This window comes from Olea europaea, unplaced genomic scaffold (genome assembly GCF_002742605.1).
Source record: "Olea europaea var. sylvestris unplaced genomic scaffold, O_europaea_v1 scaffold890, whole genome shotgun sequence".
In the NCBI taxonomy this organism is placed as follows: Eukaryota; Viridiplantae; Streptophyta; class Magnoliopsida; order Lamiales; family Oleaceae; genus Olea; species Olea europaea.
The window spans coordinates 173453-245541 of NW_019267368.1; the positions used below are offsets into that span (position 1 = coordinate 173453).

General features: G+C 34.3%; 2 protein-coding genes across 5 annotated transcripts; one reads left to right on the plus strand and one right to left on the minus strand.

Annotated features, from left to right (window-relative positions):
• Positions 1-10188: 10188 nt before the first annotated feature.
• Positions 10189-10740, plus strand: LOC111392145 (major allergen Pru ar 1-like). The gene is made up of 2 exons (XM_023017409.1): positions 10189-10375; positions 10559-10740. Exons 1-2 carry the CDS (start codon positions 10189-10191, stop codon positions 10738-10740), a joined length of 369 nt encoding a protein of 122 aa, XP_022873177.1.
• A 3354-nt stretch (positions 10741-14094) lies between these two features.
• On the minus strand, positions 14095-21065 carry LOC111392146 (putative G3BP-like protein). Of its 4 annotated transcripts, XM_023017412.1 has the most exons (10): positions 20658-21065; positions 20499-20533; positions 18787-18921; positions 17540-17846; positions 16764-17029; positions 16489-16675; positions 15375-15496; positions 15223-15288; positions 14934-15015; positions 14095-14523 (listed from the first exon to the last, which is right to left on the minus strand). In XM_023017412.1, exons 3-10 carry the CDS (start codon positions 18832-18834, stop codon positions 14336-14338), a joined length of 1266 nt encoding a protein of 421 aa, XP_022873180.1. In that variant the 5' UTR covers positions 18835-18921; positions 20499-20533; positions 20658-21065; the 3' UTR covers positions 14095-14335. The 4 variants fall into 4 exon arrangements, with proteins under 4 accessions (XP_022873180.1, XP_022873179.1, XP_022873178.1 ...); XM_023017411.1 differs by lacking the exon at positions 20499-20533 and having other exon boundaries at positions 16489-16669; positions 20658-21064; XM_023017410.1 differs by lacking the exon at positions 20499-20533 and having other exon boundaries at positions 20658-21064.
• Positions 21066-72089: the final 51024 nt, after the last annotated feature.

The following is a 72089-nucleotide window of genomic DNA, read 5'->3' on the forward strand; positions in this document are numbered from 1 at the left end:
CTCAACCACCGCTTAGAATATTTAGATTTCAAGGCTTCATGATAGGAACTAGGTTCAGATTCAATTTCTTCTTGGTAAGTGAACAAAGACACAAAGTCATCACTATTAAACCTAGCAGGTGGTCTAATTTGCCTTCTATCCCTATCTCTAGTGAGCTGGTACTCATTTAGGGGTGGAATTAAGTCATCACCTTGATTAGATTCAGTCAAATCAAGCTCATTCTCATTCTGGTCAGCCTCTATACATTCAGTTTCTAGAGGGACAGAACTAATATCATTAATTTTAGTAGGCTCCACCTCAATTTGGACATCATTTTCAGTTAAGTTCCCTTTCTTCCCTTCCAAACATGGCATACATGATTCATTAAAGACCACATCCCTCCTTATTATTACTTTATAACCCTTTTCCCCATATACCCACAGCCTATATCCTTTAACATTTTCAGCATAGCCCAAAAACACACACTTTACAGATCTAGGTTCAAGTTTCCCTATGTTTTGATGAGCAAATGCAGCACAACCAAATGTTTTCAAGTAAGAATAAGTAACAGGCTTTTGTGTCCACACAGATTCAAGCACATCATAGTTTAAAGCACTTACAGGACTTCGATTAATCAAATATGCAGCAGTTTTTACAGCCTCACCCCAAAATAATTTGGGCAGGCCTGAACTTAAAAGCACACATCTAACCTTATTTAATATAGTCATATTCATCCTTTCTGCAATGCCATTTTGTTGGGGTGTGCAAGTTACAGTTTTGTGTCTTAAAATGTCATGCTCTTTATAGAAATTATCAAACTCATAGTTGCAAAATTCTAGACCATTGTCTGTTATCAAAGTCTTGATTTTCAAGTCAGTTTGATTTTCAATTTGAGTTTTCCAATCTTTGAAAATAGTAAAAGTTTCATCTTTGGTTTTTAATAGAAAAAACCCAAATTTTCCTTGAAAAATCATCAACAATCAACAAGTAATATTTATAACCAGACAATATAGGGGTAGATGAAGGACCCCACAAATCAGCATGTAAATAATCTAGAATTTGCTTTGATTTATGAGTACTCGTGGGAAAAGGTAACTTAACTTGTTTTCCTACCAAACATTGTTCACAATTAGACAAGTCACCAATGTTTAGTTTTCCAAATACATCTTTATTATGTAAAACATTTAACCCTTTCAACCCAATGTGACCAAGTCTACAATGCCATAATTTTGCAAGATTATTTTTATCATCTAAAATTGTTGCTGAAAATCCAAGTAAAGGTTTTGCATTTAGAAAATATAAACCATGTCTCTTTGGGATAGAAGTGATTAAATCACTATCCCTAAAGATTTTTATCTGTTCTTGACTCAATTTTATGTCAAACTCCATGTCATCCAACATTCCTAGAGATACTAGGTTTTTTTCTAATTCAGGAACAAATCTGGTACCCTTTAAAAGTAAAATTCTGCCATTTTCCAGAAGTAGTTTTATTGTTCCAATACCCTTTACTTTGCAAGTCATGTTATTTCCCATGATAACTTGGCCACCTTTAGTTTGTTCGAGATCCAAAAAATAGTTTTTGTTAGGGCACATGTAGAAAGAGCAACCTGAATCAAGAATCCATTCTTGATTTAGGTTCCTTTTAACATTTACAAGAACCAGGCCATAGTTCACATTTTGTTTATCATAGGATATAACGTTGTTACCTTCACTTATCTTTTCTTTCAAATCATTTTGCTTTTTATAACAGTCTTTAGCAAAGTGACCCAACTTACCACAGTAGTAACATTTCTTTCCCTTTGCCTTATATTTAGATTTCATTTTGTCAAATTTCATTTTTCTAGGGTTATTTTGAAACTTTGAATGAAAATTAGATGTACCAACATTCTTGCCCTTTGGTTAATAGAATCTGATTTTAATTCAAGAACCCTATTTCTTAAGACATTTGTTATGATGTCTGTGGTAAGATTTTCTCTACCATATTCCAAGGCATTCTTTAGATCTCTATGCGTATCACTAATGGAGTTCAACAAGACCACAGCCAACTGATCTTGTGATAATTTTTCATCACAATTGGCTAGATCCTGGGTCAACTTTGTAAGCCTATTCAAGTTTTCTTCTAAGTCAACAGATGGATCCATTTTGAAAGAAAAGAATTGTTTTAGCAAAAAACATTTGTTTGGAACAGTTTTTGGTTCATATTGTGCTTTCAATTTATTTCACAATTCAGAAGCAGTTTTAGTTTCTCCTATGGTTCTGATCACATTGTCTGAAAGATATAAGAAAATGCTACTCCAAGCAGTTTCTTCTAACTCAGTTTTTCTACCAGGAGGTAACTCAGCAGGCTAATAATTATCTAGGGCTCTAGCACACCTTTGTTGCATCAAAATAGCTTTCATTTTCTGACTCCACACACTAAAATCCCCCCTTCCATCAAACATACTCATTTCAAACTTAGCAGTGGCCGCCATTGCCAGAAATACCAAGTTAATACACAGCACACAAGTTTGATCTCAAGAACACACAGCACTCAGTAAAGAAGCAGGGATATCAAACAGAGTTCACAATTCCTATGTATTTCAAAACTGAATTTCTCCAGCAGGACCTTCCAATTGCACACCTTACTGCGTTGTTATCTCAGATTCCTATGACTTCAAGAGCCTTAGGACAAAGACCAAGCACAGTAGGTTTTATAATGCAAGGTAAGTCGAGGGAAATATTCAGAAAATTCTACAGTAAATATTACCAGCAGAGTAATATAGGAAAGATCTCACCAAATGAGTTCGAAGAACTCAAATTCCTGCAGCCAGTGCTCACTGCAATTTGGAGCAGGTTTCAAGAATCCGGTTCCTTCAAGAATCAGGTGTCCTCAATATTCCAAGAAGCTCTGATACCACTAAAATGTCAAGACACTCAAGATTAACCAACACTCATAGAAACCGAACCAAGAAATGCAGAAAATAAAAGTGCAAAAATAATGAACACGATGATTTTTTCGGCCGAAGCCCTAGAGGTTCAGCACAAGTGCCTAATCCCCTGTTGAGCATCCACTATCAATAGATTCAGCTCGATTGCACTATAAGGCCCCCAAAATCAGGCAGTAAGTATACAATGTTTCTAGAATATTATAATATACAAGTCACAAAAACTTATCTCATAAAGATTCACCAAGGTAGACCACCGTTCACGAAGAAACCACAAACAGATTACTCAGACACTTAAGTCACAGGTACTGCCATCCAAGAATCACATGACTTAATGAGTCATTATACAATATGTAAGCTATTCCACACAAGAAACACAAGAAATCACCAAGATTTCATCAAATCCGACTGCACATCACATGAAACCACTTAGGTTTCCATAAACTCAACACGGCAGTTCAGTAGCTTAGAGATCTATAACATATTCTGGATTAACTCAAGAAAGAGTTCTGAAAATCACTCAAGAACAAAGCCGAAATGAGAGATTCATCGAGAGAGAAAGAGAGGCGACTCAAAAAAACCCTCGAACTCGAGAAGCCGAATGGAGTAAAAAATAAAAAGCCAACAGCCACCCAAACCATTTAGGGTTAAATACATAGAATGATCTAGAATCAGATCCAACGGCCAAGAGATCAGCACGTGTCACAATCCAGTTGACTCCTTCCATTAGTAAAGTGTCACTTTACAAAACACGCTTTTAGTTAAAATTGTGGAAGCACAATTTAAATCAAAGTGATCAGCAGTTTGACTCCCAACAGAAAGCTCCCTACTTTTCATGAATGCTTGGAGCCTTTTCGTACTGTGTTAATGGAAAACTATAATTAGGAGATACTGTCATTTCTAAACACAAGAAATCATAACTCATTTCATATTTGAAAGTGTTTTTTTCCAAATTCTTACATACATATTCAAACCCTTTTTGTGTTCTTCAAGTTTTGGAAGAAAAGCACACGTGCTTAAATGTTTTTTTCTTTAAGACTTGTTCGATCCTACAAATCATTTGTTGTAAGCCCATTTAAGTACTCAGTCAATCCTATAGGGTGCAAATATTGTTTGAGGACAGCTATTAAGCATACAAGTCTCATTTACATTTTTCCGGTGTTCTTGCTGATTTTGTTCTCGTCTCCCATTCTTTCTAAAATTTTGACCAACATAGACCACAAGTTGAGTGTCAAGGAGTATTTGAAATCATTTGCCGTAAGCCCCTTTAAGTACTCAATCAATCCTATAGGGTGCAAATATTGTTTGAGGACAGCTGTTAAGCATACAAGTCTCATTTACATTTTCCCGGCGTTCTTGCTGATTTTGTTCTCGTCTCCCATTCTTTCTGAAATTTTGACCAACATAGACCACAAGTTGAGTGTCAAGGAGTATTTGAAATCATTTGCCGTAAGCCCCTTTAAGTACTCAATCAATCCTATAGGGTGCAAATATTGTTTGAGGACAGCTGTTAAGCATACAAGTCTCATTTACATTTTCCCGGCGTTCTTGCTGATTTTGTTCTCGTCTCCCATTCTTTCTGAAATTTTGACCAACATAGACCACAAGTTGAGTGTCAAGGAGTATTTGAAATCTAAATGCTTTAGGTTAAGTAAAGCTAGAAATGCATGCGATGTGCCTACCAAGTCAAAAAGACAAAATTTCCATATTAATTAAACCAGTTATATATGCTAGGTATCGCGTCTGGACCATTTAAAGGACAAAATATCTATAAGACGAATTTAGCCTATGAAAAGGGAACGCTATAATACCAAGTGGACATAATACCAATATACGAATAAAACAGTTGGAAGAGGGATAAATATACCAAAATTAATATATTCTTTGGGCTTCTAGTAGTTGAATAGAAACAAAAGTTTCAAAAGTATTCGTGTAGCCATCCCTGATGTCTAATGCTGTCTAAACTTCTCATTGTCTATCAGGATGATATCTTGAGATTAATAACTCAGGCATTTCAATAATAATCATTCTCAGTATTCAATCTAATCTTAGTTTCAATATAATGAACTAAAATTTCTTCTTTCCTTGTACTCCTTGATGAGGACATCGGATGACGTTTACTTATTTTATTTAAGTTTTATTTATTTTCTTGGATTATTATTTAAATTTGGACTTGTATGGGCTCAGACCCAAGCTCGTTAGAGTTGCTTTACTATTTAAACCTATTTTGCATTGTAATTTGGAGACGATGATGAGTTAGAATTGAAATATTGTTTGGCTTGCAGCCGTTTTCTCCCTCCCCTCTCTTCCCCTCGTTTCTTCTCCTCTTCTCCCTTCTCTCTGTTTCTCCTCCCCGTTCCTTCTTCTTTCTTTCTTATTCATCCTACATCAAAGTGGTATCAGGGCCGAATCTTGGGTACTTTCTTTTTACAATCCAAAATCTCTTCTTTTTCTCCAAAATCTTGTTGGAACAGCACAATTGAAAGAGGTTTAGCGTAAGAAACAGCAAATTTTTTTTTTCATTTTGTTCTCTGCCCTTGTTGGAAAAAAAAAGAGGTTACTGTTCGGGTTACTGTTCATGCCTAATTTCAGTTTTTTTCCCTTCAATTTTCTATCGTAGTTGCCACAAAAAAAAAAAAATTAATGTTCACGTTACTGTTCACAGCGCGGAAATTTCAGTTTAGGGTTTTTCTGCAATTTCATTTTCCCCCTCACTAAAAAAAAAAAAAAAAAAATCGTCACTCAAGCACCAGGCGAGTGATATGGGTGTTCCTTGAGCAATACGCGGGCAATGACACGGGTACTGTTCACACCCGAAATTTTTTATTTTTTATTTTTTATTTATCATTTTCTGCAGTTCCCAAAAAAAAAGTGAAAAAAAGAAAAAAAAAAAAGAAGAGAAGAAACGTCTTTTCTATTATTTACAGGTACATCTTTTATTCTGGTTGATCTGGCTTGACTACTTCGACGAACGAAATAGAAGTTCTTGCTTTTATTTATTGTTGGTTTATATTACTGTTTCATTTTGAAATTGCATCAATTAAATTTTTGTGCTGCTGCTGATCTATTTTTATCTAAACTCACGTAATTGGATCCATTGACCTCGTTAAATCTCACTTTAACTTGCTTATTTTATGTGATTAGGTTTTAACTAGTATTTGACCATTGCTTTATTATTTTACATATACCAGCAGTACTAGCTTGTTGTATATAATTTTAGTTCCAAAATTTAAATTTAAAAAATAATAATAATAACTCAAATTTTCATTTTCCATTACTTACACTTTTTGTTCGTTGATCTCTCTATTGCATGTCATTAAGTTGCTATTACAGTGCATGTAGTTACATATTGATCATCTTGTCACTTCTAGCTCTAGTACCTTAAACATGAACCCCTCACAATTCGATGCACTCACCCGACAAATAGCGACTATTCAAACTCAAATGACCGCTACTCTTGAAGAGAGTAAGGCCCTATCTATTAGTTTGAAAAATTTTAAACACATCCCTCGTTCGATTGATGTTGATAATTCTAAGGTGTCCCATAATAGACAACATCGTCAACAAGGCAATCAAAAATACATTCGACCCGATCGTAAGGATAGGGATAGGAATAGGGATCAAATTCGTGAGCGAGAATGAGATAATTTTGAAATTCTTACTCAATGGAATGCCCTTAAACAAGGAAATCAATTAGTGACTGAGTATATCGCGCAATTTGAGGAATTTCGAACCAAATGTCATTTAATTGAGGATGAGAGCATGAGTTTGAGTAGGTTTAGCCAAGGTCTGAGAGATGATCTTAAGCGAGAGCTTTTCCTTCGAGGTGTCACTACTCTTGATCACGCTTATTCTTTAGCTCGAGATTATGAGTTGATTATTAGTACTCCATATGAAAAGCGTGTTCATCGTCGTTCACCCATTTCATTAGCGTCGCCTCATCATAAGTCTATCATAAAACCGTCTCCGTCTAATGTTCCTCCTATTTGGAAAAATAATTGTAAAGGTCGTGATAGTCCAAGATCTTCTTCTCCATGTAGAAAGCATATTGACAATCATCCTTCGGTGTCATTGGCTCCACTTCCTCCCGTTAAGTCCCTTCTAGGACCTCCCCCGCCTGATATTCCTCCAATTTTGAAAAATAAGGGTAAAATTTTTTATAATCATCATTTGGTTTCATTGGTTCCACCTTCTCCCGTTAAGTCCCTTCTAAGACCTCCCCCTTCTAATGGTTCTTCAATCTTGGAAAATCAGGGTAGAATTTCTGAAACTCCAAGGTCTTCTTCTCACTCGTTGTGCATCAACTGTAAAGACTTTGGTCACATTTCTTCTAAATATCCTCATCGAACCCTAGTCATGGAAGAACGAAAGAATGTAATAGAGGAGCCGTTAGAAGATCTAGTCTATGAACCTAAACTTGAAGATTTTGATGATTTGGATGATAGTGAGGACACTTCCTTATGTGGAATCCAGACTCTTCCCGAGACTTTGGATACTATACCCCTTATCTCCGACAATTCTCGATCACATGTTATATGTAATACCTTTACCCAAGTTAAAGAGCTTGACGATGTCACCAGTCACCCTTGGAAAATCCAGTCGCCTGTGGTTAACACTAAGGCAAAATTATCCACCACTGACCAACCTCAAATTGATGGTTAAAACAAAAGTGCTAACCAAAATCCTGACAATTTATTACAGTCTCTAATCCAGAAAAATCTAGGGAATTGGGACTTGATCCCTCCAACTGTTCAAATTGCATATAACGATCCTATGAACTGGTCTTTAGATCTAAAACCCTTTGAAGTTATTCTTGGTTGTGAACCTTTGAAATCTCTAAACCTTATTCTCATGCACCCACATGCTTGTGTGTCTACGTTAGTTGAGATAGTTGTATCACATTTTCATAGCTTGCATATTGAGATCAACAAACAATTTGAAGCAAGTAAAGCATTATATAAACCTCAAGTTGATTGGCATAAACAATACTTTGAATTTAATATTGGGGATTATGTTATATTGCAAGCGTGTAATGCTGGTCTTTTTAAAATTTCAAAGCATGTTGGTCAAAATGCCTATGTCAATGATCTTTTATCACATTATGACCATCACCCTATTTTATTTGTTAAAGACTTCGATACTTACAATGGCTATTTTAACACTTTTGTTGATCCTTTTCTATCTCTACTTGAGAACTCCCACATCGAATCTTTTGCTATGTCTATTCGAATCCACATGTCGTAGCACACAAAGACAAAATTGATGTAATTTTAGATGAACTGGTTGTGTTAACCATTGATGGAGAGAATCGGTGCTTCTTTAATTGTTGGGTAGATCAACGTTCTTATTGTACTCCACATTATACGCAATCATGTGAAGATTTTGGAGATGAGTTGTAGGAGTACTTGTTATTTGGAGTCCAATGTCGGTACTTGATTAAAATGAGGGATCGTCCGCCTTGGTCGGATCATATTCTTGAGGACAAGTTGCCATTTGCATTGCTCTCAACCGTGGAGTTCAGATATTTGGTTCTTCAAAAAGATCGTCCCCCGTGGCTTGACTTGAAGCATTGGGAGTATCAGATTGATTGCAGCCTATACTATCTATTCACTCGACATGGTCGAATTTTCTCCCACCCCGGGAGAGTTGATGAGGATATCGAATGACGTTTACTTATTTTATTTAAGCTTTATTTATTTTCTTGGACTATTATTTAAATTTGGACTTGTATGGGCTCAGACCCAAGCTCGTTAGAGTTGCTTTACTATTTAAACCTATTTTGCATTGTAATTGGAGACGATAATGAATTAGAATTGAAATATTGTTTGGCTTGCAGCCGTTTTCTCCCTCCCCTCTTTTCCCCTCGTTTCTTTTCCTCTTCTCCCTTCTCTTTGTTTCTCCTCCCCGTTCCTTCTTCTTTCTTTCTTATTCATCCTACATCACTCCCCCTAGTAAATGGGCTTAATATTAATAACCAACAGAATCATCAAACTCTGGATAGAAGCTTGTTTGGTTGTTCGTTTCATAATGCTAAGTAATTTGCTATTTGGTTGACAGTCCAAAGGAGATCTTATAGGAACTGAAGAATTCTACTCACATGCAATACTGGCGGATCCTAATGATGATGAAATAATTTCGCAGTATGCTAACTTGGTGTGGCAGCTTCACCATGACAAAGATCGTGCTGTCTCCTACTTTGAGCGAGCGGTCTGAGCAACTCCAGACGATAGGTAAAGATGAATATGGTTCTTTTTATGAGATCGAGGGATGATTAAAATGAGAATTTTCAGTGCTACTGTACTCTTAGAAGGCCATTACTTATTGAGAAATTTTACCATCCATGCTCTGGAATTATGGCAAACTCTCCACACCTTTCATTATTAACTGACCAGTTTCTGTTCTATTTTTCTTTCACTCTCAGCAATGTTCTTGCATCATATGCTAAATTTCTTTGGAAAATGGAGAACAACGATGTAGAAGATATTGCATAGGAAGCTCATAGTCACTTCCACTCAAAGGAGCGAAATTGCTGCGAATAATGATGTACTTTTGAAATGACTTCTGTTTGCATTTCCTGAGGCTTTAATGAAATTGTTGCTGAACAAGAAATTTGAATAAATAAATGTGTTTTCTCTACCACTTTTAAGTTTTTTTATGAGGTGGTTAAAATATAGGATCATGCTACATGTACAAACTCTTTTTACGAACTCTCTTACTCACTACTCACAATAGAGGTGGAGACCACAAGCCGACATTTTCAAAATTCACGTGGGGTCCACTAATTTTGTGAGAGTGAGTACACCATTTTGTCAACAAGATTTTGTACGAATATCTTTATCCTAAAATATATTAGTTACTGAAGTTTGGAGCTCAAGTATTTTGTACTTTTTCATTCTCCTTATGTTTAAAATAAGCTAGCACTCTTACATTTTTATACCCTCCTTTGTTATTGTTGTTGGATTTTGTCTAATGGAACATAGTGAACTTCACTTGGGACATAATCATTTTTCTTTAGACACAACAAGATATGATGCTGCAAATCTTAGCCCAATTATCATTTCTAGAAATTCTAAACAATCTAAACCTGCTGGACAAGATGCAGGATATATAAGCTATCCAATAGAGGATCGAAAATTTTTTGAAGGAAGTAAAAGGAATTCTTGATTTGTGCTTGATATACACCATTTTCTCATAAGTTGCTCTATGCAAAGAGATTATTCACCTAGTAACATTCTAATTTCTGACTATTCTCGGAGTAGTGTTTCTTGAAAATTCTATTCGGACAATGGGTGTTACCACTTTCGCTGATGAGCAAACTTGTCCAGTCGCCCCATCGAGGATCTTCAAAGCTTCTATTGTTGACTCTCACAACTTGATCCCGAAGCTCATCCCACAAGCTATTAAAAGCATTGAATTCGTCCAAGGCAACAGAGGAACAGGAAGTATCAACCATATCTACTTTGCTGAAGGCAATATTTTTGGAAACTTTTAGTACTCCGAGCTTATGTGGGACTCTGATAATAAATCATCCATTTTTCATGCAGGTAATGGTTTTGGTTTGGTTAGGTATCAAATTGACGAGCTTAAAGACACTGACGGACATGTACACATAGGTTGAAGGAGATGCTTCGATAAGAAGAATATAAAAACATAACTTGAGGTAAAATTTGAGGCATCACCCAATGGGGGCTCTACTACCTCTAAGGTTACAAGCAAGTATTTCACTAAAGGTGATTTTGTGCTTAAAGAAGAGGATATCAATGCAGGAAAAGAAAGGATTGGCATGTACAATGTTGTGGAAGCTCATCTTCTCCAGAACCCAGATGCTTGTGCTTGATTCGAACTTCGATTAAGCTATCTTTTCTTTTTTATGTGTATGTCAGTTAGTCGTCTTTCTATGAGAATAAACAGTTTTGTTATACGAATAAGCTCAATGACAGGGATTTAAATAGATGCAAACTTGTCACATTTTCATTGGCAATTCAAAAATAAAAAAAGGACAGAAATTGCCAACCAGATGGACTGCCATTTCAGCCCCTGGAGATACAGCCCGTCACTGATGCTGTTCAAACGGCATTACTCGAGACTAAAAAATGATGGACGTTGCTGGACGGACAGGGCCACTGTCCGTCCAGGGGGCTGAATTAGGAGGGGGCGTCGAGCCCACTTGGCGCCCTCCAATAGGGGGTGCCAATTAGCCCCCCCTGTTTGGACAGGGCCTACGTGGCCCTATCCAAACAGAGTTATCAAAAAATGATACATGATTGTGACTTTTTCAATTGTAGTCATACATGTCTTTTGAATAAATTGTATTTCTCTACATTTTAAGGATCCATGATCAGAGTATTTACATTGAACTACAATAAATTGTATGGTTGTGCAGTGTTCTTAAGCAGACACCACAATATTCTCTGAAAATTTATACAAATCAACTAGTTAGGAAAAGCCAGCTCTCCACACTAGAAAGAATACTAAAGACATTATACATTTGAGTTCGACTTGATTTGTTTGGGCCGGTGTGATCTCCAACAAAATTTCCCATGGAAATAGAGGATGAGATAGAAGATCCTGCACACGAATGGAGAACTGCATCAATGCTTAGTAGCTTGTTAGTTTTTCTTAGCTTCCGTGACGATACGAAATATATGGTTTTTCTAGATTGGTCATACATTATGCAGTTAAGCTACTCACGAGCATGTTTGAGAAGTGTTTAAGAATAGTTTAAATTATATATAAACAGAAATGACTAATAAATAAGGGAGTGATATTTGTGTGTTTTACGAAATTAATGATAAAAAAGATTCGAGCAAAGCGTATTGGCAATGGTTTAAATCATAAATAAATAAAAATGAGTTATTGATGAGTGGGTAATTCTTGTGGTACCTTAAAATATGCAAATAAAATTTCTTTGAGTGTTTAAAAACATTATAAGATTTTTTCAAAATCATTTTCAATCACATTTTATAGGATCCGCAACTTTTTCTCACTTTTTAGCATTTAATAAATAAATCAGTTTTTCATATAAAAATTTGTGCTAAGCAAGCTCTTATACTGTATTGGGTCGTATTGAATAATACCATTGACAATATGTTTTCATTTTCTTATTATACCATATTAATAAATCAAATAACAAACTGTCACGTGTGACACGTAGGGCGACTACCGATAGTTTTCACTATGAATATCATTACTTATATGCCAATCATAATATATGTTACAAGTTACTGATGCTAATTATATATTTTGAAGACTATCAGAAGTCAAATTATTTGAGTTGAAACACAAGCTTAGTTGCAACTCCTGACTTGGGTACCTATGTCCTGTCATGATGTGCATACGTTGTTGCCTTTGTGTGCCTACGTCCCCATCATGCCATGCTCACACAATGTTGCCTTCATGTGTGGCATGCAAACAATGCTGCCTTCATGTTTCACGATGTGCCCTGCAGGGCTGCCTTAATTTGTCATGACGTGCCTAAATAAATCTTTAGATATATTTTGTGATGAATGGTTGTCGGGAACCATAAAATGATATATTTTGTGATGAATGGTTGTCGGCATAAAATGATATATTTTGTGATGAATGGTTGTCGGGAACCATAAAATGATCATTTGGGACAAAATTAACATATTTCATGCGTTTGAGGTTGTTTCCACATCATTCAATGTTTTTCCGCCCTCATTCCCATTTTATCATTTTTCTATGTCCCAAAAAGTTAATATTTAAATTTTTCCTGGGAAAATCAAGTGCACGGCAAATATTTCTTATATTAACATCTTTTGAGATTTTTCCGGATTTTTTTCTCCCATTTTTTCACGTTTCTTGAATAAAATTAAGAGTTGTGCTACACTTACAAACATGGTTTACAAAGTAAGTTGACAAAATAACATCCACACCAATCATTTCAAAAACAAGTTTTTAAATCATTTGAAATCAATGGCCTGAAATTTACCAACACATCTTCTGTCAACCAACTTTGTAAGGGAACTGTGTACAAGTAGAATTATTGTAAAATTAATTTCCTGCCATATTTAGTTTTCCAGTCTCCAGGCAGTTTAACCATATTTTCATTTCTAACCAGACGTTCTTATGAAAAGGGGGGCACAATTGGCACTGATGAGCGGCAATGCCCACAAAATGCACGAAAGAAGTCTGTTAAAAGGGATTATTCTTACAAATCCTATATTTTTGTGGCTTATTATAGGTTGCATGTCTGAATCATTGTTGATCCTAGAATTTTTCGAGCCAACAACATAATACTAACATCAGAAACTCAACTTCTGTAACATTATGCCCTTCTTTGTCTGTTGTCATCGGATTTTGTCATAAAGAAGCATGGTGAAGCAAGGACAAAAAGCAGAATATATAGGCTGTCTACTTGATTTTTGCTATGTATGCACCAATGTATCCCCAAGTGGTTCTATGCAAAGAGAGTATTCATATTGAAATTTCCAACTATTCTCCAAGTAGTCTTTATACAGAACTCCATAGGGATAATGGGTGCTACCACTTCACAGATGAGCATGCCTCTTCTATACCCCCATCGAGGATTTTCAAAGCTTCCATCGTGGACTCTCATAACTTGATCCCAGAGCTCGTCACACAAGCTACTGAGAGCATTGAATTCGTCCAAGGGAATGAAGGAGCAGGAAGTATCAAGCAAATCAACTTTGCCAAAGGTGGTGGCTTTGGTTTGGTGAAGTATCATATTGATTAACTTAATGAAGAGACATTAACATACAAATTTTTGTTGGTTGAAGGCAATGCCTTGATAAAAGGGCTCGAGAAAATAACTTACGAGGTCAAGTTTGAGCCATTACCCAGGGGGGGGCTCCATTTCTAAGGTTAGTAGCAACTATTACACCAAAGATGATTTCAAGCTCAAAGAAGAGGATATCAAGGCAGGCAAAGAAAGAGTTGCATGTACAAGGTTGTGGAAGACTACCTCCTCCAGAACCCTCATGCTTATGCTAGATTTGAAGCTTGTGTGCAGGATTTGCAGCAGATGAAGCTGTCTTTCCCTTTTGCGCATTTTTTTACGAAGTCATCTCTGTTTTGACAATAAGCCATGCCCAATGGTAATTTCTTCAGCTGTAATCATATATTCCCTGGAATAAAATGCAATTCTCCTGAATATTTCTATTGCGAACATTTGAACAAAGCCGTAGTAAAAGTTAACCACTATGATCGCTTTCTTAACAAGGCTGTGGCTCTAAAGAGGTCCAGCTCTGGCACAAATTTGCATGAAATTAGTGTATTAATGTAACAAAATTTAATCATAGATAACCCAAACAAAACTATTACAATGACTCTTCCCTGCACATCTGATTGATTTACTTCCATAATATTGGATACAGAAAAATTACGAATATGAATGTAACCTTTGGAAATTACTTGTTGGAAAACTGTCTCCGAGCATTTTGCCTGTTTCTTTATTCTTGTTGGTAGCCAGAGAAAAATCTATCTTGTCGAGGAGCCTTCCTGTGGAAACCATTTCCTCTTGGTCTGTTGAAATCGCGGTCATTTCCATCTTGATTCATTCCCTTGTCGATACCCCGACCACCAAAGCGTCCCGTTATTCCTTCCATCTGGTAGCTAAACCTGCCTCTACCCCTTCCTCCTGTTCACAACAATCCATAAAAAAGAATTATAAACTGTCTGTAGATGGTCATCACAAGCAGATGAATCCCAATCTTTTACAATCAAGGTTAAGTCTAGACTAAATTCTTAGCACAATATTTCAATAGCTGAACTTAATCACCAGGCTTTTCCCCTATTCCTGTCGCACCATCTTTCAATATAGTGGTCTTGCCACTATAGACTTCCATAGTACACGGTAACATTAAAAGCTTATTTAAATTAGCGTTTTGACATTTGTTTCTTTGCAGAGATCATCCAACATTCGTACAAATCTTAATTGGCACAAAAAGAAGGGTAGCTACTACCCTATGACTTGGAATAAAAAGTAATGCACTGAAAATTCAGAGAGAGAATTTCAAATCCAGAATAAATAAATAAAAGAATACGTACTTCCTCCCCGAGTTAAGTTGATTCTATTTGGTCTCCGTCCTTCAATGTGGAGTTGGTGCCCACCAATCTCAACCATAGATGCCTAGAAGGAAACAAATGAAACATTATGGGCTACTTTACGTGCAAATTCATAGCCAAGATATTTTATCTTGCTAGGAATTAAGTAAAGAACACAACCCATGAGTCAGATAGAATATAGAAGTTTGAAGTTTGAAATTTGTATAAACATATGCAACTTACAAAAACATTTGAAAATAAGGATTTATAAATTCTCACAAGGGTATCACACCTTAACTGCATTCTGCACCCCATATATATCTTCAAACTCAACAAATGCATAACACACATCAATATCCTGCATGACTTTTAAAGTGTAAGATTACACCTCAAACTAAGCAAAACCGCTACTATATAAAAAGGGGCAAGCCAAAAAGAACAAACCTTCCGGGTTCTTATGGCGACACCATCAGGCTTGAGTTTACCAAATTTCTTGAATTCCTCCGCAATTTCAGAAGCAGCCATTGTGGTTGGCACATTTCTCACATACACCGACTTTACTTCAACTATACATGATAAAAGTCGGAGGAATATAGAATTGCATCAGTAACTAATATTTCATCCTTAAAACAAACTTCTCTGACTATAATACACATATTGGTTAGATATCCATGATACGATTGACATGTCTATTGATATTTCTGATCTCCAAGGGTATGAATATGGAATGGGGCAATGATATTTTGGTATTCATTTTCAATGTACATCCATATATTCATGATATCTGTTGAACATCACCATTTTTTCCGTAAAAATTGTCAAAAATCCACATTTTTGTGGATATCTCCTCTTCTTGAAAAATATTCAATCATCGAGGATTCTTATCATACAGCATTTTAACGGAGAATCTTCAAGGTTCAAAAAGACATCCTCTGCACTTGAAAGTGCAACATCATGAAAAAATTTAAAGTGTAAATTCCTATTGTATCCACAGGGCATGGGATCCTTGTCATGTCAAGATATGGTCAGTTTGTTCCCTCAGGCCTTCTTAAACAATTGAAAAGTCAAGGACATCCCATGATCATATAGACAACAACTTGAAAAATTATCAAAATCAAAATCTGTGGCTAGAGTATTATAGTTTACTAGAATGGTTTAATCTTGTATGATTTTTGATGCTCTAGACGAGGTTCAACTGGTGATTTTAGACTTAACTCTGAACAATAACTCAGGCTGCATCTGTAAATGGATATTTGCCTATTAGCTTTTAGCTGGATTCAAGAGCTATATCTTACATAATCTGGTCGCTATAAATACGTAGAGGCATTCATGTATATTAACATGATAACCACATGTCATTTGAGTGCTCAAACAAGTTTCACAAAAAATCACCTACACCTGTCAGCAATTTCAACAATTTTGTGCTCATCCCATAAATTTGAATCGATATCAACATAATAGTCGATATTGCCAAATTTGCAAAGCTTTATTTGACAATCGATATAGAGATTCCATAGACAAGGCTAGGATAACAAAAAGAAATATAGAAAATTTTTACCTTCATCTTCCATGGCTGATGCTTCGTCAACTGAGTCCATCCGAGACCTCTCAACTGGGTTTGATGATGCAGCTGACGGCTGGGTGGAGGGTTCAGGTACATGCTGCCACTCCGAAGGAGTAGTAGGCTTGTTAAAAGAAGACTGAGATGGCACAGCTGGAGCAGATTGCCCTTTAGCAACCTGTAACTTCCAATCATAATTTACCCATAATTAATTTGAAAACATATGGGCAAATATTGTCATGACAATGGAAGGTTTAAATGTAATCACATACAATAGATGCGTAAGTATGCTTTTGGGGTTCCACAACAGGTTCTTCGATAGGGGAAGCCAAACGTTCAGGTACAGAATTCATAGTAACCTGAAGTGCACCATTCGGCTGCATAGCAAAATTATCTTCAAGGATCTCTTCAGTTTCAGGGACTTGATTAAGCTGGTCGTCTGGATAGGTATAGCTACTAACGGGACCATTCTCTTCAACCTTAGCTGGAGCCATGAACTCCCTAGGTCGGATATCTCCACCCAGTATGTAACTGGGTACTGCAAAAACAAATGTTGAAATCCAAAAATTAGACACAGTACATTTTGCATACCTACTTGTGAAACAAGTCATGAGAAAAGATACAGTGAACTAGACACAGATAGTAGCATTATCAAGTAGTTCTTTTAGAGAGTTTCTTCCTTCGATGAATAAAAAATTGATATCAATTGTCGTACTCCAGATCTTGATGTCATGTTACAATTGAAGGACCTTAACAAATCGTCGTAGTTTTAAATTGTACTACTTCCATCCTTAAAAACTGTTGTTCAACTTTCTTATATATTACAGTATTTGGCGTAGTTTCTGAAAGCAAAAGAAATCAATACTATATTGTTTTCATGAATTATTGCCCTACCAATTTTATTATTCTGAAAACTAGGAACGCATCTCTCCATTTTATTAAAACCACTAGGCAATTTAAATAAATTATTCCTAACTTCAATACCAAATACAAGAATCACCAAGTACTGTGCGAAATAAATTCTTTCTAAATTCTGCTGACAAAATACCTTGGTCTCGAACTGCAGTTGAAGGATTGAGTTTGAGATCAAGATTGCTCTGAGGTAGATAGCCCAGCGGATGCTGCCGAATCTGTTCTTCCTCAACATAGTGAAAGATATCATTGAGAACAAAGTACCCTTTCTCCTGAGGCGCAAGAAAGAATGTTTGCACAAACTTCCTCCTCCCATTGAAATCCTTAACGAGCACAGAACCTGAAACCATCACTAGAACACCACCATTCCAAGATTCTAACGAATGTGCAGTCTTAATTTCTATACCCGTATAGTTGAGTGACATAACAAGTTGATGGATTTGCTGCAAAAAAGAATTCAAAACATGCATCTTATCAAAATATAAAAACTGAGAAAACAAAATTAAAAGGAAATGATAAACAAACAGAACAAAAGAAAAGGTATAGGTGCGGTGATCCAGGATTAAGCATTTAATGAGAAGTAATTGAAAAAGTAGATGTCAAATACTGCTTTCAATATTCCAATTTTGACAAAGGAAACTACAAACTTTTGTGTGTGTCTATATATATATATATATATATATATATATATAAGGGTAAGGTATGATTGCAGCCAGTTTATCAAATAACCAAAGATAACGAGGTTCACAGCTTCCAACATCAAACCACTGGCGTCAATGTTAATATTTTCATTCTAGTTTGGTCAGTTTTAGTTGTTGAAAACCAAAACTGAACACATAAGTGGTTGGAGGAGAAAGATAAATGTCATGCTCATACACATAATAAATGAACTTTTGTTCCCATTATTCGGATGACTGGATAAATACCATCAATTTACTCCAAAACTACGTCTGGTACAACACACGTCATAATCAGTAACAAGATTAAAATTTATCATTATCTATGCAAAAGTTGGAGGCTTAATAGCCTGTTGAAGTCAAGTAGGCATTCCTTTTTTTTTTTTTTTATTGCAATGATAGTAGGCTAGTAGATATCTCAAACTTCAAGTTTTTATATAAATCCAATGGTTCTAAGCCCTTGTTTAATCCCCATTATTTCCAAAATATACTTTTGTCTTTCTTCTTTTCAACCACACATTCTACAATAAAATATTATTACACGCAAATCCAAAATTTTTCCTTATTTTTTAACCAAGCATTCTCCATCAATCTACTATTTCAAAATACATTATTCAATAAAAATGGGGTTCAAACATGCTCTAAATCTGAACTTCAATTCACAATGAACCCAACCCAACATAAACAAGTAATATATATAAAATACCAGCATAGAAGTTGCTGTCTCTCTGGTGTTGCTATCAATCCGAAGCATGGAGCTGGCATCACTGTAAAATTGGTGCACAAAATCTGGCTGGTTCTGTAGTAGCTGGTAGTACTGACCAACAAAGTATGTCCCCACCTAAACAAAAAAGAGAAACTAAGAACAAACAATGCCCAGTTGCACTCACTAATAAATGCTTACACACACAGGAAGTCCATAAATAATTCTGTGTCAATTTTGTTATTGAAGCAAGAGATGAAAAAATGTAAACGCAGAAAATGCATAAAACCAGAGGAAGTAATACATATAAATGTACACATTCTGGTTATATAAGAGATTTATCACATGTTTATATAAACAAAAGGCAAACATCCACATGTAAATGGATATGTATTCACAGTGACAAAAATTTAGTCATATAAACAAATCATCATATGAAAATGAAATCAATTGAAGCCATTAGCTTGTGTACCACAGGCCTCACAAGTTGTATGTTTCTTTAGAAATAGTATGATCTCAGGCAGTACAATCATTCAAATGTAAATAACAACAGGTGCACATCAAATGTCAATAACAACAGGTGCAGGCGCGCGCGCGCGCACACACACACACACACACACAATGAATGTTAACAGAGGCCTACTTTGGGTGTATATTCCTCAAGATATATGTAGATGCAATGGAGTCTAACTTTGAAGGTAGAAATGAAAAATGGCCTCATTCCGAATTACTTTAGCAGGTCTTTTTTTAAGAATGAAAGAAATGTAAACCCTACCTAGAAAGGCCTTTTTCCGTAAAAGATCTGCTTAGCTTTGAGTTTTCCATTCCAGTTCATGATTACTCCCTTATACAAGTCTTTCAACAAAACTCCCAATAGCGTGCCTCCAAAATATCAATCATGAGAAAAAGGAAAAATCCCACTGTGGAGAATACTCGGGTAGATTTCCAAGTTAACAAGACATAGTCGAGTTATCCTTGCACCCAACAAAAGAAATTATCGGCTCAACTTGACCCTCACGAGTTAACTCAACAACGACGTGCACAACAAAAAGTTGACAGTCAATGGACAAATAGGGTCAACTAGTCTCTATTATTTCAACTAGTCAAGTAGAAGTGAACTACATAAGCAATTCTACGCATTCACTCCTCTCCCAAAATCACTAATCATGGTGAACTGTTTTCCTTCATTTTTTCACTTTTCATCTTCAAATTTTTCTTAGAAGGCTAAGACTGCTCCACCTGCATTGTTGAAGAGTTTGAGTAGTGGTTGAAAACGAGAATTCTTATATGTTTGAACTAGATTGGCATTTTATTTGTCAGAATAGCTTGATTGACTAAGGAAGAGTTTGTTTAGGAGAGTTTCAAAGAACGCATTTTTAATTTCCTCTCTCTATCTACTTTAATCCCCAGATTAATTCCTCCTACGACACTTGTAAGGCATATTTATTTAATATATCTATCTACATACATTCGCATACAAATGGTCCTGGCTTGGGCAGATATACAACATCTTTATCTACATACATTTTTGCAATGCAGTTTGGACTACACGCTTCTTATGTGAATGGTGCAATAATGAATAAATTGACAGATATGCCCAGGTGGTGGCATTAACCTTATTCCAAATACACACATATTCATTAACATGTACATAAAAGCAAATGTATATATACACGTGCAAGCGCACATAATATACATCAACATAAAAATATAACCTTTAATTAAAGCCATCCACATATCAGCTCATAATCTGCACAAATTGAACACCGATACAATTTCACATACACATACAAATCCATGTACATATATAAGACATGAGAATCAAGTCGAGAGAGAGAGAGAGAGAGAGAGAGAGAGAGAGAGAGAGAGTTTACCTGGGCAGCAGTGACAGGCAGAGCGAAAGCGGTAGCCATTGAAGGGAGCTAAAAACCAACCCCACCCCAAAGGGAAAACCTCCAAATCTAACAAACAAATCCCAGATCTGGGAATGTAAAATCCAAGATCTATGGTCAAAAATAAAAGAAATTAATCCAAACCCAGATTCAGCTTCACCATTTTCACATTAGTCCTCATCAATTCAATAGAAATCCACACTATTTCCAGTACTACTTGTAAAATCAATATCTGAGAGAGAAAGTGATATCGAAATGCGATGCCACTGTGTGTACTGTCACTGCCGTATCTCATTTATGAGTTTTGTGTGCAGATTCGTCTCGACATAGAGACCACGAGTTGTGAGGTGTATATAGGTAGGTGATGACCTTTTTTGGCTTTAAGCATAACGATACGTGATGTGAAGTGTATATAACCAATTTGGTGCATTGAGGATTTTCTAATAAACTTGATAAAATAGAAAAAATAAAAGTGCTAAAATAAAACTTTTATTAAGTTCCCATTTGATCCACATTTTTAAAATAAATAAATAAATTTTTAAATAGTATTTTGATATCATTTTAACCACACATTATACAATAAAATAATATTACATGCAAATTCAAAATTCTTTTTTATTTTTTTACCACACGTCTCTCATTAGTATACTATTCAAAAATTCATTCTTATTAAAAGAATGGAGCTCAAACAAGGGTTTAGCCATGTTTCACCCCCCTTCTACAAAACTCGTTTTTTCTCAATAAAATAATTTTACACGTAAATCATAATTTTTTTCTTATTTTTAATCATTCAATCTACAAAAAAAAAAAAAAAGAAAAAAAATAATCTATTTTTATAAAATATATTCTCAAAAGTTTTCTAACAAGAAAGGGTTTAATTATAATGACTTGTCAATTAATCTTGTATTGGACTCACTCTTACAATGTGCAACTACTGAATTTGAATTATCGTTGAACTACTTTGATAAGTATACACAGTCATTAACAAGTAATTATAGCATTTTTCTTTCCTAATCAAAAGCTCGAAATCCTTAATAGTGTGTGTATATGTATATATTGCATCCCTCTGGTGCAGTGCCACGACCACCTTGTCATGAAAACTTTGACAAGCGGCTCCTAGAGCACTTTAAAAATCACTAGGGGCGATTCCTTCTCCTATGCTTATGCCTATTTTTGTAGCACGTAATTCTCAACTATCTTATACTACTAAGAACACTTCAATCCTCGAGGTGGTAGATTCTCGAAAACTGCTCACCTCTTTATTGGAAACGATTGTTCAGAAACTAAAGCTAGATGGTGTTTGAGAGATATTTTTATGTAAAAATGCATTTTTGAATAGTAAATTGATGAGAAATGTGTGGTTGAAGAATAAGAAAAAGTTTTTGATTTACATGTAATATTATTTTAATAAAGAATGTGTGGTTTGAAAAAAAGAGAGAGAAAAAAAATGCATTTTGAAAAAAATGGATACCAAACGGGGCCTACTCTTTCTCTTTCATTACATCAAACATGTTTTCAATAAAATAATTTTGCAAATTAATCATAATATTTCTTACTTTTTAACCACTCATTCTCCAAAAAGAAAAAATAAATAAAATAAAGAAGAAGAAGAAAATCAATTTTCACAAAATATGTTCTCAAGAGCTTTCTACCAAGCAAGGGCTTAATTATAATGACTTACCTATTAGTCCCCATTTGGCCCCTATTTTTTGAAATTAAAATGGGTGGAACATTTTTTTTTTTTTTTTAATGAGTAGTTGAAAAAGAAGAAAAAAATTCAATTTACGTATAATATTATTTTATGAAATATTGTGTGGTTGAAAATAAGAGAGAGAGAAATGAAATCGAATTTAATGGGGGCCAAACGGGGGCTTAATCTTCGTATTATCTTGCATTGGCCTCACTCTTACAATTCCCAACCACTGAATTTGAATTATCATTGCACTACTTTGGTAGATATAGATTCGTTAATAAGTAATTACAACATATTTTCTTTCGGAAGCTCGAAATCACTGACAGTTTATTTTCATTTTTATTTTTTTTAATAAGTAAATTCACAATCATTAATAGTATATTTTCTTTTTCAGATTGGGGATGATAAAAAATCACCATATACCTATACATATCACGCTAACATATTGCTAAGATGATTAACTATAAATGTCGCAGACTTGGCACAACCATTTTCTATTATAATATTTCTGTTAAATTATCTCATTTAAATATATGAAAAATGCATCCATATTTCGATTGAGATGGAGTTTTGTATTGTTAATAAATAGAATAAAAAATAATTCGAAACATTTGATTTTAAAAAAATAATTCGTATAATTTTAATATTTAGCCCCTATCTGTTTCCCATTTTGGCTACATATTTTAGGGGGTGTTTGAGCCACGTTATTTTGGTAATAATGCATTCTTGAATAGTGTATTGATAGGAAATATGTAGTTAAAAAATAAGGAAAAGTTTTTTATTTGCGTATAATATTATTTTATTGAAAAATGTGTGGTTGAAATGATGTCAAATCACTATTTAAAAATATATTTTTTAGGAATAATGTGGCTCAAACAGGCCCTTAATAATTTTTTTGACTGTTGCCAATCACATAGCTCCTTTTTTTTTTTTTTTTTCAACTCCCTCTCTCACACTGGGACCAGCTTGCAGAAATACGACGACCATAAATGTGTTCTCAAATTGAAAAAATGAGAAACAAACAAACGCTTAATAAACTTTAAAAACTTAGTTCCATCTTTACAATTAACATTATCTTCTATCAAATGTCACCAAACTTTCATTTATGAAAGTAATTACAAGAAATCAAATTATATATAATTAATAATTTTTATGGCCTCCTAACCACCACAAATGATTGATCATTCTCATTCTCTTTTTGTTCGTGTCTTTTTTTTTTTTTTAAATAACTTTTTGTCTGTTTGTTTGGTTTGATAAAGGGGAATCAATTGTTTTCTAGTAATCATAATAAAGAAGGAAATAGGATATTTTGTGTAAATGCATCTGTATTTGTTTGATATAATCACTTTCATAGATTTGTTTATTGAATAGTGTTTCCTACCTTTGGGTCATAAGAAAGGGAAATATATGGAAATAACATTTTCAAAAGGGTTATTTTTCCAAAATGATCCTTCGACAATTTACATACCAAAAATGTTCTCCATTTGGATATTACATAACGAGGTATTCTAATATAGAAATTTTCTATTTTAGTCCTTAAAATTAAATATAGGATGAAAATTGATAATTTTTATTTGATTTATTTGATTAATATTTTTATTTGATTTATTTGATTTTTGTTCGCTCTAAGTAGCCCCCTAATTGGTATTAGAGCCATAGAGATCATGGAAATAAAAATAAGAAAAATAGATAATTATTGGTGTTTAGAAGAAGAAAAAGGTAGTTATATATTTTTAAAACATATTCATAATAAATTAAAAATAATGACTTTGACAATAATTAAAGAACTTCCGAAAGAAATAAAGGAGCAAATGCTAGAGAAATTAATAATAGAAAAAATAAAAGATATATATACATATGAAAAAATTATTAATATATATGAAGATGAAGAAAATAATTTATATTATGAAGAAAAATATGAGTACAATTGATAATTTACATCAAAAATTGAATAAATTACTTTTAAAAATGGATAAAATACAAGAAGAAATAAGAAATATAATGTTAGTACAAGAAGGAATGAGAATATCAAATAATAGACAATTAACAAAATTAAAATGTGAAAGACTAAGACTTGAGAGCAAATATTTCACTATAGTAAAAGAAGAATTAGTAGATCCAAAAACAGTTGAGAGAAGATTTAAAAAAATAATAGATAAAAAAGAAGATAAAAGATGCAAATTAATTTATGAGTTAGAAATAAGAAAAAATTAAGATGTCAATAAGTGAATATATGGAAGAATTAAAATCATTAATAAAAATGTTAATAAATGATGTACAAGATTTGAGAAACGAAGTAAAAGAAACAAGAAACGATATAAATATATTAAAAATAGAAATTAGAGAATTAAAAAATAATAATAAGAATAAAAGATAAGAAAATAGATTAAAAAAAAACAACTTATAGAAAAAGAGATGACTCGAATAGAAAAGAAACATATAAAAAAAAGAAAATATAGTAATAGAAACAGGAAGTATGGATGATGAATTTAGAAAGAATATATTACCAAAAATACTAGAAGAGGAAGAAAAATCTAGAAAAAAACCATTAGAAAAATTAAAAGTAGAAGAAAAAAAAGATGAGTGACGAATTAGATTTGCTAATAAAAAATTTTGATCAATTAAACTTAACTGATATAAGCGAACACTAAGTTTTAATGAATACTGGAGGAGGACCTAATCCAGCAGGAACCTCTAAACAAGAATTACATCACACAGATGAAAGTTATGCACCTATATCTAATAAACCATATAGACAATTTTATGATAAAGTAAGAGATAGACAACCACTTAAAGGAAATAAATATAAGGATATGTTTGAATTAAATGATAATTATGATAAACCAATTAATCATGGAGGAACAAAACTAGATTTAAATTACAAAATAGATACTAAAAAAGCCTTATTAACTTGGGCAGATTCAATGATATTATTCTTTTTATATAACAAAGATGACACATGGTAAAATACTCAAAGAAGAATAGATTTCTTAATAACATCTATTGAAGGAGATATTAGAAATTGGTGGGAAGGAATAAGCAATGATACAAAAACATTAATAAAAAGAAATGTACAAACAGAAATAATCAAATCAGATATACAAGGTATAGTAAAATTAGTGGAATATATTTCAGATGAATTTTTAGAAGAAAATTAGATAAGAAATGCTGAAGAAGAATCAATAAAAGAAAAAGATAATGCTATAATAAAATTAATAAACTCAAAAATATGTGATATGTGTAAAATTAAAGAATATACTTTTGAATTTAAAAATTACTATTATGTTCAATTTTATAGTAATAAAAATCAAGAAATAAACCAAGACATATATTATAATCAGTTACCAGGTTCATGGGAAATATATTTTAAAATAGAATTTGAAAAATATGTTAGGGATAATACTGGAATACCTATAACTTTAGGTTCAAGAATAAAATTTTTATTTGAAAGGCTTACATATATATATGTCAACAAAGACAATTAATGAAAAAAATCAGGAAAGTTAACTAAAATATGTTGTGAAGGTATGGAAACCCCTGTACAATGGGAATGTAATCCTGAAAGAATAATTAATAAAAAAAAGTTTAAAAATAAAAAAGTTTAAAAAATTTAGAAATTTTAATAAAAAATATATAAAACATAGAAGAAGATATTACAAAAGAAAAAATAATTCATATAACCAACAGAAAGATAAAAAGAAAAATAAAAGCCAATGTAAATGTTGGAATTGTAGAAAAATATGTCATATAAACCCTGATTGTGATAAAAAGAAAGTTAAAATATTACAAAAATAATATTTAGAAATAAAAGATAAATTAAGTGAAATATCAGATATTGAAAAATACCATGACCAAGAAGTATATATAAGTGAAACAGAAGAAGATGAATCAGGATCTGAATAAAGAAATTGAAGAAATAGAAAGTAATAATATAAATATAAAAGAATATGAAGGAATAGAAGGATATGGATTAAATGTTACTTTTGATAATAACAAGTTTAGAAAATTGCAAAAATTATCATTAGACTTAAAAATAGGAAAAATGGAAGTTTTTGATAGAATTTGGAAAAGAGAAAGAATAGCAATAAATGAATTCACAAAATAGAAAAAAACCATAGATGTAAGAACAACTTATGGACAACATAAATTAAATCTTTTAACAAAAAATACAGTTGATGAATTATTAACAAAGATTAGTAAAAAATAAAGTGAAAAAATCATATATGTTTATTTAGCAGAAATACAAATAATGTTTAAATCACTATTTAGAGAAGGGATAGATTCACCCTTAACTATAACTTTACATGATGGAAGATTAATAAACTTAAAAGAGAGTCATTTAAAAACAATAGAAGGAAATTTAGCATATCAAAAAATTATGTTTACATGTTATCCAAAATATTGTGTATCATTAAAAGATAGAAATTTTAATGAAATTTTAAGCCTACATTTCAAGCTTCATAGATATGATATTATGCAACCAGGTGATCAAATTATGATTATAGAATATAGAGCTTTATACACGTTTACCAATTATAATTATGGGAATATTTATTCCAATAAACCATATATTGAAGTTCATAAAGAATGTAAAGATATTAGCGAAATAATAGAACCAAATAAACAAATAAATTTAATTCCAGAAGAATATGAATTTAGTATAGCAAAAAATAAACCCGAAATAACATAATTAAATGAAGGAGAATGTTCTGATAACATAACATTTAAGGATGAAAAATTAATTAAAATATCAAAAAATTCAAAATAGCTAATAAAAACCAGTTAGAAGAAATCAACAAAATAAAAGAAGTAAAACTGTATAGGAATACTGGAAATATGGAAATAGAAGGAGAATATTATAATGGTAGAGAAAATATATAAATGGACCAAATATATTAATAGATACAGGAGTTAGTGAATGTCATATAGCTTCGATTAGAAATAAAGGACTAATAATTCATAAAACTGAACCATATAAGTATGTAAATTTTGATGGACAAGTACATATAACAGATTTAGAAATTAAGGTGCCAATAAAAATATGAGAAATATATCTTTTAGTACCATGTTATATAGATAAAAGTATGGATATAAATCCTCATATACTTTTAGGAATGAGTTTTCTAAATGGATTAGAAGATTATAGTATAAAAAGAGAAGGATTATATATTGTTCATAATGGACAAATTACATTATGTAAAAAGAATTGGATGAATAATCAGATAAATTTTTCATTAACTGTGTATATACAAATTACTATTATAGAAACAAATATAACAATTTGTGCTTTAATAGATACATGAAGTGATATAACAATATTTAAAAGTTTTTTAATAAATCATGGAATAATAATAATAATATAAAAATAGCTAGTGTTACAGGAGAAAATACTCAAATAATTAATAGTGCCGATAAAATTAATATAAGTCTTGGAAGTAAACAAGTAACAATAAATAAACTTTATAAATATGATAAATTATAATGTGATATATTATTAGGAATTGATTTCATATAACAATTTCAATTTTATAAACAAAATAATTATATGATAATGTTACAAACACCTTGTGGACACTTATTAAAAATTCCTATAGAATTTAAATCTTACAGAGTTCAGCTAACCCAGCGTGGTGATAAATGGGAGAAAAAAAATCAATTCTTAATAATGAAATAAAAAATAAAAGAATATTATATAAAAAATGTCTAAAAACAGGAATAGAAATAAATATTGAAAAAATCATTGAACAATTAGAAAATGTATATGGAGAAAATTCATTATTATTTTGGAAACCACATCACCCAAAAGCCAAAATAGAATTAACAGAAAATGTTATAATAAGAGTAAGACCAATGATGTATACAATAGAAGATACACAAGAATTTAAAAATCAGATAAAAGAATTGTTAGAACAAAAATTTATTAAACCTAATAATGGAACTCTTAGCAGTCCAGTCTTTATGGTTATGAAACACTCAGAACAAGTTAGAGGAAAAGTTAGGATCATCATAAATTATAAAGAATTAAATAAATATACTAAATTTGATGGTTACTTTATACCAAATAAAGAAGTGTTAATAAATTTTGCAAAAAGAAAACATTATTATTCTAAGTTTGATTGTAAATCAGGATTTTGGCAAGTAAAAGTGGAAGAAGATAGTATACAATATACTGCATTTAGCACACCTCAAGGAAAATATGAATAGTTAGTTATGTTATTTGGTTTAAAAAATGCATCACAAATATATCAAAGAAAGATGAATAATATATTTAAAATTTTAATGAATTTCTAATAGTTTATATTGATGATATATTAATATATTCTAATAGTAAAGAAGAGCATAGAAATCATTTAATCCAATTTATTAACGAATGTAAAAAAGATGGAATTGTACTATCTAAAAAGAAATCTATAATAGAAAAACAAGAAATAGACTTTCTCGAATTATCAATAGATAAAAGAGGGATAAAATTACAAACTCATATATCCAAAAAGATAAAAAGTTTTCCAAATAAATTAGAATCTAAGAAACAAATTCAAAATTTTTTAGGATGTTTAAATTATGCAGAAGGATTTATTAAAAATCTTTCTAAGAGAAGACATAAAATCCAAGTTTTACTTAGAAAAATAAATACTAAGTGATGGAATGAAGAACAAATAGAAATAATTAAATCATTAAAAGAAGAATGCAAAAATCTACCAAAATTAAGACTACCAGATGAAAAAGATAATTTGATTGTTAATATTGATATCTCAGATAAATATTGGGCAGCAATATTAAAAACAGATCTTAATGAAATTTGTAGATACTCAAGTGGAACCTTTAACCAAGCAGAAATAAATTATACTACACATGAAAAAGAATTACTAGCAATTATTAGAGGAATAAAAAAGTTCTAATTATTTTTATTATCCAAGAAATTTATTGTTGAAACTGATAATTTTCAAGTTGCAGGATTAGTCAAGAATAAGTTACCTTCAGAACCACAATACAAAAGGCTTCATAGATAACAAGCTTATTTAACATTTTATAATTTTAAAATAGTTCATATTAAAGGAGTTAATAATTTTCTTGCAGATTTTCTCAACAGAAACATAGAATTTGCTGATGGATAAAGTTAAGGTCATGGAGTTATACCAATCAATTATACATATACAAGAAAGGACAAATTTTCTTAAAAAAGAATCTGAAGATATAAGTTCTAGAACAACCTAGATCTCAGAAATGTTCAACTCAAATATGAAAATATTGTTGAATATCACTACTAAGCATCATAAATATGCTATAGAACTCAAAAATTAAATTGATGCTATTGCAGCACAATTAAAAAATATCCTGTTTGAAACAGATATACCAAAAAGCTCAGAAATGAGTTTTCCAAATCAATACCAAACAGGGACAGCTGGAAGCAGCAGTGGACCCAGACGTGACAACATACCAACTGATAATAAAGAAGATTCCATTTATGTATCATCAACCAAGAAAGTTATGATACATGGAGATAAAAGAGATACCAAAACAATCAGTATCATAGACTAAGAAGATAAAATCCCTTTAGATCCAAACGAAGAAAAATATGCCGAAATAGTCAAAATTGCTTATGAAATAAAAATAAGTGATTCATATTTCATTTTTCCGAGAAATAATGTTTACCCCAAAATAACAGCCATAAAAGGAGGTGACCCTTTATTTATAAAAATCATGACAGATTATGGATTCATGGATTTAATTTATGCAGGAAAAGATTTTATTGAGATTTCAAAGTTTGATGACATATTCATTAAGGAAGTATCCAGATTTGCCAAGGGAAGGAAAATATTTTTAAAATTCTATTCAATCAGTCCATAATATGATGGAGTTGTTTACTACCCAGTTGAATACATAATCTCAATTGGATATATTGCGGCCAATTTCCAAATTGATGTTACAGAGAATAATAGAAAGGTCCCAACAGTGACAAAATCATGGATCAAACATAGAAGAGCACTTGGAATTAAAGCCATCTACAATATTGCCAAAAAATTATTTGATAAAAAAATTTCATGCCTGTGCCAATATGAAAATTGGATGTTGGTATCCAATGGAGGATATGCAAAATCAGAAATTTTAAAGACTATATTACAAGATTTGATATACATCAATTTTCAGGATATCCTACCACTATAAAAGAATCCTGACAGCTAAGGGAATGCCCCAGCTGCATGTGAAGAAATAAAAGAAGAAGACAAAGCACCTTTTGACAAAGGTGTATGAAGGACAATAATACTACATGTGAAGACATTGAAGATAAAGAGCAATAATAGAAAAAGATGTTCTTTGGATAGAAAAGTTGAACCAGCATGTGAAGATGTAGGCCCAAGGAAGAAAATAGAAAAGCAAGTGTGCCTTGCTGATGTATTCAATGATGTAATAGAGTTTCAAAAACTTGTATAAATAGAAACATTACTATAGAAGAGTACCATCTCATCCTATCTTAAATTCTCAAGTTGTAAACAATAGCTCATTCTCAGTTTGAAAAACCAGTTTTTCTGGAAATCCCTTCATACCAAATAGAAGTCTTGTATCAATCTTGATAGAAATAAAATTCCAATATTTTGATATCAATATGAGTTTCTAAATTTTTTTCCTATAGATTCTTGAAGGTTCTAATAGAAAGTGTCTTTCTTATTTTAGCAGAAAGAGAGTTTTTCTTTAACAGAAGTCTAGAATTTTATTCTTTAGAAGTTGATACAGTGAGAGCAAGGAGCTGAAATAGTAACAATTCCATGAAGATAGGAGGCCGTTGAAGGAAGCAGTTTACAAATTCAGAGCTCAAAGGTTACTCGATTCTAAGAATACAGGTCTAGATCAAACCTAAGGTAAAACTATTAAACATTTGCTAAAATTAGAATGAATCTTTTTAATATCTTAAAAGAATCGCAGTGACAATTATATGATGATTATTTTTTATAAATGCCAGGATATACAATTGAAGGATTAGATAATTTATTAAAAAGAATGTTAGAAAAAATAAAGAGTATTATATCTCAATTAGAAAATATGAATTTACCATTTGAAGAATATGATATTTTACTTAGAAGATATGATATGTTTCCTATTTATTAGATCATAGAACGATTTTATATTCAAATATCCAAAATAGAGTAAACATAGGATAAAATTTTTAAAAGATTAAGAGATATGTTGCAATATAGAAAGAATCATTTCATTAAGGGTAATATAGACCTTTTCCATAAAAAGGAACAGTAATAGGTCAAATAGAAAAATCTTCCCATAAAAAAGGGTTATTCTGATTGTAACCTTACAGCCCCCTCGCATGAGGGGGCTCCATGATCAGTGGGGCCACCCATGTGAGAGGGATGTGTGTCTTGCTACACAGCCCCATAAAAAAAGATTTGAACTTCTGCTATTTTTATTTATTTTTTTTATATAAAATCTATTCCCTGTTAATACAAATCCTTTAAATTTATTTTCAATCTATATTTTTTAAATAAAATAATTTTACACGAGAAATCATAATGTTTTTCAACCCTTTAACCATGCATCCAAATATAACCATTTTTTTTGGCCCCCCGAGGCATAACTTAGTGGTGCAAAGGATAGGAGTGAGGTTATCTCATGCGTTGCTGGCAGCCGCAATGTGGGGGGTTAGATTCTTGAAATATGGAATTGGACTCCTTGTAGGCGCAGTATACAGGCAACTCTTGTTCCCTGGCTTGCAGAGGCACATCCCGCGATTTACCTCCCTTATAAAGCTCTAGGGACGGGACGGTGGGGGCCTTCAAGATTGGGGTTCAACCTTTATAACCACTTTTACAAAATTTACTCAAAAAGTCTATATCAAGCATGCCCTTGTACATAAGTTTGATTATTCGACCTTGGTATCACAATCAAATCCGACACCATAAAGATGTGTGTAAGTGGATCTTCAAAATTAACAATAGACAACATTTAAATAAATAAATTGCATTATATATTGTTTTTGAAGAAATCCACCTTTAACATTTCTTAGGGTCTGTTAGAAATTCAATTTTATTTTATATGGTCTCAATTTGTTGCAATTCAAAATATAAAAAAAAGGTCATTTTTGTATTAAAAAAAAAAGGCTCTCTCATTTTAATTCACATCACAAAAGCATTGACTCCAAGTAGAGGTGTCAACTAGTGATGCCGAACAAGCTCATAAGATGAAGCTTGCGGCGCAACCATAAAAAAGCTCGATTTTTTCTTTTTTTTTTTTAAATTTTTGGCTAGAGTCGATTTGAGCTAAAGCCGCAACCAAAATTTTGATGCTTAGCTTCACAGAGCTGAGTCGGCTCATGATTTTTCTATTTATTTTAATTCATGAAATTATAAATTCTTTTTAATAATGTAAATTTTGTTCAATTTATACTAATTGTAAATTAAATAAAAATTACAACATTTCTCATTTTTTCAAGCTTAGGACTGGCAACAATCAACTTAGATGGAATTAAAATTGTACACATATTGGGCACAATTTTTTTTAAACCAAATGAATTTTAAAAATTACATAATTAAATAAGCAAATTACATAACTACATAATTAATGCAAAAGGCAAACACAAGCATGGACAAAAAATAGCCTGTGGAGCTCATATTGCTCGATGAGTTGCATTGGTTAACCTAAGCTCGGGCCAAATCCCGAAATTTGAGCTTGGTTAGAACCTTAGCTTGGGTCCATCAAGCCTCGAGCCAAGTAGGCTCTAGCCTATGTCCTAGCTGGCTCGAGACCGTGCCCGAGATGACGGGTCGTCTTGTTATTCTTAACTTTGAGCATTTGAGTCAAAATAGTTAAACTCGGTTAAAAGTTTTTTTTCCCCCTTTTATCCTTTCTTTTTTTGCAAGTTGGCATAATTCAAGTTTACGTCGTTAAAAAAGGTGGCTCAATGAGTTTCATAGAGCCCATATTTGACAACCATTATATCAAAACTCTTTATTCTACATATTCATTTTCAACCACACATTTGTATAATAAAATATTTTGTGTATAAATTCAAATTTTTTTCTACATTTTAACTACACATTTTTCAAAACTTCACTATTCAAAACTTTTTGCCAAATAATAACAATCAAATAGGGTCTAAATTTTGATTACATCCTAATGAAAGAACCCACCTAAAGATAAAAAGATTAGAGCTACTTTGGTTCATATAGACAATCAAGCTCAAAATCGTTGTGTAGACGTCTTTTGTTTTATCAAAATAAAATTAAAAACGTAAAATCGGTTATGGAAGAGAGAAAATATGAGTCAAAGACTTGTATGTATTATAATGAGAACCAAAGCCTTATATTTATATAGAATGATTAGGGATACAATGATAATAATATCTAGGGTTGTAGGGGTACAATTGTCATTCACTAATAAACTTACCATTTACGTCACTTCCACATGAATGACACGTTACAAAATATCAATCTCTTCAAAACCTTGTTTGATAAAAACTCGATAAAATAAAAAACCAAATGAAGGAAAAATATTATAGTTATTTTGGAGTATTAAACATAAATGATGCCTCATTAAAGCCTCATTAGGAAAACTCTATGGGACAAAACCTAGCAAAGGAAAAAAGTAAAATTATTCCCTTAGATGTTGATCGTTGAATTTTTTTTAGTCAATGCATTCCAATCTCGTGAACTAATATCTCAAATGTAGATATTGACATACATTTATGGATGAATCAACGACATTGTCACTTGAGCGAATTTGTTGAACATCGATATTGTCATTCTATTGAAGCTTATATGTGAAAGAATTTTTGGAGAAATGTGCTTTGTCCTGTCACAGTTGATATAGTCTCCTTTGAGCTGCGCATTACAAGCTGCATTGTCTTTATACAAAATGCTTGGAATAACTTTTATTGAAATTAATTCCCATGATTCTTGGATATGATGGTCATGTTCCTCAACCATATACATTTTTGACCTGCTTTATGGATAATAATTTGGAGATGTCGTCAACATTTGCATCACAATTTTTCATGATATAACTGTTCTTCCACGTGTAAACACATATTCTATTTGTGATTTAACTTTATGTGGATTAGAGAGATAACATGCATCTGCATAGCCCATTGACGTAGATCCCGAATTTTGAGAATAAAATAATTCCAAATCAATAGTAACTTTCAAATAACGAAAAGTGCATTTAACACCATTCCAATATTTTTTAGTTATTGTAGAGCTATATCTTGTAAGGAGATTTACAGAAAAAAGTTATGTTGGATCGAGTATAATTTGCATAAGTTAATGCTCCTATTACATTAAGATATGATACTTAAAGACCAAGAACCTGTTCTCCATCTCAAGTGAACGAAATGGTTCTCTTTCCATATCAAGTGATATAACCATATGTGATGTCAATTGATGTGAATTATCCATATAAAAGTGTTTTAAGACCTTTTTTTTTTTTTTTTTTTTTTTTTTTTTTTTTTATATTTGTATATGTTGATTAATGAACAAATAATCTTTTTGGGAAGTGTTTAATCTGCAACCTAAAACAAATTTTGATTTTTCCCATATTTTCATCTCAAATTAATTTTTCAAATAATTTGTTGTTTAATTAAGTTCTTCAGGAGTTCCAACTAAATTTAAACCATCGACATAAACTACCACAATTACAAATACGATATTTGTTTTCGTTATGAAAACACATGGACAGATTGGTTATTTTATAACCCTCATTCAACAAATATTTATTAAGACAATTATATTATTGGTGTTTGGATCGTTTCAATCCATATAATGATCTTTACAATTTAATTGAGATCATATTTCTTAGGCATATATAATTTGTTTTTGGTATTTTAAGCTGCTCAAGAATTTTCATATATATATATATATCACTATGAAGTAAACCATACAAAAAAATAGTTACTACATCCAAAAGGCGAATATTAAGCCTTTTTGATACAGTGAAACTAGTTAATAATCTAAAAGTAATAGTGTCCATTACAGGAAAGTACGTTTCTTTATAATCAATTTCAAGTCTTTGTGAGAAGGCTTAAGCTACGAGTTGGACTCTGTATATTGTAATTTCATTATTTTCATTCTCTTTTCTCCCAAAACCCATTTGTATCCAATATAGACTATATTTTAAGGTATTCAAACTACAAATCTAAACATTTTTTTTTATTTTTCTAAGGAATTCAATTCTGCCTATATAAATTATTTCCATTTTGGCTAACCATTTTCTATGTTGACAATATTTAGCAGACTATAGTTTAAGATCCTCATTTTGCATAACATTAAGAGCCATGTTAAAGATGAAAATATTATCTATAATGATATTATTGTATTCCCAAAATTTATAACATAACATATAATTTATTGAAGTCTCATTATTTTCGGACACTTGTGACTTTTCAGAAACCATATTTTTAATATTTGATTGATCAATTTTTGCTAATGTTACTTCTTCTGAAAATTTTGATTAGTTTTTCTTATATTTTTCTTTTTTTGAGTTATAGTGTCTTTTGAACCAACTGGTTAACCACGTTTATAGTGTATTTGAGATTCATTTGTTATAGTAGATTGTCTTAGAGGGATATCAATTTTTGCTAGAATTATATGACTTTGTCACTCTTTTTGTGTCAATAAATATATCAGGTAATTGATTTGAAACTTTTTGTAAATAAATGATTTTTTTAATCTCTTACTCACATTGATTGCCAAGTGGATCAAAGTGAGATATAATTGTTTCATTCCAAAATTATTTTTACCTATCTTTGAGGATGTGGTCTTTCCCTCCCGAAGTCGGAAATATTATTTCATCAAAATGATGATCTACAAACCATGTAGTAAATAAATCACCCGTTAAAGTTCAAGATACCTAATTCGATGGTGAATCAAAACTTAGATAATTCTCAAGTCTATGTTGTGACTCATTTTAGTACGTTGTGGAAGGGTGAAATAGGAACTTGTAGCACAACAAAAACCTGCAGGCGAGAAATATTAGGTCTATGACCAAATACAAATTGTAAAGGTGAATATTGATAATAAGCTGTTGATCTTAGATGAACTAATGAAGCAACATGTAACTGAATGATTCCAAACAGAAATTATAGATTTTTTTTTATAAGTAATAATCCAACAATAAGTTATAGACATTTAATAAATGAATTCGTCAAACCATTTTGTGTATGAATATGTGCAATCGAATGTTAACAATCCCAATTGACATACAATAATAATCGGGCATTGCTATTTACATCCACAATTATTATATATACATCCACGTTTAAAAAGATAATTGTATTATATTTTTGATCTTATGTAAATTTACCTAAATAAATATATATAAATTAAATAAAAATATATTGTTGTAAATTTATCCACTAATGTTTATTTTCATAAATTCTTTTAAACCGTTTTATATTTTTTTAGAGTTTATATTTAACTAAAATTCTAATAACCATAAAACATCATCTTTAACTAAAATCATAAAAATTTAATCATAAAAAAATCCTCTTCAATGGAAATTTAAAAAAAAAAATCAACACATTATTAGAGTTATAATTTTTTCATAATATGAAAAATGGAATCTTATTTTTTTATGCTTTTTTAAGTATTGGTTTGACTGTAGATGAAAATATAAAAGAAATTTTAAAATAAGTTTCAATACTTGTCCAAATATTCTTATATTATAAAAGGAAACAAACTTAAAATTATCAATTGAAACACAAACAACCAAATTATGAGTTTATAAAAAAAAAAATTAATTAGTATGTGATTTGAGGAGGAATTTGTTTTGTTGCGTGAGCAGTATACTTTTGAGAGAATCCTATAAATTAAAATAAAAAAATACTTGCTAACCTTTATAACAAAATATTAAAGACCGGCGATATAATATAGAAAATAAAAAGTAAGAACCATATTAAATGTTGATGGTGAGTAAATGGATATAGTGATTTTTGAAATTGTATTAGGAATGTATTTATATTGGAATGAATATATAAAATTTTTATGAATATATAATGTTTAAATGAATGAATTTAATAAGGACAATATTGAAATTTGACGTAAATGAAAATAGTAAATTTTAAAATTTTAATAGGAATGTATATAAAGTGGGATGCATATATAAAAATTGTGGATATAAATAACGATTCCCTAATAATCGAATGCTCGTAATCTAAATATACCTACATTATCAATATGAATAGTTTTGATTGAGTAATTGAGAAATTGTGTTCACAGTCTTATGATTTTGGGCAAGTAATCTAGCAAAATCTACATTCCTAGTGAAAAGTAGGCAAACATAGGACCATCTAGTAAAGCAATGATGAGTATATCACTATTGAGCTCGTTTTGTAGTTCTTATTAAATGACGTGTCATGGACTCAAAAAACAGTTATTTTGAATAAGTTAAGAACAAGTTATTAAAGTTGTAAGAATTTAATAATTAAATGAGTCGGTTAAGGATTTAAAAATTTTGGCTGCCCTAAAGATAATTATTTATCATATTTTGATAAGTTTACTTTTAATCTTAATTGGATTATGATAAAGTAATATTAATCCTTGTTCAACTATATCCCTAAGTCATTCTTTATTTATTTATTTTTTATTTTTCCTTCTTCTAAAATTCTATCGGAGGATTTTTTATGAAGCTAATCCAAATTATATTGATAAGTAACGGCAAATCCATTATTGATAATTAATACAATTCTTGTAGTTAATCTCAAATCCAATTTGAGTTGGATAAACTTTAAAACTAAGTCTAAATCAATTAGGATTCAAATGTTGATCCATACTATAAATATGCCATTAGATTAATCAAAGTTTTACATCAAAATTTCCTCCATCATATATTTTCTTTTAGTAAAACAAAATCATACTATTTGTTTATTGTGAAGTCAGAAAATATGAAGATAATTTGCATCCATTAGAAATTATTTTCAAGGCATATACGTACCCATGTTCATCAAGGCGGAGATTTTGAGAAAAAGATTTGGAACATGCAATCATATTTTTCTCTTCTAAAAAATTCATTTGTTCTAATGAGATTGGAGAACGAGGTGCAATTGTTTTTTATCTATTTAAATTATTTTTTTCATGTTGTTGAATTATTATACTTTTGAAAATTAAAAGATATGATATGTATGATATAGTCATGTGGTACTAAAATATGATATGTTTTGAGCTTTTGCTGGTTCGTAAAGATATAATGACAGTATAATATTTTTGACGCAGTAAATATTTTTATTCAGGATTGTATCATTATTTTTGCGTCCTACTAAGTATTCACATATACTTACCATTTTCCTCTACTCTTTATAGGTTAAAACATATCATTGGTTAGCGACGATTAAGTGCAGTCGAGGTGCAAAGATTTATGGAATTCAAATAAAATAATCTAGTGTAATTAAACATTTTATATTTCAGCATTATCTTAATTTATTTCAAAAGGAATTTTATTTAAAAATTAAAGACATGATTTATTGGGTTTTAAATTTTAATTTGTGTCAAGCTACATTAGTGGAATTAACATTTTATTATTTATCAAATGAATGTGATATGCATGATTTTTAGAATATATTTTATTTGGTTATGAGTTTCTTCCATTAATTAAATTGTGCTCATTAATTTTATGTACTTACGCTGTTGAAATACATAAATTTGGTAGCGACTTAAATACTAAAATTTAGGTTGTTACAGGAAGGACTATAGTCCTCTGATGATCAAATCGTTCAGCCAATTTTTTCCAAAGAACCCGTGGATCTTTTTCAGTAAGGTATTCAATTTTCAATCTACCATGAAGATGATGACGAAAGAAGATAAGTGGGTTTCTATGATCCTGGAGAGATTTTTTTCATTCTCTTATTGTTTCTCCCAAATCTTTTGAGACAGGATGATTATCAATATCGAGTATCTATTATAGATACTTTTTTCTAAATATGTCAACTGCAACAAATTCAAGTTTTGTAATGTTAGACATTTGATTAACTACACAATAAAGCAAAAGAAAACATAATTAGTTTAAAAAATATGATTAAAGATCACATAATAGTTAAGCAAATAGTTAATATCAACATGATATAAGTTAAATATTTCCCTTCAAGAATAAACATTAATTTAAAATCATATATTTTTGAAACATGTGCTATTTCAGGAGCACGTTGTATTTTACTATTAATTCTTCAAAAGTAATATGTCAATACTTTTCTGGAATATTGAAAATTATAATTCATGTTCTTCGAGAGTAAGTAATATTTTTATGAAATATCTAAGTAATATTTTTATGAAATATCAATTATAATGTTGTGCTACTTGAGGATTATTTATAAACATCAGCTCTTCGGGAGCAATAACAAACTATTTGTAATGGACAGATCTAAGATTAATACTCTCCTGGAATGTTAATTATGATGTTGTGCTACTCTAGAAGCAACAACATACTATTATTTTTTTTAAAAATTATAAAGCTAAAAAGATAACAAATTTATTCTATAAATTTTTTTTTGGACATGAGTATTTAATGCACACGTTAAATACATTAGATAATCACATAAAATTAGGCTACTATATTATAATCATGCAAGTTGTATAAATAGGGCAATATGCAAATCGTGAGATAAATGTGTGTATGATATAATAACAATATTTTGTAAAAATCAATTGACTATACATGTAATATAAATTAGTGGTGTGTGAGAGAAATCGTGATATAAAATCAAATGAAAGAAGTGTACATTTTAATAATGTATTGTTCTCCCTATTTAAAGTATGTGTTTGAGTTGACATTGTGTAGTAAATCAATAATCATATGTAGTCATTTTATGAGAGAGAGAGAGAGAGAGAGAGAGAGAGAGAGAGCTATTTTATTGCACGCAAAGAGACATGGAGGCACAAATAGATATAAAATTTACACAAATTGACAAGCAAACGGACACAATGATGATGGATACAAACAGGCAACGTGATTTAGTACAATGCAATTGTGAGAATTTAAAGCAAAGCACTTGTGTTGATGCACACAACTGTAGCGGGATTACTGTTAGTGTGGACAGAATTTTTTTTTACACTTATATGAATAAAAAAAATCACATCCAAATTAATTAAAAAAATTACTGCCTTCACTAGACTTTGAAAATTAAACTTTCGTACTGATAACGTATTATGAAAATAGAGAAAAGAAAAAGAGAGAATATGAGTTAGTAGATTGGGGTGTATTATAATGAGAATCAAAGCCCCATATTTTTAGGAAATGATTAGGGATATAATAGTAATAATTTCTAAGGATGCAGAGGTATAATTGTCATTCACTAACAAACTTTCCATTTACAACAAAATTCGCATTTAATAAATGTATGGAATTACAAATCTTGTTTAGTGTCCAACAACGCTAGAAGGAGCTCTTCACAACCCATGTTCTTTCTATGACACAGTAGTTTGACGGACTTACTTGCACTGGAGAGAAATTTTTACGACTGAACTTCTTGTGAACCATTTCAATTATTAGTCGTGATCCCGAAGCATCCCTTTTCTTCTATCAGAATTTGGATAGATCACTTTCTGCAAATTCTTGAGGTATCCACATCCCATCCTAGTTGTATATCAATGGGACCTATTCCAAAATTCAATTCCTATCTCCTAATTCTACCTATGAATTCCTAAATTCATGCAATAATGTATCAACATTAGACTTAAGTGAATGAACCATACAAAGGAAATGCTATAATACGACATAAAACTATGATTTTTCTCCATAAATTTGAGATAAGCTACATAATATTAGTTCACTTTTTTCGTGCTGGTGCTTTTCTAAATCTATAGAAATATCTGAACCGACCAGATTCTTAGAGAATATGACATGCCATATTATATTTGATCCGCTCCTTCTACACTATATGGTTTCTTGCTATGTTGTATTGAATCATGTTAGTCTTATGAACATGAAGCTATGGTGGCATCCAACACAGAATGGGATCACCTCTAAGCTCTAAAAAGGGAATACTTGTACCTAAATTTTGCGTACAAAGTGGTTCTGCAGTAAAATGAAAAATCGAGTATAAGCAAAATAAGATATCAAAAGCGTTCCTGTATCAGCTAGTTGCATATGCTGCAGAGGCAGATCTATGTAATTTTTAGTTTCTTCTAATCGATCACATTCTAGGCCTTCAAAAATTCGCACAAATCTTCTCTTCGTCTTATTGTTTCTTCCCTTGTGCTATTTTAGCACGAATCACACGCCCTTCTAATTCCTGAAGAACCAAGGAATGCGGATATAGTTTAATATCTAAAATAACAAATTGGTGAAATTCTTTTGGCGATAAATAAGTGCATAATGTGTTTTGCAACGGATTTATACCACTCCATTGAGAGATTGGAGTGCAGGGTCCATCTTGGCTTTGGTGTCATAGCATACAAATCCATATCCACGAGACCTTCCAGTTTCCCCATTATATAGAACTCTTGCTCCAACTACATTTCAGTAATCTTGAAATCAAGGCCGGTCCTAAAATTTTGGGAGTCTTAGACCAATTTCAAATATGAGACCATATATATATAATTGTTGCGGAAGCTCTCTTGAAAGATATTCAAATCGGTGATTTTCGGGCTCAGTCCAACGCACATTTTTCAACCAACAACTAGTCCAATCGGCTCCAAACCACAACCAATTGATTCACCTTGGTTGCTATTCAATCTTATCCACGTAGGACACGAAAGGATGATGATTTATGGCCACAAAGGCTAAGAGAAGACACCACAAAGGTATACTATGAAAAAACCACCAATTGCACACGTTATACAAGCGTTCTGGACACTTTTGGACAACTTTTTTCTCACACAAAGGGGGCAGCCGGGATTCACTTTTTCTTCTCTCAAAATCACACAATCATCATTAGAAAGAGGCCAGGGTTATATCCATATATATACTCTAGGTTTAGGCTTTAAATTGGGCCATTAAAGAGGTAAACGGGTCAAGATTCAAGCCATCCATAAGGGAATACAATTGGGTCGGGTGTAGCTCATGGACTTGATTGTTGGACTTATTTCATTCATCGGCTTATGCCTATGAAATAACATTAACCCACGTTAACATCATAGCCCGATATTTATTGGATATCAAAAACCCAACAAATATCCACCTTGATGCCCAATAAATCTGCAAGCAAACAAAACACACAGTTAGCACTTGCATAATCAAGGTAGCCAATAAAATTGGATCACAGAACTTACCTCGTGTTTCCAACCTGAAACACATACCATACCTTCTTCATATACTTACCAGGGCTAAGGTCAAAAAACCCAAGTAGAAGCAAATATTTAACAGTAAACAATTAAGAGCAAATACACGTGTGATGATGATATACTATAGGATAACACACACAGATCTTTTCAGAAACTCGTTCACATAGAACTATAGATTAACACAAAGTCAATCAAAACACGGTCAACCACATATGCAACACATGCATAAATAACCCTAAAAAAAGATCTTACCACACTTATCCTATCCCATTCCGTGTTGCTCACACCTCGAGAACACATATCTCCTTTCATTGCCCACCAAGCTCACTAGATAGATCACTCAACTCATATCTAACTGGTAAGTCACAATAGATCCTAAGTCCATGGGATAATCCTCTATCTTCACATCACTTCTCCCAACCTACGTGGATAATGGGTCTCTACCTAACAGAAGTGATAGAAGTGCCTCTCTCACACTCTACCTAATCAGGGTCTCTTTCCAGATAAAGGATTCTAGACATTTGATCACATCTTCACTCATGATCCAAATGTCACACTCCACATCCCAGGTACAAACCACTATGTACCCCTAGGCATCTATATTCCACTTTACCAAAAGACACACAATACTCTGCTAATGCATCCTAACACACTATGCATGCAAGCAATTACACCAAGTAATCCTAATGTCTCAAATTCATGCAAATGCCCATATCAAACACATTGAGATGTAGCAGATAACCATGCAACAAAATTTAGACAATCACATACATGGAGAAAAGGATCACACACAGATACATGCAGTGACTAGGTTTACACTTAATAAACCTCACTGGGGTCATAACTCGACCCCTCAACCAAATTCGTCTCACCTCTCATCTTACCCTTCAGTTTATCTTTCTTTTTGGGACAGTCCCTAATAAAGTGTCCAGACTTACTATAACTGTAACACATTCTACCACTAGACTTGTCTCATCCCTTACCCTTCTTCTTACTACCCTCATCACTCGAGTCACTACTTGAATCATTACTTTCTTGAGTTTTACCCAAATTCATCTGCTTAAACTTTATTCTACTCCTCATCATATGTAACTCGCCACTCCTCTTATCCTCTTTTTCAGCCTTAATTTCCATCTCTTTACTCCTAAGTGAGTCTATGACAATCTCGGGTGTTAAGGTGTCCCTTCCATACTTAATTGCATTCTTAACTTTCCTATATGAATCAGGCTTGGAATTAAGCAGGATAATAGCTTTATATATTTCAGATACCTCTTCATCACAATTAACGATGTCTTGAACTAACTTGTTAAAGACATCCAGATTGTCATCAAGATCATTTGAAGGATCCATTTTAAAGTTGAAAAAACGTTCAAGCAAGTACAATTTATTAGGAGTTGACTTAAGCACATATAAGTCCTTCAACTTTTTCCCAAGTTGTTTTGTAGAATCCAGTTTTCCTACTTTTCTCAAAACAGTATCAGACAGGTGTAAAATAATTAAGTGTATGCAAGTTCATTATATTCTTCTTTTTGTACTCTGTTAAATTTGCAGAAAATTTGCTATCTATGGCCTTTGAAACTTTTTGTTAGACCAAAATACCCTTCATCTTTTGTTGCCAAATTGAAAAATCTCCTTTCCCATTAAAAATTCCAACTTCAAAGTGTGAAGACATTTAAAAAAAAAAAACTAGAACAACCAAAAGTATAGATAGGTCACACAAAGTTATCCTACAGTCGCAATATACACCGTTCTAAATTTCCAGAGTTTCGTAAGATTCACTATCTTAGATCAAGGGAATTTTTGAACGGGTCAAGTCCAGGTATTCTAACAGGATAATCAAAGCAACATGAAGGTATGTAAACAAAAATTCGAATTTTTACGCAACAAGTCTCACACGGTGACTAAATGACAGGTAAAGCACAAAATCAACTATCAACCTGCAATCAAAACTCAACACTTCAAAAAACAAAGCAAATAATTCCTAAATTTTCTAGCACAAGCAATGGTTACCAAACAATGACAACCCCCAATCTTATTTATCACTCCACACGATGAGCTGTTAGTGCTGAAATTAAAACTGAGATAAGCCAATATACCAGAGCAGACCAATCTGAGTCCGTAAATTATGAGACACGCGAATTTAACACTTTAGGACCACCACTATTCGTCCTAAAGTCTCTGGAAACTGCAGCAACCAAAAAATCACTATCGAGTCCCAAATGCCCGAAGAACAACGCTGTCCAGATTCTTCTGCGTATCCTGAAACAGAAAACTTTCAACACAAAAAATGTCAGAAATAATGTGAGGAACAAACTGCCTGAAAGAGATTGTCGCCAAAAAATTCTTCACGCGCTCGCATGCGCCGGTCGAAGCCTCTGCGCGTGATGTTCACGCGCCTCTGCCACGTGCCGTCACCGTCCACACGCGCTTGACCTCCGTAACCGCCTCCACCTGCACATTATACCAGTGGTCTCCATTTCCACAAACTTCTTATTGATTGGTCAGAAAACACCAAAACAGGGGCTGATTTTTAACAATTTTCTGGATAGTTTTCTGATCTGATTTTTGCTGCGTTTCTGCTGATTTTCTGGATGATTTTTGGTAGATTTCACGAGTTAAAACCTTCAGCTTGAAGCTCTTATACCAATTGTTGCGGAAGTTCTCTTGAAAGATCTTCAAATCGGTGATTTTCGGGCTTAGTCCAACGCACCTTTCTCAACCAACAACTAGTCCAATTGGCTCCAAACCACAACCAATTGATTCACCTTTGTTGCTATTCAATCTTACCCACGTAGGACAAGAAAGAATGATGATTTATGGCCACAAAGGCTAAGAGAAGACACACAAAGGTATACTATGAAAGAACCACCAATTGAATACGTTATACAAGCGTTCTGGACACTGCTGGACACCTTTTTTCTCACACAAAGGGGGGCAGCCGGGATTCACTTTATCTTCTCTCAAAATCACACAATCATCATTAGAAAGAGGCTAGGGTTATATCCATATATATACTCTAGGGTTAGGCTTTAAGTTGGGCCATTAAAGAGGTAAACGGGCCAAGATTCAAGCCATCCATATAGGAATACAATTAGGTCGGGTGTAACTCATGGACTTGATTGTTAGACTTATTTCATTTATTGGCCTATGCCTATGAAATAACATTAACCCATGTTAACATCATAGCTCGAGATTTATTGGGTATCAAAAACCCAACAATATATATATATAAACAAATAATTTTTTTCTGGGGCCCTCATCAAAGTGGGATTTTAGGCAATCGCTTACCTCGCCTATAGTCAGGGTCAGCATTGCTTGAAATGCTCGTGTCAAATTTTCAGATGTGACTCACCAAGCTAGATTTCCCCCAAAAAGTTTTTAATCAGTTTCTGGATATAAGGGCTCTTTTAGTTTAGGCTTGTCCGAGAAATTACCCTTAAGTTTCGACCTCCATATTCCTAGAATGAAATGATAAGATGAAGAGATAATTGGGGAGTGTTGGAATTTCAAAGAATGAACAAGATATGGACAATTCCAATAAGATTTTGTTCTCTATCGAATACCTTTATTTGATTGATTTCATCTATTTAAATCCGCAAAGATTGAGTTTCAACTGTCGAGTAAAGAAGAGATAGATTCTCATTCTTCAATCCAAATTTTCAATGACTGTATGGCAATCGTCAATGCTGCACATAGGCACAAATGCAAATCCTTTGCTTTTTCCAGTATCCCTAATGAACTTAAAATAACTTCTCTATATTAGTGACCAATGAGATTACCTTAGTTTGTGAAGAAATAAAACTTTGTCATGGACAACATAACACGAATACAACTTAATCAGATTCATATTTTTGGGGATTTCAAATGTTAACAGAAGATGTGAAAGTGCACAAGAACATTTTGCATTAAGCCACGAAATGTAAAGTCATCGTATTTTTCAGGACAGTAAAGGGAAAAGAATTAGTTGGCTTCTACACTTGACAACCTTAAAAAAGTATTATGGCTGCATTTCAATCCCAAATTTGTAGTGGTTTATTCATCATTCATACTTTGTTTCTTGCAACTTATTTTTGATAAGTTGACTGCTAGTATTAAAATCGATAGGAATTATAGTAAAATGAACTTTGCCCGGGAACATAGTCAAAATTAAACTGAATGCTTGTGAGTGAATTTTAAGGGTGTTGACCTCGAGAATTGAACTCTCCACGTGGCCAATGAATAGCTACTCCACGTAATCATCCCTGTACATAACAACGCACAGTCAGAAGCATACGACCGGAACCAGCGATGGTGGTGGCGGCCGCTACACTCCGACGGTTAAGTCAGCGTTGGGTGATCGGAACAGTGCTCAAGTTGTGCAAGAGAGTGGGGAGGAGAACATATATTTCTTAGTATGGAGAGCTAAGTTGTGAGTTTCATTACCTTTTTTCTCTTGCCAAACCTTGGGTATTTATAGACGTAGAGCACCGTTAGATGTGGGACACGTGTATGCATCTAACGGCGTGAGGCATCCGCTTATATGCGTCAATCAGCCGTGTCTAGAGTGGGTGGGCATTTAGTTCTTTTGAGTTGAGTTGACATAAAATCGATATGTCACATCAACTAGATCTATGGAGACGTCACATCAATTGATCCTTGGAGGTAGATGGGATCCTGACAGATATCTTTCTGATAGTGGCGACGAAGAGATCTATTAAAGCCCAATGCTTCGGAGTTGAGGGACCAGTTCGGTTACTTTAGTGGATCTACTCTTCACCTTACAGCGTGTCATGTTGAAGTTGTCAGGAGTGGGCATCACTTCGGAACCACTTCGGGTGGGCACATGTCATTTCGGAGGGTGATGTGACTATTGCACCGAAGTGGTTTGATCGGGGGTGTAATAGTGGTCCTCCAAGTTCAGGTATGAATATTTATATCATGGGTGGACTTGTTTTCCCGATTGTGTATGCCGACCTTAGAGTAAGTATTACGGATTCTGATGAAGTGCTGATGTGAAAGTGTGAAGTGAGCAGATGTGCCGAGCATTTTTTAGCTGAGGCGAAGTGATAACTGAGGCGATGTGGACATGACGTCCTCTTGGTTGATCGTTGTTTCATGACGAGCCTTCAGTGTTCCACCGAGTTGTATGAGTTGTGATTTAGCTGGGAGAGGAGCTCATCTGTCACCATTGCGTTGACCCAAATGGGACGATGCGTTGGGTGATGGCTAAAACTTTGAAGCTTAAGAGAGAACGCAGCAACCGAGGTGATGACTCACAGGAGACTCCACGTCAGGTGCATCGAAGCTTGTCACCGTTGCGCTGACCCAAATGGGACGACGCGTTGGGAGATGACTAAAGTTTTGAAACTTAAGAGAGAACGCAGCAACCGAGGTGATGACTCATAGGGGACTTCGTGTCAGGTACGTCAAAACTTGTAAAGCTAGTTGAAGGGCTCATCTGCCACCGATGCACTGACCCATAGGGGACAACGTGTTAGGAGATGGATGAAGCTTTGTAAAGCTGAGGGAACGCAACGTCTGAGGTGATGACCCATATGGATCTCCGCGCAAGTGTGTCGAAGCTTTGTAAAGCTGGGTGAAGGGCTCATCTGCCACCGATACGTTGACCCACAGGTGACGAGCGTTGGGAGATGACTAAAGCTTTGTAAAGCTGAGGGAACGCAGCGTCCAAGGCGATGACCCATAAGGGATTCCGCGTCAGGTTTGTTGAAGCTTTGTAAAGCTGGGCGAAGAGCTTTATCCAAAGCGAGTTAGAATGGTTTGCCCCTGGTCTGACGCGTCTTATAACTTTAATCGATGTGACAGCTGTCGCGTATTTTCAAGGCGACAGTTAGATGTGCTGCCTGTTCCCAGAAAAGGGCTGCTGCGGCTATTTATTGTTGACGACTGTCGCTGTTTGAGGGAACGTGTTTTAAGCGTGCGTGTGAGGCACAGTCAGATCTTGGGCGTTAATCAAATCTTTCATTTCCTTTCAACGATCTAGATTTGTGATGAGATGAACGGCTTAGATTGATATCCTTAGAATTCAACGGCGCGGATCGTCTTAGTTATCCTATAAAAAGAGGACTTAGTGCCATTTGAATGTTTTTACTTTCGCAAACTAAGAATCCCTATTGCTCTCTAATTTGTTGGCGATTTTCGGTGAGTTTCAAGCATTTCCCGATGACACTTCCATTTTTCGGTGTTAGGACATCCATTGTGGTCGAGTTTCGTAAGTACTCTTGAGTTTTTCACAACTTTTTTCGAAAAATATGACCTGTCAAGATAGGAGGCACTCTGGAGGAGACCTAGAGGTTGTTAGGGTAGATGAGCCCGTCTGGCCACTTCGGTTGAAATTTTCGAGGTGCTTATAGGAGGAACATCTGGAGACAACCAGATACCCCTGTAGATACCTCGATTCATTGGGAGACTTGCGACTATCCTTCTAAATTGAAGTTGTCCAACCTGGCTAGACTTAGGACTGAGTATAGGATTCTGGATAGTATGGGTCTCATATTACCGGGGCCAGATGAGAGAGCCTGCTATCCCAGGCCAGGGTGTGTGGCTGTTGGCGAAGCCATCCTTAGGGCAGGGCTCAGGCTACCAATCCATCCCTTCTTTAGGTATGTGTTGAGGTCATATGGTTTAGCCCCTACTCAGTTAAATTCGAACTCCTGGAGCTAAATGGTGGGTTCATGGATGTTGTGGAAGGATACATCTTACGGGTAGGAGATGCCTTTCTTTGTCTTTCAGACCTGTATATACCTAAGGTCGCATCGATTGGGGGGATAAAATGAAGAGATGGTATTAGTTGACATCCTGGGGGGCCCACACTCCATTCGTTCTCGACCTGTCGAACTTCATAAAAGACTGGAAGAGTTCGTGGTGCTGGGCTTCAGAAAGGTGGGATACGATGGAGAGGGAGCCCTGGCACCCCTATTAGCACCAACAAAATACTCAACTCTTAGTGAGTGCTGAAACTTTGGATTTAGTTGTATACCTGCCCTTCAGTTCGAAATTTAACTTGTCTATTTTATGTAGGTACACTTTTTCGGTGTGAATTGTCTACAGAAGACTATGACACTATCTGCATTATCTATCAGCTTCCCTCGAAAAGGAGATCTTACAACGAGCTGATAAGGAAAAATATCCATTTCGTGGAATACGATCTGATGGCCTCCTAGAGTGAGTGTAGAGGTTACATCATTAAAGTCTTTGATTGAAGCGTTCATATTTAGCTGATTTTGTCATGTTTGTTGCAGATGACTTTAATAAGAAGAGGCCTCTGAAGCTCGACTTCAAGACCATTCAAAAAATGATGGCTGAAGCTCGGGTGCTGAAGCGACCTCCATTACATATAAGAAGCTGACGGAAGATCTGGTTGCGACGAGCAAAAAACTCCAGCCTGCCATGGTTGAGGAGGAGGAAGAAGAGGCCAAAGCCCCTTTGTTAAAGAAGGGCAAACAAGCCAAAGGGCCCACTGTGGGGAGGACTGCCACTTGCCAGACCACGATCCCCACCGGGGTTGTGATTAGAGAAAGGGATGTTGCTCCGCCAGAGGTTTGCCCTGCTGTTACCACCCCGGCCCCAATTCCTGCAGCACCTTCGGCCCAGTAGCCTGAACAGCAGAGGAGGAAGAGATCTGGCCCCGAGAAAGAGGCGGATTTCTTTGGGCGGAATGAGGAGGAGCTGGTGGGGGAGGTACTGGAGGCCGTTTCCCCCGAGACAACAGTTGTGGCGGTGACCCATAACAAATACTGGACTGAAGCTTGGAGGGACCACACTACTTCTTGTACCGATGAGGATCTAGCTTCTGCCAGTATCGCATGCCTTGCCAGGGCCCTGAGCACCAGTGTTCAACTTGAGGCTTCAGTGAAGGACCTCAGGGCCAAAAATGTTGACCTAGCCAAGCGATTAGAGGTGAGCTTACATTATGAGGATGCAGTGCGGGAGGTAGAGTCCAAGACTACTGAGGCGGAGAGGAGGAGGGCAGAGGCGGAGAGCTAGTTGGGGAGAGCTAACTCTAATGTTGAGACGCTGAGAAAAGAGCTCTATGAGACGGAGAGCCAGGTGGCTGCTTTGACGAGGCAACTTGATCATGCCAGTAAGCACCACTATTTGGCTACGGAGGCTCTGCAGGCCTCGAACAAAGACAAGGCTGAGCTGAGCAGAAGGTAGAGGCCCAAGTGGAGGAGATTGAGTCTCTGAAGGCTGAGACAAAGGTGGTCGGTGAGTCAGCCATGCAGCACTTCATTGATCATTTCGAGGAGCATACTTTATATGACACCTTCGCTAACTATTGGGCCTTTTGGAATGCCTAGGCGATGCTGAAGCAGCTGAAGGAGGTTCATCCGACACTGGGCACTTCTGTTCTTGAGGCAGAGTTCAGTGGACCTATTGGGGGTCGTCCAGACATCGCATCTGTCGAGGAAGCTATGAAGGCTCCCCAAGAGGTGGTGGAAGTAGGGGATAAGGATATAGTGCGAATAGATTATGACTCTCATTGTAATGGCTTCGATCCAATTCTTGTAATCTTGTTATTAATGGAATGAAATTTTTTTTTGCCAAGTATTGACACTTATTTCATTTGTGCTAAACTGTTTGTATCTTGATGAGTAACAAAATATTAAGCATTACTTACCAATAATAACCAGTCGATGACAGAAGAATTGATCCATATAAAATCCTGAAGAACTGAGGCATAAGTTGATTAACCCATATAACATAACGGAGAACTGAGGTATTGTCTTACAACATTGTCCTTTACTAAGGCAGTTTTAGTACTTAGCAAGTTAGGAATGTTACAATAGACGAGACAAAATGGAGATCAGATCAGAACATACACTTATCACTGATAGTATTTTCTCAAGTGTTTAATGTTCCACTGATGAGGCATCACTTTCCTTGCCATGTCTTCAATTTCATAAGTGCCAGGTCGGGACTCCTTACGAATACGATAAGGACCTTCCCAGTTCGGTCCAAACACTCCGGACCCAGTTGGCTTCGATGATTGGAAGACCCTTTTGAGGACGAGGTCCCCTAGGCGAAGAGTTTGGTTTCTGACTTTAGAGTTGTAATAACGGGTCATTTTTCTTTAATACTTGGCCAATTTTATTTGGGACGAATCTCTCCTTTCTTCCAGGAGGTGGAGTTCGTACACTTGAGCTTCGTCGTTACCAATCTCATTGAATTATATCCGACAATAAGAGGAGATTTCCACATTGATAAGACTCATGGCCATCGGATCCATAGGTCATTGAGAAGGGTGTTTCACCTGTTACAGTTCGACAAGTTGTTCAAATGGCCCAGAGGACATGGGAAACTCATCGACCCATGCTTCTTTCGAGGCGTCAAGTTTCCTTTTTAGGGTATGCTTGATAGTCTTGTTCACTACCTCAACTTGTCCATTGGCTTGGGGGTGATGAGGTGTTGAGAAGTCATTCCTTATACTGAGTTCGTCACATAAGTCTCGCATCTTTTTGTTATCAAATTGCCTTCCATTGTCAGACACTAAAGAGTGGAGAATGTCGAACCTGCAAATGATGTTCTTCCAGATGAACTTCGTGGTGTTCGCTTCAGTGATTCTTGCTAGAGGTTCAGCTTTGACCCACTTGGTGAAGTAATCGATGGCAAAAATAGCGCTTCCTCTCCCTTTTGGGAGCGGCCCAATAAAGTCAATGTCCCATTTGGCGAACAGCCATAGGCTGGTCACCACAAAGAGGCTTTGAGAAGGCTGCCTCTGAATGTTTGAGAAATGCTAGCACTTGTAACATTTTTGAACAAACTAGCAAGAGTCCCTTTTCAGGGTCGACCAAAAGTAGCCCTGTCGAAGTACTTTATGCGCTAGAGCTGTTCTTTCGGAGTGGTTACCACAGGCTCCCTCATGGATCTCCCTGAGTATATACATGACTTCTTCCTCTCCAACGCATCGGAGAAGTGGCGAGGCGAAGCCCCTTTTGTAGAGCATTTCATCCTGGAGAACAAAGTGAGCAGCACTCCTCCTCAATTTCTTAGCCTTGCTTTTCGAGATTGGCAGTGTTTGATCTTTGAGGTAGGCTAAGATGGGTTGCATCCAAAGTGGGTGCCTTCAATCCATAGAACCTCTTCGCCTCCGGAGATGGACGGCTTCGGCAGACGCTCAATTGGGACAATTTTTAGCAATTTCGAATCTTTGCTGATGGTCAATTTGGACAGGCATCAACACGTGTATTTTCGAGGCGTGGGACTTAAACTAGTTCGAATCTCTCAAAGTGAGGGACTAGATTCACAGCCATGCCACAGTCTTTGGCTACAAACTTTCCGTTGAACTGACTTACCACATGCTGTGAGTCGCTACTTGCTAGGAGTCTTTTCACTTGCATTTCTTTTGCTAGTCTAAGGCCCACTAGGAGGGCCTCATATTCCACAGCATTGTTCGAGGCTTTGAAGCCGAACCTGACTGTGCAGTTTAGCTTATGGCCCTTTGGACTTTCCAAAACGACTTCTACTTCGGAGCTAGTTTCTCTTGATGATCCATCCACAAATAGGTTTCATGTTGGGAGCTTAGCTGGTTCCATTGTCATTTCAATTTCAGGGGTTTTGGTAAATTCAGCCGCAAAATCTGCGAGGGTTTGACCCTTGATGGCGTTTCGGGGTCGAAACAGTAGATCGAACTCGCTGAGCTCAATTGCCCATTTTAGCAAATGGCTTGAAGCGTCTGTTCGCTGCAATACTTGTTTCAAAGGAAAGTTGGTGAGCACTACAATTGAATAGCCTGAAAGTATGGCTTCAATTTCCTTGATGCTGCAATAAGGGAGAGTGCAAGCTTTTCCATGTCTGGGTAGCGCGTCTCTGCTGGGAGTAGTGCCTTGCTATCATAGTACACCGACATTTGATGTGTGTTTTTCCTCTCTGACGAGGACCGCGCTAACAACCTCGTCTGAGACCACTAAGTACAGCAGTAGGGGTTCTCACGGTTCAGGTTTGGATAGTAGGGGTGCCTCTCCTAAGTACTTCTTCAGCGCTTGGAAGGCTTCCTCGCACTCATTCGTCCATTGGAACTTCTTTCCTTACTTCAAGACTTTGAAGAATGGTAGGCTGCTTTCGGTGGCCCTGGAGATGAAGTGGCTGAGTGCGACTATCTGACCTTTGAGGCTTTGGACTTTCTTTGGTTTCTGAGGTGACCTCATTTCCAGTAAGGCCCTTATCTTTTTCGAGTTCACCTCGATTCCTCTTTGATTCACAATATACCCTAGAAATTCGCCTGAAGCTACCCCGAAAGTACACTTGAGGGGGTTCGACTTCATTTTATACTTTCTAAGAATTTGAAAAGTTTGGTCGAGGTGACTTACGTATTCTTTTGCTCGGAGGCTTTTAACTAGCATGTCATCCATGTAGACTTCCATAGTTTTGCCAATAAACTCGACAAACATCATATTGACTAGCCTCTGATATGTAGCTCCGACATTTTTCAATCTAAAGGGCATCACATTATAGCAATGCAATCCTCTATCTATAATGAACGGTGTGGATTCCTTATCAGGTCGGAACATGGGTATCTGATTGTACCTTGAGTATGCATCCATGAAACTCAGGAGCTCATGTCCAGCAGTGGAGTACACCAGTTGGTCTATCCTTGGGAGAGGAAAATTGTCCTTAGGACATGCCTTGTTTAGATTTGTGAAATCCACACATACCCTCCATTTCCCGCTAGATTTCTTTATGAGGATTGGGTTGGATATCCACTTCGGATAGATGACTTCTCTGATGAAGCCACTGCGGCTTAATTTGTCGACTTCTTCTTTGAGCGCTTCATATCGCTCTGAGTTGAGGGCTCATCTTTTCTACAGATGCGGGGAACAGGAGAAGTTGATGTTAAGGTGGTGGCAGCTAACCCTTGGGTCTATCCCCACCATGTCTTCGTGTTTCTAGGCGAAGACATTCAGGTTCCTTTTGAGGAAGTTTACCATTTTTTCTTTCATTTCGGGGGGTAGCGGTTTCCCAATCCGCAAGACCTGAGTGGGGTCTTCAGGGTCGGTGGGAAAAGTTTCTAATTTTTCTATTGGAGTTACTTTTGGTTCGGACTCGATGATTCGAGGATCCAACTTATCAAGAGAATGCCCTTTTTTAGGGGCCTCTACCATGTCGACGTCTTCCTCCTGTTCGAAGGTATGCCCTTGTTCAGGGGCGTCGAGTATTTCTGTGTCCACGTCGGCTCCATTGGCGACCTCTGTTAGGATAACATTAACAGTGCGGGGTTCGAATTTTCGCAGAGAGTTGCGGTAACATTCCCTTGAGCTCATTTGGTCGCCTCGAACTATAGCAATCCCCTGCTCAGTTGGGAACTTCATACACAAGTAATAGATGGATGTAACTGTCCAAAGATCTTTTAAAGCAGTTCGGCCCAAAACTCTATGGTAAGCTGATCTGTGGTCTACCACCAGGAACTCCATGGAGTGATGGGCCACTAGGGGGCTGACCCCATTTCAACAGGTAGAGTGATTCGCCCTCGGGGACGATGCTGTCGTTAGTGAATCCAAATAGTGGCTCAGTCATAGGGATCAACCCATGTTCAATCTGTATTTTATTAAAGGTGGATCCGAACAGCATATTTACCAAGCTGCCATTGTCGATGAGCATGCGTTTAAGTTCGTTTCGAGCCACTACGGCTCTTACTACCAACACATCACAATGGGAATGGTGAATTCTTAGCGCATCTTCTTGAGAGAAAGTGATCGGGGCCATCCTGTTGGCTTCTTGGGTCTGATTGACAATGTAAGTAATCATTGGCGGATCCTTCGCTTCTCTTGTGTAGTTCCTCTGGGCATTCCTGGTGTTGCCCCTCGATGTGAGGTCCTCCAATGATTGTGTCAATTTTCCTGTTAACTTGGCCTCTAGATGGGGCCTGATTCCTATGCCTGGATTCTCCTCTCTCTCTGGATTATCTTCTCCGAGGCGATTAGTCTCTATATCGCCTCTCTCCCCTATTCGGGGAGTTGGACCTACGGGGGTATTTATCCCTTCGTGGGTTACTTCGGTGTGAGGATCAAGGAGCATCCCTACATTCACTAGTGTCGTGTCCGTAAGTTGGTGAAATGTGCAGATCCGTGCCCCTTTTAAGGGCCTGTTTGATCGCTTCTTTTTCTCTTTTCGATTGTTGTTTGTTCCCCCGGATGATCCTGCTTCAGCAGGAGCATTTTCTTATGCTAGCCCTGGCACTGCTTTTAGAGTGGTTGAAGCCAATGCCTGCCGGATGTGGGGGCTGTTATGTGACCCGCTTGGACCCATTACTGGGTGACAAGGTGCTGTCGGTCCTCGACCTACCTGCCTCTGAGGTGGAGGGAGTCCTTATGTTGCACGGTTTCGGTGGTCGATCATCTTTTCGTTGATAATCTTCACTCTCATCATTTCTACCAGCTCGTCATAGGTAGTGGGATTCTTGCTACGTACATCTTTTTAGAACAAAGTGTTCATATTGATGCCACCTTTCAAAACTAAAAGGGCCTCTCTGTCAGTGATTTGCTCGCAATATGTGATTTCATTGATGAATCTGGCGAGATAGCTTTTTAGCGTCTCGTCAGGGGCTTACCTCATATCTTACAGGCATTGTACTGGGGCCTTTCCTTCCCTTCGTGAAAGGTATTGGTTCAGAAATGCCTTCTTCAAGTCTGGCCAACTTCTGATGCTCAGGGACGATAGCCTGTTGTACCACACTTCAGTAGCTCTGGTAAGGGTTAGATGGAATGCCCTACATTTTAGTACCGGTGAGGCTCCTCTGAGACTCATCTGCGTCATATACTTAGTCGGGTGTTTCTGTGGGTCCCTCTTTCCTTCATACTTTGGGATTTTAAGGGACATGAAGTTTGCAGGCATCCGGAAGCTTCAGATTTCTCTGGAGAATGGGAGGTTGTCATCATCGTCATCAATTTCATAGGAGCGACATGGCCCTTCAGAGCCTTCCCCCTCTGATGCATTTTGGGGATGTGGAGGTGCCTTTTCTTGACTATCCCAATCCACTAGGTTTCTTCTCTCCCGCATATTTCTAGGCAAAGGAGGTACTTGTTCCTACTCTTGCCGAATTGATCTCTGTACAGAGCGGACCCTATTGGTTGGATTTTTCCCTATTCTGTCGAAGATACTGACAGACCTTTGTGGTTCATATCTCGCGGAAAGTTCTCTCCTAGCGGTGGTTTTGTTGGTTGGCTCCCCTGTGCGTAGGATGTGACATCCACACCCATTTCTCTTTCAAAGGGGGTGTTCTCGACGCTGGTTCGAATGGCCTCGGCCATGAGACGTAGGTATTTCTTGAGCTGGGTAAGATCCTTGAGGCATTTGGAAGTCTCGATGACCTCGGGTCTGCATGAAGAATTCATGCATCGCCACATTCTGAGCTACGATGTCACTCATTCCAGCAACTATTTGAGCCATTTCTTCAGTGAGTGCTGCTGTCCTGTGGCTTCACTAATGCCGGTGATGGAGTCTTTGATGCGTGACATTAGTCCTGATTACTTCTTCTTCAGAGGCATCCCTACGCCCTTCAAAATTTACATCTTCATTGCTGTAACTCATCTTGTCTTCCTTTTCGAGGGTGTTAAGAACTTTGAATGTAGGTTGACTTTGTTCTTTTTCAGGAGCGTGTCCTTTTCAGGTTAAGTCGATGGTTTGTCGACGGCTTTTTTGGTGAACAATGTGGAACTTTTGGATGAAAATTTCCCACAAATAGCGCCAATCTGTTGACCTCGAGAATTGGACCCTTCACGTGGCCAACGAATAGCTACTCCATGTAATCCTCCCTGTGCACAACAACGCACGATCAGAAGTACATGGTTAAAACTAGCGGTGGTAGTGGTGGCCGCATACACTCCGACGGTCAAGTCAGCGTTGGGTGATCGGAATAGTGCTTAAGTTGTGCAAGAGAGTGGGGAGGAGAACGTATATTTCTTAGTATGGAGAGCAAAGTTGTGAGTTTCATTACCTTTTTTCTCTTGTCAAACCTTGGGTATTTATAGACGTAGAGTACTGTTGGATGTGGGACATGTGTATGCATCTGACAGCATGAGGCATCCGCTCATAGGCGTCAATCAGTCGCGTCTAAAGTGGGCGGGCTTTAGTTATTCTCAGTTGAGTTGACATAAAGTCGATATGTCACATCAACTAGATCTATGGAGACGTCACATCAATTGATCCTTGAAGGCAGAGGGGATCCTTACACATATATTTCTGACAGTGGCGGCGGAGAGATCTGTTAGAGCCCAACGCTTCGGAGTTGAGGGACCAGTTCGGTTATTTCAGTGGATTTACTCTTGACCTTGCAGCGTGTCATGTTGAGGTCGTCAAGAGTAGGCATCAATTTGGAACCACTTCGAATGGGCACGTGTCACTTCGGAGGCTGATGTGACTGTTGCATCGAAGTGGTTTAATCAAGGGGGTAACAACGAGCATGAAGCTTGGCAAAGTTATCTGAACTTCATTTAAGGTTAGCCTCACATTTAGATTCGAAACCTTATTGAACTTAGTTTGATGGCTTAATTATGGAAGCTAGTAGCACCACTAAACTAGGAAATTTGGATTTTGGTGGCATTTTGTTCCCTTGTTCCAATACTTAAATCAAGGACATCAAATGAAAGTGTAGCTACTATGATATCAAATCTTGAAATTCTGCGACCTATCACATAATCATACGGAATAATACTTTTATTTCTGCCCTAAATTAATTTGAAATTGATATGGCCATTTTGTTACAAGAAAGTAAATATACTAACCTCAACCAGCTCTGGACTAGCATATTCTTGAATAAATCGAGCAAGTTGAGCACTATCACAATGATAAGGCAAATTTCCAAAGTAAAGCTTAGTGTTCACAGTAGCACATTCTGTTGCCTTTCCTTTAATTGTCTCTTCATATCCATTCTCCTCCTCCTCCACCAGAGCTGCCTTTACCATCTCTTCTTGCGTTACAGCTGCCATTAATTGAGACACTCTCGACTTGCTGTAAGTGTTATACCCTAGGTCCAATCGACTTTCGACATAAATACTTTTTAATATATAGTTGATGCGATGTATCATAGATCTATTATTTAATTAATTAATATTAAATTGAATTAAATATTGGAGTCCGTAGATTCAAATCTTAATAATTTGTTAATTACAAGGAGTTGTGATTGCGAGATACAAATTACATATGATTGAATCTTAAATCATCCGTGGTCGTAAGTAATGACGAGATACAGATAGACCATCACATTTGAAATTTCTTACTTATGAAGTAAGCAACTAATCTCACAAGTTAAAGTGTGTCATAATGAATACGTGGATGTTTTGTTATACAATGAAACAGTGAAGACCCGCCAAAAATTCCACATGGATAACTATCTGAGTGTCAGTGGTTAATCTCTAACTTTCAGTAGTGGGATTGGTCCTTTAACTTGAGGTCGTCATAGTGCCTTATATGAGGACAATCATGTTTTGACGGTGTTGGATGTTGCTCTATCAAGGGCCATTAATACAACATCGTTAAAAGAATGTCAAGAATCCTATGAAGATTATCAATGACTAATAAAGGATTCGTCACTCTTAGATAGTAAGAGTTTATAATCTACATTTCATTCAATTAAGTCGATAATGAAATACTTGGCCAATGTGTACTCATAAGTTGAAAAAAGGAGTTTTCGACTTATATTGACTTAATAGTGGAGTGAAAAATATGATCGATAATTGAGATTGACACACTTCCATATCTCGTAATTGATCGGATCATATTGACAAAGTCATTATAGTTTCACAGTAAACGAACGAGTTTGGTTTTACCATATCACGTGACATTTCCCGTTACATGTATTGTTCTGACACATTCTTATATGTCAATCTGTGATGGCGAACGTGAGTAGGTGATAAATTAAAAGAGTGTTTTAATTTGTCGATTTTGATTAGATCAAAATAATAATTAACATCACTAGGCATCGTGTTTGAGAATTTGATGGGTCACACACAAAAGGAGAATTGGAATATTGTGTTTTACCAATTAATTAATTTAACAAGCGTTCGATAAATTAATTAATTGGGTTACTTATTTATTGGACTGAATTAATTAATTGGATTAATTAATTCATGGACCGAATTTAATTAAATGAGTTAATTAAATCTTAGGCCGAGTTAGGATATGGGCCAAGCTCGTGTGGGCTTGTATAAATAGGTAGCTAGGGTTTTGGATCTAGAGAGAAAATCATTATTCTTGCTAGTACAAGAAGAAAACTCTAATCCTACAATTTTGTTCTCTATGTGGATCACCATTGAAGGCTAGACAATTGGCCAATTATGGGTGGTAGATCAAGGTTGCTGGAATGATAGATTTACAAAGGAATTTATAGAATCAATGAAAGATACAATTTCTATCACAGTTTCTATCTAAACACAAAATAGATCCTTGGTGGAAATTGAAATCTATTTTAATTTTTCGCTGCGCATGATAAGTAGATTCCCAACAGTGGTATCAGAGCCTACTTTGTGTTTGTTAGGAATTGTTTTACGTATAGGAACAATCAAAAGTTGTTTTTATTCCTTTTCAAGTTTCTAGCAATTAATGAAATTTGATTATCATTTTTTTTGAAATCTGATTTAAATAATAAAACAAAAAAATGGATCTAAGCGAAAAAGGTCGGCGACAAAAGTTATCACCGGTGAGTGGCATCGTGCAGCAGCAGCAAAGCTGTCGCATACTGGAAGCAGCGACAATCACTGCTCTGCACTACTGTCGCGCATTGGAAGCATTGCAAGTTGTAGTGGCGAGCGTTGCTATGATGATGCTGAGCTGCAAGAGAACGCTGATGTTTTTAACAGCAGCGAACTTCTACCCAGTCAGTGGATATGGTCGGGGCTTCGGCTGACAAAAAAGGAGGCGTTGATCATTACCGGCATAGAAAAGAAGATAGTCTTCTAGGGTTTTTCAGTCGATGGGTAGATGTTTTGGAGACGGGGGCTTGAGCTGCAATTTAGGAGATTGTGTGCCCTTGGCTGCAATTATGGAATGGGGTTAATTTGCAGTTTTTATTAAAGGAGTTGCTCTGTAATTTTCGAAACTTTGAGAGCCCGCTGCAATTACAAAATGAGTCAATTTGTAAACTTTTAAATGGTGGAACAGTCATGCAATTTTTGATATTGAAGGACTTGTTATTAATTTAAAACTTGGGTCTAATTGTAATTTTCAAAAGTGTTTTAAATTTAAATTTTGAAATGCTTTTAAATTTGATTTTAAATGGATTTGACCCTAAAATTTCAAATTTGGCTCATTTAATTTTTTTTTTGACGACACTTTATATTTTTGTTAAAATTGGATTTTGATTTAAATATTAGATTTTGACCCCAATTGAATTTTATTTTATTTATGAGTGTTATCCTATATTAAGATATTAATTCAATTTAAATTAGAGTTGTACTCTAATTTAATATTTAATTAATTATTCACCCGAATATATTCTTGAAATTAGAATTGGATTCTAATTTGACGTTTAATTGAAATTTGATTTTAATTAAATTGTCTTACCCCAAAATTTTCCTTGGAATTTTAGGGTTGGACTCTAATCTTGCTATTTAATTAAAATTTGATTTTGATTAAATTCCACTCTAATTTGATATTTAATTAAATAGTCCCGCCCTATAATTGTGGAACTAAAGTTGGATTCCAATTCGATATTTAATTAAAATTTGATTTTAATTAAATATGGCTGCTAATTAAATTAATTGATTAGTATGATTAATAAATTATTTAGTTGTTTCAATCTATTTGTCTAAAAGAGTTTAGACAACCTTAATTGCTAGAAACTCAAAACATATTTGCATATAATATTAGATATTATATAGGAATCCATTTATGGGATGAATGTATTATTAGTGGATGATTATGGACTCGATTATGTGGATGTGTTGAATGGTTGATTTTATTCTTGTCGTTTTGTGAGCATACGAGCTCTTAATTGTTTTGGACCTACAAGTCCATTATTATTTTTATTATTGTGGGCTTGCATGCTCTTAATTATTTTAGATCTGCGAGTCCGTTATTGTTATTATTATTATTATTCTAGGCCTGCGAGTCCAATTACATTTAGACGTGTATGCCAATTAGTATATGATACATGCTGCAACTAAACTAATTGAAAACACAAGAAGAGGAGGAAATCATGGAAATGGTGCATTGATATTGATTCAATACTATACCCCTTAATAATTGACCAACTAATCTTTCTTATGGCTCGGGAAGACGGGATAGTAAAAGTCCATAATCGTCCACATTATTATTATATTATATATATGTTTATTTGCATGTTTAATGTGTAATAAATTATATATATGATTATATTGACGTTGATGAGACTTTTGAATGCAAAACCCCTCAATAAAATATTAAGTCAATCTATTATTCGCCTTTCATTATTATAGTGAAAAATCAGAGTCTCAAATCCTCTCAACTTGAGTACATTTAAGGATTGTCTATTAGGGATATATTTGACACTATGAAATATTAGATATTTCTGAATGATTGGTCCGACTTGAGTAAAATTTATCTTTTTTTGAGTACACTCAAAGAGATAAATCTTAAATGCATGTTAAGCTAACACATAAGATGTGTGAAAACAAAGGGTTGTCAGCTTAATGATCTGAGAGTTGTATGGAGATATAATTGATAATAGTTTCTACCTAACTATTATATTAAGGTTTGTTGAGTATACTCAAGGACTTGGTATAACAGATGTGATCGTAGCCCACTGGGAATCAAGTGTGGATTCCATAAATTTATACGAGGGAGTCATAAATTTGTGTCAAACAGTGGGAGCATAATTAATTTAATAAAAGTCCATGTTAAATTGATTGACGTATGTTGTATATTATTCTTTTATTTTCGTAATTTATATTGAATCTTGAGTAACCATAGGCATTTGAGTGGCATACTGGATGCCAACAACCAAACCAAATTTTTTTGATTGACACTACAATATGAGAATTGTTCTCAAGCATGAGGAAATTGGTTATGTCCTTGAGTAGCCCTCTTCTAGAGATGCTTGGTGATGACTCAATTAAGAAAGATGTGGCTGCTATAATAATATGGTGATGACAATAGTACTGCAACATGTGTGATGTTTGTATTACGTCACATGAGTTATAAAAGCAACTTGAGAGTATAGATGCTTACACATGATTTTTTATTTTAAATAGTTGTATAATAATAATCATGTGTGGAAGGATATGAGACTTCCAAGCAACTATATTGATGCAAAGTGACAGAGGAATCTTCAATCAATGCTCATATACTGAAGATAATTGGCATTGAAAAGTCATCTCAATTAAGTTCAATTATGAACTATGAACTAAGTATTTACTTAGTTCTGCAATCTCCCTCGGAGAGTTATTTATACTAATTATGAATTATTATGATATAAATAAGCTCGAATACAAGCTCATTAAGTTGCTTAACATGCTTAAGACTACTAAGCCCGATATCAAAGTTAGTAGTAGGCAAATCATTGATTCCTCTGAGGGTGTTAAGAGGAAATCTAAAGGGGCTTTGGGAAAGTATCGAATATGGTTAAGACAGTCTAAGCAAAGGACAATACCAAATCTAATGACCTTGTCTTCATTATAGAATGAAAGGTCAGTGGAAGAAATTACGTCTATATCATTAGCTTATCAGGTATTAAATACCAGATGTGAATCTCACATTTATACAAATATGGAGAAACTAAATGGAAGTAGACCATTGCAAAAGAGAGAAATTGACCTGGACGTTGAAATTGAGCAAATGTTGCTAGATTGCCTGTAGGAGCATACTTATTGCTATTGCCTTTAGACTTAGTATTGGAATTAGAGAAGTGTTAATTTGTACCCACCATAACTGGAACATTAAATGAGTTTCATGTTCGGACATGAACCATTTTACTGTTAAGGACAATTGTTGTTTTTGTTTATCTTGATAAAGATCTTAATGATTATGGTAAATTACAAAATGACGTTTATATTCTTAGTATGAAGCATTCTATAAAGAGTATAGAAATTATAAGGCATAAATGCGATAATCTAGTTATTACCTAAATCTAGCATGGAAGATTTTGTCATATAGATGAAATGCATTTCAAAATTACATAGAGATGTATACTCATTAAGATCTAAATCTAATTATACTGATCTCATTAAGATCAAAATTATAAGGCATAAATGCGATAATCTAAATATTACCTAAATCTAGCATGGAAGACTTTGTCATATAGATGAAATGCAATTCAAAATTAATGAGTCAATTGATTTTGAATTATTTGACAAGTGCAAATCATACATGTTAGACATAATGACCAAATCTCCTTTTACTTGAAAGGGAGAAATATCTGCATAATTACTGATCTAATACATAGTGATGTATATGGAACCATGTCAATTAATGTGAGATGTGGTTTTTCTTATTTCATCAATGATCATGTATATTTGATGAAATTCAAATATGAAACTCTTGAAAGGTTTAAAGGATTCAAACTAGAAGTAGAAACAAATAGGTATAGATATCCTCACATCAAGATCCAATCGAGATGGGAATATCTTAAAGATGAAGTTTCAGATTATCTAAGGGAGAATGAGATTCTCTTGCAGTGGACTCCTCCCTATACACTGCAATATAGTGGTGTATCAGAAAAGAGGAATCATAAACTATCAGATATAGTGCAATTAATAACAAGCCATGCAAATCTCCCAAAATCGTTTTGGGGTCATGCACTGATTGCAGTGGTTGCACACTAAAACATGTCCGATCTAAGTTGGTTAACAGAACTCCATACGAGTTATGAAAAATGCAATAATAACAATTTATCTCATATGAAAGTTTGGGACTATGACACTTATTTGAAGCACATTGAGTCGGATAAGTTTGAGACTAAATTTGATAAATACATATTTGTGGGATATTCAAAGTAGAAATTTGGATATCAATTCTGTTATCCCATTGAGAAGAAAGTCTCCATCTCACGATTATCTTATAAGAGAAAATGTTTACTCTAGGAGAGGATAGTGAGAGCAAAATAGAACTTGAAAAAGTTCAAAATCCACAAATATAGTTGATCAATAAGATGAATCAGAGTTTGATCCCACATCTGATGATAGATTACTCTTGATCATGAAGTAGAGATTCCTGAGGACATGACAGCTTTATTTAAATCTAGTAAGATCATTCGACTTTCAAGAAGGTGTAAATCCACTATTACTAATCAGGTATTATTAATCGAGAAAGATGAACCTATTAATTATATAGAAACAGAGTCAAGTGTTGATTCAAATAGATGTCAAGAGGCCATGAAATCTGAAATAAACTCAATGTATGAAAACAAGGTTTAGACCTTGGTTGACCGTCCTGATGGGATACAGCCCATATGTTGTAAATAGTTTACAAGGAAAATGTCGATATGGATGAGAATATCCGTACATACAAAGTAAGGCTAGTAGCAAAATGTTAGATATTGACCTTAATGAAACCTTTCGCCTGTAGCCATACTGAAGTCTACTTGAATTTTGGTTGCAGTAGTTACATACCGTGACTATGGGTTAAAGCAAGCCTCTTGGAGCTGAAATCTTCGATTTGATAGAAAAATAAAAGAAGGTTTAATTTAATAAGAAATGAAGACGAATTGTGTGTTTACAAGAAGATAGTGGAAGCATTGTCACACTCCTAATACTATATGTAAGACGTATTATTAATAGAAAATGAAATCCCTACATTTCAATCGTTGAAATTGTCGTTGTTAAATGATTATTCATGAATGATAGAGAGAAGCAACTTGATCTATAGAGATAGATCTAGAAGATTTCTTAACTCATCCCAATCTACATAAATAAAATCTAAAGAAGATTTTATATGGAGAAATTGGTTTACTATTAAACGGTGTGTTAGAAAGGTTCTACACATGAAACAACCATTGATTCAATAGCAGAAACATAATACATGATTGCTTCAAAAGCAAAGAGTTGCAGTGTGATCAAGATGTTCATTAATGAATTTGGAGTAGTTCCTAATATTGTTGATCACATGCCATTGTATTGTGATAACAATGAAGTCATAGGACAATCGAATGAACCAAAGTCTCATCAATGATCCAAACATGAATTAGGGTAGTACAATCTCATCAGAGAGATAATACATAGAATGACATAAAGAGAAAAGCGAATTCCCACAATTAATAATATTGTAGATCCACTGACAAATAGTTGTCATAGTATAAACATAATTGTCATATAGATTCTTATGATATTAGATACATAAGTAATTGGATTTAGTGCAAGTAAGAATTTGTAAATGTTATGTCCTAGGCCCAATCGACTTTGGACATAGATACTTTTTAATATATAGTTGATGCGATTTATAGTAGATCTATTATTTAATTAATAATATTCAATTGAATTAAATAATGGAGTTCGTAGATTCAAATCTTAGTAATTTGTTCATCACAAGGAGTTGTGATTGTGAGATACAAATTACATATGATTGAATCTTAAATCATCCGTGGTCGTAAGTAATGACGAGATACGGATATCATTATCACGGATTGACCATCAAATGTGGCATTTCTTGCTTATGAAGTAAGTAGCTGATCTCACAGGTTTAAGTGTGGTGACACTTGAATGAATACGTAGATGTTTTTATCATAGAACAAAACATTAGAGACCCGTCAAGAAATTTCACATGGATAACTATCTGAGTGTCAGTGATTAATCTTTAATGTTTGGTAGTGGGATTAGTTCTTTGACTTGAGGTTGTCATAGTGCCTTATATGAGGACAGTCATGCTTTGACGGTGTTGGATATTGCTCTGTCAAGGGTCGCTAGTACGACATCGTTCGGGTATGTCAAGAATCCTATGAAGGTTGTGAATGACCAATAGATGATTCGTCACTCTTAGATAATAAGATATTATGATCTGTATTTCATTCAATTAAGTCGATAATGAAATCTTTGGCCAATGTGTACTCATAAGTCGAAAAAGAGTTTTCGACTTATATTGATTTAATAGTGGAGTGAAAGATATAATCGATAATCGAGATTAACACACTTTCATATCTCGTAATTGATCAGATCATATTGACGAAGGGATTATAGTTTCACGGTAAACGAACGAGTTTGGTTTTGTCATATCACGTGTTATTTTCCGTCACATGTATTGTCTTGACACATTACTATATGTCAATCTGGGAAGGTGAACGTGAGTAGGTGATAAATTAAAAGGGTGTTTTAATTTATCGATTTTGGTCAGATCAAAATGGTAATTCACTCGCTAAGTATCGTGATTGGAAACTTGATGAGTTACACACAAAAGGAGAATTGGAAGATTGTGTTTTACCAATTAATTAATTTAAAAACTGTTGAATAAATTAGTTAATTGGGTTATTTGTTTATTGGCTCGAATTAGTTAATTTGATTAATTAATTCATGGACTTGATTTAATTAAATGAGTTAATTAAATTTTGGGCTGGGTTAAGAGATGGGCCAAGCCCATTTGGATTTGTATAAATAGGTAGCTAGGGTTTTGGATCTAGAGAGAAAAATTATTATTCTTGCTAGTATAAGAAGAAAACCTTAATCCTACAATCTTGTTCTTTGTGTGGATCACCATTGGAGACTAGACAATTGAACAGCTGTGGGTGTTAGATCAAGGTTGCTGGTACTATAGATTTACAAGGGAGTTTGTAGAATCAATGAAAGGTACCATTTCTATCTAAACACAAAACAGATCCTTGGTCGGAATTGAAATCTGTTTTAATTTTCCGTTGTCCATGATAAGTAGATTCCCAACACTTGCCACATATAGCACCAATTGGATTCAAGTCAATCCACAGAGAGTGAGATATTGATGCTGGTTGTGAAATTCTATAGGGTGATATTTTTACAAGATGATTACAAGGCCAACTTTTTGAGGAGGTTAAGAATTTCAGGCTTTGCATGGAGGTCGAGAATGAGATGGCTACTGCCTCAGTAGTAGTGGCAGCCATTTCAGAGGTAGCAGTGGCAGTGGTGGTTATGGGATGGTACTGTGGTGTATTGTTGGAGTGTTAGATGGTCAGATCATGTGCAAGACAAGAGAATGAAGTAAGGGGCTATGGAATTGTTTGTGCTGATGTGGACAGATTTAACCCTGTGAGATTGGAAGAGATGTATTGGGGCTAAGGTTCCCATTTTTAGTTTCTGATTATTAAGTGGAACAGAGGTTTTTTTCCCTCACCTATGGGCCTTTTTCAGTTGTGGTGCATTATTAGCCACATTTGCTGTTTTTATAGTTCAATCAAATTTTAACTATAACTCACATTTGGATTTCGAATCAAATTTTTATTTTTATTTATTTATTTATTATTATTTTTTTTTTTTTAGGTATATAGATCTCTGATCTTTCATATTTTTCGGGCATTCAGATCTTTGACCTTTCATATTTGTTATATACCAATAGGATATATCGTTGAAATGTTACATGTCTTGTACATTGTCTCAATAAAACATGTTACAAAAAAGAAAGAGGGAAAAAAGAAATAGCGTCTTTGACTCTCATTTAAGAGTCGGTCTATGTGCATACAAGGGAATCTAGCTCAAGGTCCAAGGGTTGTAGACGTCAAGGCCTTACGAGCTGCTTAAGAATGAGGAAGGTTTTTTATGTTACATTTAATCTTTTCAACAAATTTGAATTTTTTGAAAAAAAATAAAAATAATAAGAAGACTCTTGGGCTGACTCTATTCAATCCTCCTAATCAAGGAGTCAGCCTAGACTTGGCTTGTTAACTAATGGGCCAAACCCAGTTCGTACAACGCATTGATCAAGCTTGGGGGGACCAAGCTCGGTCCATTGCCTCCAGTATATCCAAAATTTGCCTTTTGACCCAATAGAAAATGTGCTCTAGTTTCAAACCAATAATGTGGAAATTATACCCATCCATGTTTTTCAACTTTCAATTTCAAAAATCAGATTCAAAAGTTTAGTATTCAAAAATCAGGTGAAAATTTAAATTTTTAATATTAATAATAATATTTTAAAAATTAAATTAATCTAATTCCCAAACCCTGATTATTTCCTTGTCTCTTCTCTCACTCCTCTATCTAAACTCTCCTTTGCATAGATTACCATCGTCAAAAGACAGAAGCACTATGCAAAGAGGACGATAGCAACGTTGATCTCATTTAGTTGAATCTAGATAGGGAATAAAACAATTTGTTTTAAGGAATTGAATCTTGGAATCCAGTCCATTTTCTGGATTTTGAAAAGTGCATATTTTAAAGAATGGGAATATGTTTCATCCACGCTTGAAACCTAACTTGATGCTTGAAAGATGGATCGGTTGGTCCCCCTATGCAAGGATATTGCTTCCAGTTTCTATGAAATAAAGGATGCTCATTGAATGAATTTTAACTTATACGACTCCAGATATTCAATAAGATTATTATATCATGTTTTCGATGAATGAGAATAATTGAACTCTCATTTGTATTCGAAGAAATCTTGCTTAATATAGAATAAGATGTACAAAATGATGGAGCAGCCGAATGATAGATCGGTTGATTCATGAAGAATACTCGACTGAAGGAATGAGTTGTGAATTGTAAGCCCCAATGACAAAGGAACCTATTGGCAAGGCACTTTCGGGGAGTAGCATTCCTGCCTTTATTTATTCGATCAGAAAATGAAGGAGATTAAAAATGCCATCATTAATGTGAACAAGGCAATTGCCTCGATTAAAGTATCTTTTAATTAGTTTTATTCCCTATCCCATTTAGTCTTTCGAAATCTTGGAGTTAGTTTTATAGGCAATATCATACTCATTTGTGAATATTGTTATCTAACCCATGATGGAACTCCATCTGAAAATTACTTTTTCAGCACATTTGATTCGAATATGAGATAATATTAGACAATATGATATTTTCAAGTAATTATTTTCATTCATTATGGATATGAATAAGATGTCTTGTAATTAAAACACCTTGACATTTCCTTGTTCCATAACTTGAGCTTCAGAAGAAGAAGTGATAATAAGGTATTGAAGAGTTTTACCTCCTCTAAAGCAACTGCAATAATTTTTTATTATTAAAATAAAGCTAAATTTACTGAGTCGACAAAAAATATTTATTGAGAACAATTTTAGATTGTTGTGTTTATATGGTCCGATAGTATCAACTGAAAACTAATCGGATCTTCTCAGTGTCTAATAACCAACTTGATTTTGTCTTGTAGAGTAGGGACAACAACATTTCCACACTACTTAATTTCTCAAATCCAAATGACAATTTAGTTTCATCGCTTTTAATATTGGCTTTCTAAATTATACCTCACTAGCATGAACTTTTAATCTCTGATGAAAATAATTAACTTAAATGCCATGCATGACAAGGATTGATGATCTTAACAAAATGCAATTCTTTAGAACAAAATGAAACCTTGATTTATTTGAGATGAAAATATGCATCCACATAAAAGTAATTACTAACAAGGAGATTTTTCTATTTCAATTCTAAAACATGTTTAGTACGTGGAATCAAATAAGACTAAGCACGCTAACTAATAGACACATGCTCACGACAATTCCTTAATCGAACTTACCAAACATTCCCCTACCTAGCTCTTTCCAACAGTTGCATTACAACTTGCTGCAACTGATATAATGGATGGATATCTTAAGAAGAAGAAAAGGGAAGCAAGCCCAAGGGAGTGGACTTTTAAATTCGATGTTATGATAGAGAAGACAATTATTTATACTTAGAAAAGGAACAACAGGCAATGTAGAATGTAGCCAACAATTTCTTAAGGCGTGAGTTATGATGGGATTAAAATCTGAATTATAAATGTAAATGTACATAATTGGTTAGGCTATAATAATCCTTTTTTCCTTGTTACGGTGTATATAGCTTTAGGTACTCATCTTGTAGAATGCATTCAATTTTCAACGAGTTGATGATTATAATGGGATTTGACATTCAATCTTCTCTACTTCGTTTATGTACAGTATTGTCATATCATTGAAACTTATATGTATCAGAGCCTAAATTGCGACTATTGAGACTACATCTTCACCCCCTCTTGAGAGTACGTATCCATTCTTCAACCAAACACGTAACCGACACACCATTTTGTAGACCCACTCAATCATTTTCATCTTGAGACATTAGACAACCCAGGAACAAATATCGTTTTTGATATGTTGACTACAAATAATTATGAGACCTGGTCACCATCGATAATGTGGCACTTAGAGCCAAAAACAATCTTGGCTTCATCAATGGAACACTTTCCAAGCCTCTCAATTTCGCAGATGAGCTATTTGAAGCTTGGGCAAGGTGCAATGACGTGGTAGTTTCTTGGATTCATAATGCAATTAGTCCAAACGTTCGATCTAGTGTCGCTTTCATGGATGATGCCTCTGAAATTTAGGATGAATTAGCTGAACGCTTCTCTCTACAGAATGCTCCACAGAATGCTCCACGCATCTACCAACTTAAAAAGGCACTGGTAAACCTATCATTTGGGATGGACTTGCTATTTATGACCCAATTCCAAATTATAAATATCGAAAACTTAGGCGGGTGTATTCAATTGAAACTTTTGTGGACTTTTTTTAAATGATGACTTCTATAGATCTCGTAGATATTTTATAGATTTATATGAAATTAGTGGAAATCTTTCGTAGACTTTTGTAGAATTCGAAAGGCTTTTGAAGACTTTCATTTGAAATAAAATTCACATGAATTTAGCATAATGGTGTGAAATTCTCACATACGAGATGTTGGTTTCCACAATTCGCCTTCTCCTTCCCCTCCTTCCCACATAACAAAAAATAAAAATAAAAATTAAAAGAATAAAAATTCAAGATCTTAATTAAATAAATAATATTCAAAATTATACATATATATGATAAACAATAAATTTAATATTCAATATTATTAATATAATATACTTTTAAAAATAAATAAGAATCAATATATTTAATTTTAATTATAAATTTTTCAAATAAAATTTTATAATTTAATAAAAAATAGATATTTTTCACAAAAAAAATGTATGAAAAAAGAAAAAAAAATTCATAAGAATCCAATTTAATTTTTCATAAAAAATAGAGATAAACAATAAGAGAGAGAGAGAGAGAGAGAGAGAGAGGAAAATAAATATAATCAATAGAAAAAAAATTAATCATACTTGTCCATAGAAGGAACAAGGAAAGAAAGATTTTTTTTTTTTTTTTTTTTGCTAAAATCTCATGATTAATGATAGATGAATTTTAAGATTTTATATGAGTGATTTCTGTTTAAAAGTTAGTGCTCCAAATACTTTTATAAAAGTATCTAGAAGTTAATAAAATTTAAATACCCCAAAACTTATAGAAATTTTTGAAAAATTTTAATTAAATACACCGTAACTTTTAGAAACTTTTAAAAGTCTATAAAAGTCTTAATTGAATACATCGTGACTTTTAGAGACTTCTTAAAAGTCCTTAAAAGCTTTAATTGAATACATCAATACTTTTAAGAGTTTCTAAAATTCTCAATTAAATACCTCCTA

Bases quoted from the DNA above. Each gene is read 5' to 3' on its own strand.
- LOC111392146 (XM_023017410.1), bottom strand. From the start codon at position 20,696: ATGGCTACCGCTTTCGCTCTGCCTGTCACTGCTGCCCAG. The intron at 17,030-17,539 runs GTATTTTGTCAG...TTGTTTTTGCAG, and splicing joins AACTGCAGTTCGAGACCAAG to TACCCAGTTACATACTGGGT. The intron at 16,676-16,763 runs GTATGTGATTAC...TATGATTGGAAG, and splicing joins AGCATACTTACGCATCTATT to TTACAGGTTGCTAAAGGGCA.
- LOC111392145 (XM_023017409.1), top strand. From the start codon at position 10,189: ATGGGTGTTACCACTTTCGCTGATGAGCAAACTTGTCCAGTCGCCCCA. The intron at 10,376-10,558 runs ATATTTTTGGAA...TAAAAACATAAC, and splicing joins TATCTACTTTGCTGAAGGCA to TTGAGGTAAAATTTGAGGCA.